This window comes from Echinops telfairi, unplaced genomic scaffold (assembly GCF_000313985.2).
Source record: "Echinops telfairi isolate 266 unplaced genomic scaffold, ASM31398v2 ScPeMD7_70;HRSCAF=299, whole genome shotgun sequence".
In the NCBI taxonomy this organism is placed as follows: Eukaryota; Metazoa; Chordata; class Mammalia; order Afrosoricida; family Tenrecidae; genus Echinops; species Echinops telfairi.
This window is the reverse complement of record NW_022103968.1, coordinates 72,737,737-72,795,522: the sequence shown is the minus strand read 5'-3', so window position 1 is coordinate 72,795,522 and position 57,786 is coordinate 72,737,737. Positions and strand designations below refer to the sequence as shown.

General features: G+C 49.0%; 1 protein-coding gene across 1 annotated transcript; it reads right to left on the bottom strand.

Annotated features, from left to right (window-relative positions):
• Positions 1-3,865: 3,865 nt before the first annotated feature.
• Positions 3,866-51,791, bottom strand: LOC101654797 (protein HIRA). Its single transcript, XM_045291304.1, has 24 exons — positions 51,735-51,791; positions 49,452-49,562; positions 46,688-46,778; positions 45,212-45,306; positions 39,205-39,300; positions 37,660-37,778; positions 37,291-37,458; positions 34,776-34,889; positions 34,207-34,277; positions 33,755-33,860; positions 31,639-31,848; positions 30,524-30,609; positions 23,515-23,712; positions 21,585-21,746; positions 19,706-19,910; positions 19,333-19,437; positions 17,690-17,838; positions 16,081-16,242; positions 15,414-15,472; positions 15,166-15,271; positions 14,076-14,198; positions 13,417-13,580; positions 11,910-11,998; positions 3,866-4,548 (listed from the first exon to the last, which is right to left on the bottom strand). The coding sequence occupies exons 2-24, from the start codon at positions 49,528-49,530 to the stop codon at positions 4,432-4,434; spliced, it is 2,874 nt and encodes a 957-aa protein (XP_045147239.1). The 5' UTR covers positions 49,531-49,562; positions 51,735-51,791; the 3' UTR covers positions 3,866-4,431.
• Positions 51,792-57,786: the final 5,995 nt, after the last annotated feature.

Below are 57,786 nucleotides of genomic sequence, written 5' to 3'. Positions count from 1 at the left end.
AGTTTCCTTCTTCAGCTTGCAAGGCTCTCTTCCTGCAACATCCCCGAGGAGAAGCAACATGGACCTACCCTGATGCAACCCTGGGTGCTGGAGAAGCCGCGTGGATACCCCGGGCAGCGCTGAGGTGCTTACACGCTCACTGATTCAGCATCATTGCATGTGTTTGGTGAGTTTGAGAAGGACTCTTTAGATAGTGTTGGACATAGGGACTAATATGGGCTTGGATTGGACTGGGTTGGGATGCTTTCTTAACGTACACTTACCCTTTATATAAAACTCTCTAACATATGAGTGTCTATATTGTTTCTCTAGTCCACCCAGACTAACACAGTGGTGCTGTGGGTTTGGGTTAGGCATTGAGCTGCTAACCAAAAGTTCATGGCTCAAACACACCAGCTACTCCTCAGGAGAAAAATGTATCTGTCTGATCTTATAAAGATGGACAGTGTTTAAAACTATATATATAGGGTCACTATGAGTCAGAATCAACTTGATGGCAGTAGGTTTGGGTTCTTTTTGTGTGTGGTCAGAGCAGGGAAACGTCTTCAGATACTTAAAGTTTCTCCTGAGTCTGTGAATCCCATTGCCGGACCCACGCCACCACTCAGGCTGCCCACAGGGTGACCGAACCGGGAAGCTTCCTCCTGCAATGAAGCTTCAGCACCCTCTAGCAAGAAAGGTCAACACAATGCTCAATGTTAAAGAAAGACTTTGCAAACCCAGATTAGGGAGGAGCAGGTACTGAAGAATAAATGCTGGAGCTAGGCACTACAAGGTGAAGTCTAAAAGTATTTCTACTAAGTCACAGAAACAATTCTTAAATAAAATGATCAAGATAAAAGCTATTGTGGTGCTTGCTTCGGCAGCACATATACTAAAATAAAAGCTATTGTGCTTCAACATAGCCTCCATCTAGACCTGTACACTTGAAGGTGGCGTATCCAGCTTTCTCACCTTCCCTGGAGGACCCCTGATGGCATACTGGGTTACACACTGGGTCACTAGCTGGAGGTCAGCAGTTCGAAACCACCAGCTTCTCTCGGGGAGAAATATTAGGTTGTCTTTTCCCTTTGAGAGTCATAGCCTTGGAAACACAAAAGAGCAGGTCCACCCTATCCTATAGGATCGCTGAGACTGCACCAACCCCTTCCATGGGGAATTTGGTCGTTTGATTTGCACCACACCAGAACGGCAGTTTGTGGCATCCTTGAGGGGTTCAAATAGTGTTATTTCCCGATACAGACTTTGGGGAACAAAAAGAAGCCTGAATGGGGCAAGATCAGGACGAAGGGTGGGTGAGTAACGTTGTCCAATAAAACTCTCATAGGACAGGCTTTGAGATTCTGTAAGAATGAGCCAGGTGCTTTGTGGCAATGGGAAACAATTCCTTGGTCCAAGTCTTTTCCTCACCAATACAGTTTTTCATTTTCTTAAAACTTCCTCAGGGTCAAATCCCTGTGAGAGTCCTGTGTCCTTTGAGAATATAAAGATGAACTCTTTGGTATTCCCCCCACCCCTAGTAATAACCTTTAAAGCAGACCTCTCTGCCTTGAACTGCCAAGAGATCCCCCCAGAAGCCAGTTTTGATTGCACCTTATTTGGAGAACGCCTCCTGACGAGACCTGTCACCACTAGGCCACTAGGGTTCCTTTGGCAAGACTAGGAGAGGTGTATTCCTCAGGGAACTTGTCTGCAGCCACCCACTATTGTTAGAGATCTTTCACCATGTTTTGTTTGGCATACACTCGTGCACATAAGAACTGGAATCCTTGCAGCAATGCTTTTAGACTTAAGCTCTTATATTGAAAACTCAGACAGGTCTCAACCCCACCATAAAACAGGTAACTACAGCAGTCCAAATGTTTGGAATTCGTAATGTTTCTGGAACTGTGCAAAAATCCAGAAACCAAACCCAATTCTTTTCAGTTGATCCTACATAGGGTTTTGGAGATGGTAAAACATTAGCGGGGACACATGGTCTCACTTTCTCCTGTGGAGCAGCTGGTGGTTTGGAACCACCAACATGTGGGTAATAATCCAATGCTTACCTTGTCAGTGCCACAAGGGCTCCTTGGCACTTTGCTAAGAACTCACCTTTATCTCATTTGACCGGCTCAAATAGCCATAAAGATTGGCTCCACCTATGATCTGTATTATACAGCAGAGGCTCAGAGAACTTGAACAATTTGTCCAGGGCAAAGTAAGCTGGGGCAGAATTAAAACATTGGAACTCTTAAGCACCTTGCCACACTGCTGTGGCCTTGCATAGGGTGTGTGGTCTGCATTCCAGAGTTCATCGCCAGCCATTTAAAAAACCAACCTCTGAAGGGCAGATCTACCCTCTTCTGTGGGGTTGCTATGAACCAAAATTGACTCCTGGTAGCACGGTGGTCTGTTTCTGAACCACTGGCGAAGGTCCTCATGGTGACCACATGCCTTGCAAGTGGACAGGTTCACCCCTTTGTGTCAGGGGAATGGGGTTAAGGTCTGAGCCAATCATGGTGAGCCTCTTCCCTTTGCTAGTGATTGGCTGAAACAGGAGCACGTCACCAATCCCTGGCCAATGAGGGAAGGCCACTGGGGGGTTGGAGAAAAGGCACACACACACTCAGAGAAGGTGGGAGCAATAGCCCGACCCTAGGTTGGGGGGCTCTTTTCATGGGTACCAACTCATCTGCACCAGGAGGGAGGGTGGCTTATGGGTAAGACCAATTTGAAGAAATGGACAGAACTTGTGAGGAACACTAAGAAACGGGGTGGGAACACCGGGCTCTCCTACCCCTGGGTTTGTGTTGGAAAATACAGCATCTTGTGACTTTTGCACGCGAGAAGAGATGTGATTTTTCACTTACAGTCCTATCTGTAAATATAGCAGGTGTGACTACTTTCCTGTCTACCTGGTGACACAGTAGTTACAAGTTGGGCTGCCAGCGAAGTCCGCAGTCTGACAGCAGTCACTCTATGGAAGAAAGACGGGGCTTTCTAATCCGGTGAAGTCAGTCTTGGAAACCTACAGGGGCAGTTCTATGCGCATCGACTCTATGGCAGTGAGCAACTACTTGGAATGTTCGTATTCCTTCCATTTCTAAGATCATGAGCCCTTTTCTTCCTTAGGATGCAATCTCAAGGTGGTGGCTGCTGTGCTCTGTTGAGGTGTCAGTGACAGATGGCCATTTATTGGGTCTACTTGCACAACTGTAAAAGAGGCACATAGGTCACTTGTAATCCTCACCTGCTAACTTACTCAGTGAGTAGTGCATTGAATTGCCTGCATGTCTGGTTGACATTTTGCACAGACAGGCTCTTCTGTTGTTGGAAATGCTGGTGTGCTAGCCAGTCAGGGACATATAGAAGTGCACCCAGATCTCACCCCCGCCCCAACCCCAACCTTGACATCCTAGTGAGACATGTAAGGGTGGCCCAGACTTGGGACCCCACCCCCCACCCCCAACTGGCAAGGAGGCCATGATGAGGGTCCGAGTTCAGGCAGGTCCACAGGATATCCACCAATTCTATGTGTGTGCTGACAAAGCTGCTTCTAGGAGGCCAAGTAGCACAGGCTAGGCTGGTGCTGCTGAGCAGGCTGTGTGGTCCAGCTTTGATGACACTTGGGAGGGGCGTGCCTGCTGGTGTCCACCCAGCCAGAGTTCTGTAGCCGGGTAAGTGAGCCCCACCCTGCAAAATCAATCTCTGCCTTATGGTGCCATCAACAGTCCCATCTCTGCTCACTCTGTGACTGTCCATGGTAGGGGGGAGGGGGGCAGGAAGAGGCAGGGGTGGGGTGGGGTGGTTTGGTATCCAATGGGTGTTCCTTTATTTTACACTTACAAAAGAAATCTTCCACCCCTCGGCCCCACCCTCCCCCCCAAAAAGTCTCTTTATACAAACATTTAAGAATTAAAACCAAATTAAGATAGACAAGTTAATTTCAGTACAATTATCTTTCATGTAGCTGTCATAATTAGAGTTTAAATTTCCTACAAGTGACCAGTGTCCAAGTGACTTATAGGGAATCCTGATTCTTGGCCGGAAGGAGGGGTCTGTATTACAAGTTAGCAAATTCTAGTACAAAAATAGTCCGTGGGCAGGAACGGGCTCTCCTTGTGCACAGGTACTGCCTGGCCCTGATAGTAGACTCCTGGACGGTCCCGCTCACCTGCACTCCCCTAGGTGGCTCAGCAGGGGGACCCACAAGGGGGTCCACCTGGTGTCCACCTGGGAGCCGGCTGGTGGGAGTGGCGGTGGACATGGGCTCCTGGAAGGAGGAAGGGCTGGCTGTGGGCTGTGCTGCCCCCTGAGGGGGGATCCTCGGCCCAGGACACGGGTATATGTGTCTGTGTCAGCATGGGGCGCCTGCTCCTCCTCCTCTTGTGGCAGTCAGGGGCCAGGTGGTGGCCCGGCTTTTGCAGCAACCACGGTGGGCAAGACAGGCTACTTGTCTCTCAGGATGTCCAGCTGCTCCTGGCATTCAGTGAAGAGGCGCTGGAAGCGGAGGTTCTGCCCAATGACCGGCAGCAGCTCCCTCAGCAGCTCTCGCTTCCGCAGGCCCTGTGGACATGGGAGGGGGGGCTGAACCAATGCCCCCAGGACGCCCACCTCACCCTGCTCATCACTGGAGGAACTGCAGGCAGACACAAACAGCAACTCCTCTGCACCCCAAGAAGCTAAGGGGTCACCTCCGCTGGGCTGGTGGGCGGGGGGCTGGCCAGGCAGGGAGGGCTGGGCTAGTAGGAATTGGAGGTACCCCTCAGGGCTCCAGCTTCGTTCGAGCAGGGAGTCTCGGGGAAGGAGAGAAAGGGAAAGGGTCTGTGTGTATGCTCATGGTTGTCTACCTGATTGGGGCTCCACAAGTATAGGAAACTGTTACATAAATATGGATAAAAGCTGTGTAATTAAAGGAGGAAAGAGCTTTAAGTGGAAAGGCTCCATAGAGTGCTGCTCCCGAACCCCATGGACGACCTCACACCCAGACCTGACAGCAGACAAGACCATCATTTGATAATATCACAGAAGAAAAACGTCTGAAAGTTTCCACTAAGGAATAAGCTCCAGGATTCACTTGAGTTATGGTTTGAATGCATGGTGGGGTGGGGGTGCTACTAATAACCTGACTTTATCTTGCCACACGGCTATTCACATAGGGTTAATAAAAATATCCTTAGGCTTATAAGGGAGCCCTAGTGATGTAGTGGGTTACCACTGGGCTGCCCACCACACGGTTGGCAGTTTGAAACCACTAGCCATTCTGCAGGCGAAAGCTGAGACCTTCTTCTGCGGTAAAGTCTCAGAAACCACAGGGCAGTTGTACCCTGTCCTGCATGCAGCTGATGGCGAATGGGCCTGACGGCAGTGAGTGAGTGAGCAGCTTATGAAGCTGTGAAAGGGCTGCTGTGTAAGTGCTTGTAAAGTCTGCAAACGCTTTTTGCCAGCTGTGTGTGCTCCTGTGTCCTTTTTCTTTCTTTCTTTTGCTGCTGTTGCTGCTGTGTGGGTTCCGAGTCAGTGACCCCACAGGGTTTGTTAAGCTGGTGGTGCTGCTGGGTAAACACTGAACTGCTAACCACATGGCCAGCACAAAAAAGGTGAGGTTGTCTTGCCCATACAGATTTACAGCCTTGGAATCTCGTATAGTTGCTCTGAGTCGGGATTGACTCTGGCAGTGGGTTTGGTTTTGGGGTTTAGTTTTTAAAAGGGGCAGAAAGGCAGGTCTTTTTCCACTGCAGAGCTGCCCATGGGTTCAAACTACTGACCTTTAGGGTGGCAGCCAAGCACTTAGCTGTTGTACCACCAGGGCTCCTTATGTTCAAAGTAAGAGAAGGACAATTCCAGGAGATATGAAAGGAGTTATAATAAGTCACATAACCAACTCTCTCGCTCAAGTTTATGGTGGACTTAAAAAACATAAAAAAGCAAGCAAACAGAAAATTTAGATGTTTAGTGGTGAAAATTCCCATCTGGTCAGGTGGGCTGACACATAAAGTCACATGACATTAGGAAGAAGTACAGCACCATGAGCATGAGAGGCTTACCAGAAAAGCTCAGAAAAAGACAGAAATATAGAAAGAAAGAAAGCTAGCATTGTTTTACAATGATCCTACAGGAAGCTGTTAGACAAAGAGCAACGTTAAGGAACAAGGTGTCGGAGGGAGGGACAACCCTCCCTCCCCAAGATGCACAGCCTAATGGGCCAGGAAGCGGAAGAATCTGGGCCAGTTCACACCCTGATGGGCTGATCCCCAGAATGAGGTCCCCACCAAGAGAGAACACACAGGGACAGAAGGTAAACTCAAAACCCCAACTCACTGTCATCGAGTTAATGCTGACTCAGGGCGACCTTATAGGGGCAGGGTGGAACTGACCCTATGTCCCGAGGCTGCGGAGCAGCGGGTGGTTTCAAACTGCCAATGTGTAATCCCTACGCCGCTAAGGCTCCTTGTAACAGAAGATGAGTGACCTGCAAGAGGTGGTTCTTCACAGAAACAAACCCGCCACCGCTGACTAAAACCCAACTGAGTAAAACCCTGGAGTCAACCAACCTCAAAGCACAAACCCACTGCCGTGAGGCCAACTCTCACTCATAGCAATCTCCCAGGGCAGAGCAGCACTGCTCCATAGGGTTTCCGAGGCTGTAAAGCTTAATGAAAACAGATGGTATCAGCTTTCTCCTGCAGACCTTGGGTTAGTCACCTGACATACCACCAGCTGTGCTGCAATAGTCAAAGGGGTATCATTTCTAAGGATCTGAAATCAACAATGATCTATAAGTGAAGAACAGAAGAATGAAAACAGCATTAAAGTGAGTGGGATGCTGCAAAAGCAGGGCTTGTAGAGACAGTCGTGAAACAGCTTTCATTAGAGAAACTGAAAAACTGACAATCAGTGACCCAAGACAAAAAAGAGGGGAAAATCCAGGAAAAACAACCAACTAACCAAAGGAAGATGATAGCAAAAGAGATAAAACTCAAGAACTAGAAGACAAAGGCTCAGTAGAGAAGGATAAAAACAAAAGGCATTCTTTGAGAAGAAAAGGCACAGAAATCTTTGGCAAAGATTTGTCTTGAGTCAAGAAGAGTGAAAGCTCCAAGAAGTCATGACCAGAAAGAACCCAAGAGAGAACTCCAGACGGCAGCAGGGAGGGTAGTTGGGAGCACTTGCAACAACGTTATGCCAACAGATTCGGGGATTTAGAGAAAATGGACAAATTCCTAGGGATGCAGTTCATCAAAATTGAGTCTAAAAGCAACAGAAAGCAGGAACTTAAATCCCAGCTCAAAGAAAGCATCATGGCCAACAGGGTTTATAGTCTTTTATAAACTGACTTCTAAGAAACTTCCAAAGAACAGACCTTTGCCAGGCACTTACAACCTGAGGACGTAAGCTGGAAACACGGTGTCTGAGGTAGAAGACGGCTGTACTCAGAGCGGTGTACTGCACTGTTGACTGGCAAACAAACAAGGTCTCGGTATATCAATGCCTGGTATGCTTTATTAAGGCACATATTATCCCGGCAACCCTGTGACGACCAGTCTGTTATTTTGCTTATGTTCACTTACATTAGCGTGTATCTCAGAGGTGCATCACCATTGGGGCTCACCCTCTTAAAACTGTGTTATTTACTGCCTTATTGTTCGGTAAATGAAACCCAGGGACGTTGAGCCTACAGGGAAAGAAACTGTAATGGTGATTTGGCGGAAGAGGGATAAAGACGGGTGTGAGGAGAGAAGCAGGAGATGATGTCAAGAAGTCCAGGAAGTGATCGACACATAACCATGCCCCCGCGCCGCCCCATCCACCTGGCCCCGCCCTGGATGAACAACAGAAACTGTGGGGGAAGGGAGATAGCGGTCGGTGTAAGATAAGAAAATAATAATAATAATTTATCAAGGGGTAATGAGGCGGGGTGGGGGGAGGAGGGAAACAAAAAGAAGCTGATACCAAGGGATCAAATAGAAAGTAAATGTTTAGAAAATAATGATGGCAACATATGTACAAATATTGATGTATGGATTGTTATAAGAGCTGTAAGAACCCCCAATAAAATGATCTTTTAATAAAAAATTTTTAAAAAGTCGTTCAGGAAGGAAAAGTAAGTTTTAGAAAACTTGTATGATTACAGCAGAAACTGCACAATTATATTTGACATGATTGAAGTATGGAATGATATGACATATGTACCGGCTCCCAAGTTACAACAAAAACAAGCAAACAAAGGCATAGATCCAGGAATGGGCTTTGAGCTTGCAATGAATGGTAGCTCCAACTTAAGAACACTTAGTTCTTACATCATGGCCCAGCTACATACTCATCTTTATGAAGAAGTGATGACCGAAGATAAGGGTGCTACAGCAAAGTGTGGTGAAGAAACCAGGCGGTGCCTGGCACTCAATGGGAATAGTGTCTGGGGTCTTAAAGGTTTGTATTCAAACGATCGGCCATCTAAGTGAGGAGTCAACTAAGTCCACATGGAAGAAGCACACCAGCTGTGTGATCCAGAGATGACAATGACAAAACTGGACTATGGTGAGGAGAAAAGCATCAGAGCTAACATGATGAACTCCCCATCTGTGGAGGCTGTGGGGGACGGTGGCAGCCCCAAACCCCTCTGCAGCGTATCTGGTCAGACTGAGCCACTGGCAGATGCACTCTAGCGTAGCCAAGAGTCACAATCAACCTTACTATCAGAGACCACTGCAATCTTGATTATACCGCATTGAACTCAATACTTGGCCAGTTGGCCACTCTATAGAGCGACCTAAATTTGGTCTGGGTGCAAGAATCTCTTACTGGTTCCATGACAGGAATTTCTTCACTAGCTTTCTGATTATTGTTGGGGGATGGGGAGGGCTTTGCCTTCTTATGCATTATTAGTACTTTTATCCGCATACAATTGTTTTAACCCTTACCACCTTCGTGCGATTGTGTTTTCTGTTGGGTCTCCCAGCTGTGAAGCATCAGAGGGGTGAACACATAATGAGAATAATGGATACAAGGGGACATAGGGAATGCAGGGGTGGTGGGGAGGAAGAAAGGGAAGGAAAGGGGGAGGTTTGGAAGTAACTAATGGACACGGGAGGTGGGAGGAAGCATTAGAACGGATTGTGATTACATGAATCATCTTAAAGGTGATTTGACCATAGGGAAGGGAAATTCTCTAAAATTGTTGTGGAAGTGATTGTACAATGCTCTGTGATATGATTGAGTGACTAAATTCTTGAATTATATGATATGTAAATTACTTGTGAATAAAACTGGAAAAAAGACCTTTTCAATCTCACACAAACCCAGAAAACAGAAACAAATGAGGAACAATGTCCATCTCCTCATCCTACAAAGCAAATGCAACCACGATTCTAAAGGACTGCATGGGCACGGGAAATCCCAGGCCTGTGTTGCCCATGAAATGAGCTGTACAAATTCTTATAAATTATTAGCATTTGATTCTAACAATGAATATGAAAGGTAATAATTATGACCAAGTTGGTGTGATTACAGGAAAGAGCTTAATATTAGTAAACATATAATTGACCATATTAACACGTGTTCCTGTACTCAAGCTGAGAAGACCCTGCACACAGTGCATCCTCTCAAGCTGAGAGAGAGGGCACCTCTATGGTGCAGAGCTGTGTGCAGAGTGAGTGGTCATTTCATGTGCAACTAGTGGTCTCTCCTTGTCCAGAGAACATGAGTGACGAAAACCAGACACATGAAAACAGTTAGTCCAATGGACCGCATGCGCGTCAGTCTCTACGACGCTGAGACCAGAAAGGCTACATGATGCTAGGCCCCCATTACCAACTGCTCTGAAAAGGGTCACATGAAAAGGTTAGAGTGGGTGAAAATTGTGGGCCAAACTCAAAATCATAAAGATGAACTTTACCATTCAGACAGAAACAGGGTGGAACCCCATGTACGATGGCACTCGGCCACCATTCAGGTCTGGAGTTGAACTCAGCCCCCTATGGATTGATTTTTTTAGTCAGACAATAGGCAGGTCTAGAAGGAGAACAATAACACTAGTGAATACACAAATCTTAGAATAATCATTCATAAATGGGGGTAGCATCACCCCCAGGACTAAGTTCAGAAGGGTTAGGAAAGGAGAAGGCATGGAGACAGGAAACACTGGTAATGGGGGGGAAGGCCCACGTCACACAGTCAATGTAATTAAATTGATGACATAAAACAAAATGTGTCTGAGTTGTTAGATGGGAAACTGATTAGTTGTGACCCTTAACCCCATTCACAATAAAAAGGTAAAATAAACAAAAGCTGTCATCAGCAAATTGAAGTGCTCTGTGGAGGATGGCAGCATTGCTCTACTAGGTCTCTTCACATACTACACTCAGCAGGCAGCCAAAGGTAAAAGGACACCTTAGGGGATAAAGAAGATGAACGAGAATCAGCAAAACAACAGGCATCAGAAACAGAACCCAAGGGCTCCAATTACCACAACAATGCAACATATGGTAATGGCGGTTACTTACTATATGTCAGCAGATAAAAGATCAGGTTGGAAATTTTGATATCCGAAGAAAATACCACATAAAACAAAAAAGACACAGCGACTTTTATGCTGTATATTACCTCTCTTAGATGGTGAGGAAAGGAGAGAGAAGATAGACTAATTAGAGAAGTGAAGAAAAAAAAATTCCAGTTCTCTGGTTCCAGAGAGTCAATGAAACTTCAAAATCCAGAAAGAGGATCGCGAAAGTACTGAGAAAGATGTGAAAATCAGGTCTACACCCAACATTTTAGATGTTAACAGACTGTGGATAAACCTTCACCCAGGGTAAAGTGGTTTTGAACTTAGGATTGCATTACCCAACCAAAAGGTGTGAGGCAGCTTATACATTTTGCATAAGTATTGAATTCAAAGACAATGGAAATATTCCATGAACTTTTTCAAGTTCCCAGGATAACAGCAATAAGCTTAAAAAAATAGGAAAAAGTAAATAACAGAGGATACAACAAAGGGGGCTCAAAAAGTTGGTGGAAAACAAATTGGGAAGATAGTGTCTTTGCTCCAAATACTTGCCCAGCTCCTCTCTGCCCTTTACCAGTCTCTCTGCCTGTTCATTCAGGGAGCTACTGACGGGGTCCACAGGGCCCCACCCTGTCTTGCTCATCCAACCCCCACTCACCCCACACATCCCAGCAGCTTTAGTCAGGAGGCCCTGAAGGCAGGGGCTCATGACCTTGCTCTTCAAGGGCCTTGGTCAATACGTGCTGAACGAGTGAAACAGAGGGGACTCTGGGATCTACCTCATCCCAGGCCCCTCCTCCAGCTCCTGCACTCTTTCCCTCCCACATCCAGTGCACCCCAAGTCTCCTGGTTCTACCTCCTCTCTAGAGCTGGTTCATACATCCTAGCCACCTTTGACTGCTGGGAGGTCACAGAGCTCGCCCTGCCTGGTTTCACAGTGGCACCCACTCCTCTTCAGGACACCACAACCTACCTACCCACCCACCCTGCTCATCTCCTCACACCTTGGCTGTGCTGCAGCCCAGCAGACCTCAAAGTGGCCAAATCTTGGCACATACTGTTCCCTCGGCCAGGCACCCACCCCCACTGCGGGGCTAGCTCCTCCTGATTCTCAGCACTTCCCCATTCACTCCTTCCTAGTCTCTGTCACCTCAGCACCAGTCATGGTCTGTAAGTCCCTGGCTGACCGGGTGTGTATATTTGCTAATGTTTGCCTCTCTGTCAGGAAGGTGGGGGGAGAAGGGGCTTTCCTTGTCACTACTCAATCCGTGGCCTCTCAGCTCCCAGGCACCTGATGCCAGGGCCCAGCTCGGTCCTATCGGGTCTGAGGTCCCAGGCAGTGTGCTGGAGTGGTCTGGTTCCTTTGATAAGCTGCCACCTTCACTGTGCAATTGTAAATTCTCAAGGTAGGATGGAACCCAGCACCTACCACTACTGTTGACTCCCACTGGCTCCCGGTGGAATAGTGAACCGGACCCAGTAAGTCCTTGCATATTTCTCGGAGTCGGTATTCAAACCCTAATCACAGAAAAACACAGGAAATGGGAACATGTTACACACAGTTACAGAATACCCCATTCATGAAGTCAGTGGTGCATATCCACACAGGAGACACACACATTCATCTCAGTGCCTCCTTGAGTGCCCCTCGGTTGGGGGCAATGAGGCCCCTCATTACAGATCCTCACTCACTTGCCACCCACTCTTCTGGTTCGGCTCTTGCTGACCTGACCCATCCTGTGTACATGGGACAAGGCACAAGGCCACCAGGTCTGTGATCACCCCCAGGAGGCAATGGGAAAGCCAGGGAGGGTGAGAGGCAGGGAGTGGGCTGGGCTGGTTTGATCTGTCAGAGGCTCAGCCAGGGCAGACTGTCAGCCTTCAGGAGGGATGAGATGGGAAGGGCAGGAGATTCTGGGCAGAGGCTCCCAGGCAGACCTGGTTCAATGGGGCTGCCCACGTGTGGAGAGCTGAAGCCACTGGGAATGAACGTGATCACCCAAAGATAAGGGTGGGAGTAAGACGGAGGAAGCTGGACCCCTACTAGGAGTTCAGGGCAGGAACGAGGGCTTTCTTCATGCTTGGCTTTTACAGTGGAGCAAATGAGCCCTCCGAGGAAGTGACTGGTGTATGGGAGATGGACTGGAGTGGAGGTGAGGTGGGGCACCGTGCAGTGAGAGCTCCGTGTGGGTCAGCCTGCCAAGTCCTGATCAACACCACCGTAGAGGAATGAGAGAAGGGGCTGTGTTCGGGAGAGTGGGGGGACAAGGCCCAAGGTGTGACGGGGAAGCCCAGGCTGGACAGGTGGGGTAAAGACTTAGAAAGATGGGGACTTCCTGCTGGGCCTAGGCGGGACTGTGAGGCTCGAGTCTGTGACTTGGGCTGCTGTGCGCACACTCTCACATCTATGCACTGAGGCCGCCAGGGCATGCCGATGCTAGCAGTGACGCTGATTGGGGATCTTCAGACTTAAACATAAAGGGGGAGCTGGGGTGGGGGCAGTTAAAAAGCAAGAGAACCCCTCAGAAGAAAAGTTGCTCTGTAGCCTGGCCTGGGCTGTGACACAAGGTGAAGGTGAGGGCTGGACCCTTGCCTTGGCACCTGGAGGCAAAGCCAGGTTGGGAGCAGGGCTGGGAGGACACAGGTGACTAGTAAAGGGCAAGCAGGCCGGTGGACCATGGTAAGGGTGTCTGTCCATCTCTTCTCCTGCTGACCAGATGAGGACAGGCAGCCCAGGAGCTGAGGTAAGCCTGGCTGGGGAGGAAGGGCAAGGCAGGCCCACGGGGCTGGCTGTGATAGAGGGCAGGGACAAAGCATGTGGTCTCCCAAGGAAGGCAAACGTGTAAGCCCTGCTAGACTCAGCCTTTGAAGCCTGGGCTGGGCCAGGCCAGGGCTGCATTGCCTTGGGCTGAGTTCAGGCTGAGCAGGGAACTCACCTTCGTTCACGAGGTAGCGTGCATAGATGAGGAGCCAGTGGCGGTACTCATGGCTGGACTGCAGGCTAAGTGCAGCAGCCACCTGGTTCTCTAGGTAGGCCAAGGTGGTCTCCTGCTGCACCACATGAGGCATGGAGAAGAGCCGGGCAGCCTGTCGTCCAGAACTGTGGAGGTCACAGAGTACATGTGAGGGGTGGCAGGCACTGCACAGGGGCAGGAGGCTGCCACTATGCATCCCAGGAGGCTAGTGAGGAGTTGGCGAGGACGTGGTTCCAGGGCTGACAAGGCCTCCCACCAGGCACAGTGCCTAGCCTTCCAGGGACCCCTCACACGATTGTCCCGAGTAGCTGTAACATAGCTCCTCAAGACACTAATGACCATGGGTCCTTTGGACCTAAACCTGCCATCGAGGCTCCAGAGATGGCCCCACCCAAACAACTAGCCAACATGGGGGTCTGTGACCAATAGCACCCTGGGGTGACCTGGGACTCTGTGAAAGGACCTGCTTGCACCTCTGCAGCATTAGCCAATGTGGGCCCACAGCCCTGTCTCCCTGCCTAGCCACTGTGGCCCCAGGGATGGACAGTGAGAGCGGGTCAAGCACAACCCTCAGGGATGGACAGTGAGAGCGGGTCAAGCACAGCCCTCAGGTCACGTACTTGGAGGTGCGGCCCTGGATGATGGCTAAGGGTCCTGAGCACAGCATGGCATCCTGGGACGGCAGGCTGCTCCTGAAGTCTGCACACTGTGCCAGCGAGTCCTGCTTGTCAGAAATCAGGTTCCTAGCAGGACAGAGATAGGCGCTGCTAAGGAAAGCTATGAAGAAGCCACAGGCCAGCAAGTGCCCTCCGCTGGCCCAAGCACCAGCGCTGGGCAGCATCAGCTTGAGTGCTGCTGCATGGTAAGGGGGCAGGTTCGCTGTGCCGGGCCTGGCAAGATACTGGCTCACTAGGAGGGCTGTTGAGTCTCAACTCCTTGGAGTGCGCAAAGCGGCCCCCGAGATGGGGCCACACCACCCCTGGCAGTCTGTTCCTATGCCTCTTCTGGGCCTTCATGTCTATACAGGAAGGGGTCTTTATGCAAGTCTGTTGTCCTAGCAAATACTCTTCAAATGCAAAGTGTCTATGAAATTTGACCTGGTCAGTCAACTTTCCTGTATCACACAAGGGAGCGAGTCCTGGTGGCACAGTAGTCACATACCAGGAAAGATCTAGTCTCGGAAATCCTAGGCTTCTAGGCTGTCCTCTAGGGAGGGTCACTGCTTTAGAACTGACTTGAAGGCTATTGGTTTTCTGCACAAACAAAACCAGGCAAAGTAGCCCCTCGCCCAAGAGTTCCCTGTATGTGCTATGCTGAGTTTTGTACGCATGCTTGCTATTTGTGAAAATACGGTAATAACTTTTTCTGCAGTTTTGGAAAAGTATGCTCAAAGTAGTTGCTGAAAAATTTTTTTAACCTCAGGAAAGTCATCTGTGGCTATAGAATTGGGCCTGGTATAACAAGTCACCCAAAGAGGAGTTGAAGGGAGGCAGGTGCCTGCAGTGCACTTGCTCTGAGCGTACAGAGCCCCATGCTGGCAGCCTTGCGGGGTTCTGTCCTGGCAGGCTGAGCTCCAACGTCTCGCCCAGACAGAGCCCAGCCAGGGGCCTGACACTCTGGGCATATGGATGTAGGGTCAGGTTGGCCAAACCATCAGGACCTGAGTCCCAGGGACTGGAGCCGAGGGCAGGGTGGGAGCAAGTGGCTTACCATGTAGAAAGGGACGGGTTAAAGCAGTAGGCCTTTCCATCGGACAGGTTCATCACTGGAATCCCATGCTGGGTCAGCAGGATCTGTGACACTGTCATATCACTTCCTGAGGGACAGCACAGCACAACAGTGGGCTCCAGGCTCCTCCACACAGACTTGAGGCTTTGAGGTGCTACTCTGTGGGAGCCACCCTCCCACAAGTCCACCCACATTTGTCCCCCACCCTGGGTCCCGGCCCCAGCGGTTACCTGCCAAGATGGAGTGTAGAGACTCTTCTTTGACCACCACCACCTGTCTGTGGATGTCCCTGAGGGCGACAGGCCTCATTCTCCAACCTCAGCCAGTGCTACCACCCCTGCTGCCATCCCTGCTTCCCTCATGTGGCTGGGTAGCTTCTGACACCAAGCTCCTCTTTCTGGAGGAGCCCTGGTGGAGCAGTGGGTTGAGCACTGGGCGGTTAACAGTAAGGTCGAAGTTCAAACCCATTCCTCAGGAGAAAGCAGGGCAGATTTATCTGTGACAATTTCATCTGGGAAACCTTACAGGGCACTTTTTCCCTGTCCTACAGGGTCACTAGTGGTTGAATCCACTTGATAGCTGTAGATCTGGGTCTGGTAGATGCCCACACAGCGGAAGGCCCAGGCGCCAGAGCCCTAAGGTCCACTGCCTCTGCTACTTCGGCCATACCTGAACTCCTAGGGGACAGCCTGCTGCTGAGCAGCCCATCTGACCGGGCCTCTTCCGTTAAGATGCTGGGCCCTGTCGCTTAAGTATCCCTGGTCTCCTCAGCAGCAGGAGCCCCTCTCCGTTCTTCTGGTGCCCCCCTTCCCTCTCCCCCAGCACAGGGTCCCACAATGTGTCCCTGGGCTATTAGGGTCTCTTCTTGCATCCCTCCACCCATCCTGACCCTCTCACCAGACAGACAGTGTGGCTGCGGCCGTGAGCGCCATGACGTAGGTGCCCGTGCAGTGCAAAGTGGAGATGGGGGATGACAGGAGGATGGGAGGGAGGAGCCGGCGGCCGCAGGTGGAGAACACAGACAGCGTCCTCTTCTCACAGGCAACACACACCACGTCACTAGGAAGGTAGAGGACAGGCAGTGCCGATGGACCACTCGAGGGGACACACCAGAACCTTTATTGACCAGCCAGACTCAATACCAACGTCCCCTAGCAGTTGTGGCCTGCCCTGTGGACAGAATACTGACAGGTGCCCAAGGGACATGTCTAAGCAGAAAGGGACCCCAGTCTTCTCCTGCCCATGGGAGCTGAACAAGCTTGCTGGGCTCACGGGAGCACTAACTTCAGGCTTGTGTGTCTCTGAAGGCACCCAGGGCACCCAACAGTGGCTGGAAGGGGATGCCCAGAGCACGCCCATGCTGGGCACCTGCTGAGGCTAGCTAGGGACGAGCCAGAAGGCCAGGGCACGTCCCCATGGGTAGGAAGGAGTGCTTCAGGGAGAGTTTGTCCAACGTCTCTCTCTGAGCAACCAGTGGCCCCTGGAGCACAGCTAGAGTGCAGACCAACTTCAGGCAGCAGCCAGAACAGGGGAGCAGCTGCCACTTCCTCCACCCCAGCCAGCCTGCCTCTCTGGGTGGTGGTCAGGCTTCAGCAAAGGTGGGGGGTGGGAGGGCTCTGGCTTACAGCACCTCTCGAGTGAAGGAGGGAGAGAACTTAGAGCAAGACCTGGCTGCAGAGATGTCTCTGTCTGCTCAGAGCCCTCCCTGAGCCAGCCCGAGGCAAAGGAAGCATCTGAGGGCCACAGCGTCAAGGAGCAGGGCTGTGCGTGGGGGAGATCACCGAAGGGGAGGGCTGCAGGTTGCCAGGCTGCCACATAGGGGGCTGTGCTGACCCTCCTCCACTCCAACTTGCCCTGGGATGAGGGACAGAGAGGGGGCCCAGGGCATCAGCCCAGGTCCAGGCCTCCTGGACTTGTACAAAGATGCTAGCTGTATGGAAGGGGAGTGGGAGCGTCCCAGGTTGACACACAGGCTGGTCGAGGGCCCACTGGAACCCTGACCTTGGACGAAGACCAGAGCTGACAGGCACCTTACCTGTAAACCCAAGACAGCTGATCAAGGACTCCTCTAATGAGTGAGCGCACCTGAGCCGACCACTTCTGTCATTCATCAGAGAACCTAACTCGGGCTCTTGGACTAGGGCGCCGCGCCTCCGAAGGGCAGAGCCATGAGCTGCTCTCGGGGCCCCAGGAACACATGAGGCTACTGACCTCTGAGCAAAGTCTAAGTTCTGCCAGAGTGGGGCTGAAGGTTTGTGGAGAAATTGGAACCCGCTCTACCTTCCCCAAGCTCCCTGCACTACTATCTAGGATCAGAGCTCAGCCTGGGGGCTGAGACTTTAGGACTCCGGTGCAGACGTGAGCTTCAGGCATCTTGGCTTCAAATTCTGGTTGTCAGCCAAGGAGGAGAATGCCTCTGGGTTGGACATCAAGCTGAAATGCAAGGGCTGGGCCCAGGCCAGTGGCAGTGGCAGTGACAGTGGTAGTCCAGGCCCTTGGTCCTTACCAGCTGCCGGCAGCGGTGAGTATCCGGCTGGTGAGCACTGTCTCCCATGCCTTCCCTTCCCGGTTGCACTTCAAGCGGCTCAGCTTCACGCCACCCACGGCAGTCGCTTCATTCTCCACCTCAATGTACATGGAGGGGTCGGAGCTCACCTGGGGGTGGGGGGAGTGGAAGGCAGTGATGATGAGTCCACCCAGATGGTGCCATGGGGCCAGGTCCTGAGGCAGGAAGCCAGAGGCAGGTAACCAAGCGAGCAAGTGAGCAGTCAAGTGAGTGGCAGGCCAGCAGAGCAGGGTGATGGGAAGGGGTTGGTGGGACACTGGTGCCTCTTCCTCCTTGAGGCCAAATAGCCACAGAGACCCAGCACCTGTCCTATGAGAACCCAGAGGTCTCTGAGCCCAAGCACTTCTTTAACAGGTGAGGACACAGATGCTCAGAGAGCGAGTAGCTGTCCTGAGATGACACACTTAGGATTTCAGGCCAAAATGGAGGCTTTGTTGGAAGTATCAGGCCTCTCTCCACAGCACAGACCTGAGACATGAAGTGAAACAGACACAGCAGGTGGCCCTGCAGCCCTGAGCACCGATGACAAGACAAAGGCCTCAACTGAACACAGAAAGATCTCAGCTGACCCAGCATGGCCACCGGGGGACAGAGGCAGCTGAGTCCTGAGTCCCAGATCTCCCCTTCTGAGTGCAATTAGGTTCCAATGGGGACTCGGGGCACCTACTCCCCACCCTGGATCCTGGTACCTGGCCATCACTACTGACTGCCCTGGTCAGGATTCCAAGCAAAGGCACCTGGCTCAATGGGAGAAACACAGAGCAAAACTCAAAGGCATAAAAATAGGCCAGACTCTCTGGTCTGATAGAGACTGAAGAAGCCCCCAGACTCTGGCCCTTAGACACACCTCAAACCTGCATGTGAATCCCTTCCCAGAGATGACCTTTCAGCCAAACAAGCAGGCTGATCATGTGAGCAGGAACCCAAGCAAAGCGGACTCCCCAGACCACCAAGTAGGCCCAGAAGCAAAGTTCAGAAGGAAGAGAGGGGAGAAAGAAATGGGGATCTAGGGGAGGAATTGGGAGAAACGGGGAGCTGGGGGAACGAACCAGGAAGTGTGCTACTACAAGAGACTCAGGTCATGAAACAACGTGTATGGATGGATGGCTGAATGGGAAATGAGCTTTCTCTGAAAATACTCAAAAAGAGCACCCGAACCCCCAGGAGACCCAGTTGGTGAGTGGGTACTGCCACCAGTGTCTGTGGGCCCTCCAAGGTTGCTCTGGAAACTTCCTATCACTGAAAGCGTCTGGCAGAATGCAGGGGCAGTGTACGCCTAGAAACATGCATGCACACTGCTGACCACTGGGGCGCCCCTGCTTCTGTACCCCTCTACCCCATCCCTTCCACAGTGTTGCACCGGGGCCCAGAAGGATGCATGGCTGGGAGGGGCCGCCGCCTGCTCTTGGTCACCCTAGGCTGGGCCTGACCACAGCATGAGTGCTAATGACCCCCGTTCTGGAGGAAGTGTGTGTACCACAGCCAGGGTCTGCCTGAGGGAGGAGGGGGGGAGGGACAGAGAGAGAGAGAGAATGTGTGCCTGTGCTCAGAAGCACCTGGGAGCCAGGGGGACCCACACTCACCTGCAGGGTGAATGCTCTTTGTGCGCCAGGGATGGGCAGTTTCAGTGCAAGTGCTGGTGCAGACAGACAAGAGGCATCCTTCTCGGCTGTCAGGGAGGCTGGAGACTGGAAGAGCCAGACGTGCTCTGAGTTCCCCCAACCCTCAAGGAGACATGTGACTGAAAGCTAAAATGAGGCCCGCTTTATAGGGGAGGGGGCTAACAGGCACAAGGCCTCTGGATGAGCCTCCTGGGGTGAAGGGTGGGAAAGAATATCTAAGCTGGCTGCTTCCCACCTCCTGTGAGGCCCACCTGCAGACCCTCCTCCTCCTGAGCCTGGGGGCCATGTGGGAGAAGGCTGGGCCATGGCTGTGGGCCTGGGGCTGCGGCCTCACCTGGACGGACAGAGACATGGGCATGAGACGGGAGTCCTTCCGAGGCCGCCCTTTCTTCTTCTTCTCCACTGTCTCAGCTTCCAGCTCCAGTCTCCGCTTGGAGAGGGAAGAGGGCTTGGTCACAGGGACCTTCTCGTCGCTGTCACTGCTGCTCTCCTGGAGGTCTCGGGACCTGCTCTCCTTCACCAGGTTTTGCTCTTTCAACCTGCACAGACACACATGCTCACTGGCCTCTTCTCAGGGCCACTGATGTCAGCGTGATTTTTCAAAAATCAAGGCTCATCCCCAAACACCAGTCTATGGGCAGGATGAACAGCTACGTGCTGTTCTAGCCTCATCTCGGGAATCTCAGAAGGTTGGCCTAGGGAGCTGAGAAATCCATGGAGCAGTTGTCCTATGCACATGGTGCACCCCGGAGTCGGAACAAGGGTCACCCTGACACTGTTCAGCAAACAAAGGAGGGCTTTGTCAATAAGTAACGTATATGCTTACGGGTCCTCACACAACATGAGCCACTACCACACCCCAAACTGGAGACCACAAAACACCACACCTCAGTTGGAGCTAAAGTCCCATTTGGGACATGGGCACAGTCAGCCCTGAGGAACTGGCTGTTCGAAGCCACCAACCACGCCAAGGGAGGAAAATGAGGCCGTCTGCTTCTGTAAAGGTACATAGCCTTGGAGACTCCAGGGAGCAGTTCCATTCTGTTGTTCTATGGTTCGAGGTGCGTGGTGCGTGGCAAATGCCTCCTTGGCAGTGATTTTGGTCTTAGAGTGGAGACTAACTTGAGTTAAAATTTCTGGGCATCCCATTGATGAGTGCCCACATTTTAATTACTTTTGAGCCCTACCAAGTTCTCCTAAGCATAGATAAAAAATCAACAACAACAATAAACCAATCCCAGCAGGGGAGAGGAAAGACCAATTTCTGAATAATACCCCGAGTTCTGCTCCTGGATGGCACTTTACAGAGCCTCAGGCAGCCTGGGGGAGGACACTTAACTAACTTCAGGCTACTGGCCTTCCTTGCTCACAGGAGGGGAGTGAAAAAGGATGAGGAACACTTCTGAAGGCCACAGCATAGGGACTGGCCCATCAGAAAACCTGGAGTTTCACCCTCAGTTCACATAGTACTCGCTATGCTGTTCCTCCCACCCCCACTCCGAAGCTGCTTGGGCTCTGTGCAAGGGCAGTGACAGTGGTGACCCGGCACAGGTGACTTCAAAAGGACCTCTCAGAAAACCCCTCAAACTCACAGCGACCTTAGAGGTCAGGGTAGAACGGCCCTGTGGGTTTCCAAGACTAACTCTTTCCCAAAATAGAAAGCCCATCTTTCTCCCATGGAGCAGCTGGTGGTTTCAAATTGCTGACATTGTGGTTAGCAGCTCACCATATAACCCAACAGGGCTCCCCCGAAGTATCTCTAAGAAAGCTCAAAGACCACAGGAGGGACCATGCCAAGGGCACTGGAGGAAGTGGGAGCTGGAGTCACTGAAAATGACAGCAGAGTAAGCACAGCCAACTCCCTGTGCAACGAGCATGAGCCCTCATGTCAGAGGCCTGCCTCTCCAGTTATCAATTGCCCAAGACCACATCATGTCTGCTACGGTCAAAAAAATCACAAGGTGCACCAAAAGGCAACAGGAACACGCCTCCCACCTCTCTAGCCCCTGCTACACTTTCAGGCGAGCTCTGAGGTACACACACCATCACATTTTCATCAGCACCCCCTGTCTGGGTCCTGCCACCCGCTCCAAGCTGTGGTCCAGGGCCCTGCAGAAGCAAGGCTCCCCCAACGGAAGGGCAGGCTCCTGGGTGGGGAAGTAGACCTACACCTCACCCACCCTCTCTCTGGGACTCATGCAGCTACCACCTACCTTTCCGTGACTGTTGGTGGCACACTGGTCAAGACAGGAGTCCCCGACGTGGCTTTGGATCGCTCCGTGAACCGGGAGTCAAAGGCTTTCATGGGTTCAATCTTGGAGGGGGTGGTTAGCACAGAGGGGGATGAGGCGGTGGGTGTCGAGGTAGCAGTCACACTGATAAGAAAGCACATCAAGCAGATGCATCAAGGGGCTGGGCCAAAGGGGCAGAGGAGTCACACTTTCACCAACACGGAAAAGACCCAGGAGATTATTCCCGTCTCATTCTTTAGCATCTTCCTGAGTGAATTTCTGGAAGAGTCTAACTGCACATGCCACGCATTCATGCCTGCCTTCTGCATCGTTCTGAGAGCTTGTGGGCAGCATGAGGCCCTGGCAAAGATCCTTACAAACCCTCACCAGTCTGCCAACCCCATAGCCAGCTACATTTCCCATTAACTACGACCACCACCAGCCTTTCGTACATCCAGACAATTGGCAGTCCCAAAGCCATTCTTTCTCCCTAGTCTCCTTTCTTAGCCAAGCCCCTGTCCCCTAGACAGACTCTCCTCATGGGGACAAGTTTCCAGCAATCTCCTTGCAGTGCACACTCCAGAGGTAGGAGACACTGGCAAGAGCTTGCCCACTCCTCCTTCTCTGTGCTCAAGCTGGCCCCACTCTCACAGTCCAAAGGCTGGTCATACTGCTGCCTACATTCAGGGTCATGTACCTCACTTCCAGCCACCTGCCTGGCTGTCACCCTGGAAAGGCCTCCCCACCTTTATCACAGCCTGTGACCACTAAGGTGTGTAAGGACAGATGCCTCAAACACTGTTGGGGTCCATCCATCTGACCTTCCAGCCACACCTCCAATCCTTGCTCCTGGAACACTAGTTTCCCAGCCCCTTCTTCTTCTCTTCCAGCCCATGCTCCCCTCAGAGCGGAGCCACCTGACCCATGGTCAGGAGAAGGCTGACACAGTACACAACCCAATCCCCGTCAATGGAGACTCACCTCTGCCAGGATTGGTTAGGTCTAGGGTAACCATTGCCTGCTGGGGTAAGCTTACTAAAAACACCAAGTCCCAAAGGTTCTTGTGCCCCTCCATGGTCCCCAGGGAAAAGGCCAGAGTCCCTGGGTCTTTCCAGCAGCCCAGCCTTTCTCCCCTCTTCCTGCCGCTCCTGCTTTTATTGTTGGCCCACCTTCCTGCCGGCACTCCCTCCCCTTGGATGGTTTGTGAGGTCCTTGGGTGGATATCCTTATGAGAAGCCTGCATGAGACCTGCCCACTAGCCCCCTGGCCATGACTAGTCCTTGCTTCCCAGAGGATCCTCAGAGTGATGTTACAATCCTGTGTCTGCCGCTGGTCCCACTAACTTATATACTCTCTGCAGACAAGCATTCACTAATCCACCAGTCACCTGGGACCTAGCATGGTGTGTAACCCAGAGCAGCTGTCAAGCAAATATCTGCTGAGGAATGAAGAGCTCCAGGCTCTTACTCATGCTCAGTTTTCTTCCTTTCAGTGCGGTGTCCAGGTGACAGTCAGCAGAGCCTAGCACACGGGCGCCTGGCTGGCATGGATGGGGGTGGGTATGCCTCGCCAGCAGAGCCAAGTGGAAGGCCCAGCCTCAGTGATGCTAGGCCACCTATAGTGCAGGCCCGGCAGAGACGACTGTAGCCAGTAGCTTCTTCAATCTGAGCAGCTCAGTCCAAGAGGTACATATTTCCATCAGAGCCACAGTGTTGGTAGTTATGACACCCTTCCCCACCCTCCTTGTGGCCTCGTGCATCAGAGACTTGTCTGGCCGGGTGTGCCCTCCCCACCATACCCGTCTCTGATGAAAAACATTGGCTTCCTCATTGAAGGGGCCACAAAGAGGCAACGGGACAAAAGGCTCTGTTCCCAGAACTGTAACCAAGCCAGTATTTTCTTCAGGACTAACCTGTCTTTCCCGACAGCTTCCCCCGCAGGCTTGGACCCAACTGCCACCATCTGCTCCGTGGAAGGCTTGGAGATGCCGAAGGAGCAGGGGCTGCTGGATTCCAGGGGCAGGAGCTGTGGACTGCTGTGGGAGGAGAGCATGGTGCCCGCCAGAGACCCGGAGAGGGGGATGCTGTTAAAGAAGGCCGTGGAGAAGTCCCTGTCACCAAGCAAGAACGAAAGTCAACCTCCAAAACAAGAAAGCATAGCAATTACTTCAAGTATTCAATACCCTCTTCTCTTTTCCTGGAGTACAAACAGAAATGTACCTGTATATTTATGGTAGAAAACCTGGACAAGTAGAACTATCAATTGGCTCAAAGAGCCCAAAGATTATATGACACACTGTTGTTGTGTTAGGTGCCAGTGGGTTGGTTCCGACCCATACTGACAATATGCACAACAGAATGAAGTACTGCCCGGTTCTGCATCATGCTCACAATTGTTCGAATGTTTGAGCCCATCAATGCAGTCACTGGGTCGAGGACTTTCCTTTTTCATTGCCCCTCCACTTTACCAAGCATGATGTCTTTCTCCAGGGACTGGTCCCTCCTGACAACATGCACAAAGTACTTAAGATGAAGTCTGGTCATCCTTGCCTCTAAGAAGCACTCTGGCTGTATTTCTTCCAAGACAGATTGGCTTGTCCTTTTAGTAGTCCGTGGAACTCCCAGTGTTCTACTCCAGCACCTCCATTCAAGTGCATCAGTGCTTCTTCGGTCTTCCTTACTCACTGTCAAACTTGTATACGCACATGAGGCAATGGAGAATACCAGGGCTTGGGTCAGGTGCACCTTATTCTTCAAAGTAACACCTTGCTTTTCCTTACTCTAAAAAGGTCTTGTGCAGCAGATTTACCTAAATACTACTGATTATTCTTGGTGATGTAGAGGGTCAAAGAGAAGGATTGACCCAGTGCTGCAACAATGAGTTCAAACACAGGAGTAACTGTCAAGATGGGCCAGGACCAGGCTGTGCTTCCTCTGGTTCTACACAGGGTTGCTGGGAAGCAGAGCCTACGGGAAGGCACCTAATGACAACACTGACTGTGAGATGCACACAGACTTCCAAGGCGTTAAAATATGCACATAGGCCTTTGTTGTGGTTGCATGCCAGGAAGTCCATTATCATTCATACACGTCTGAGGAGTCATCCTGAGGTGCAGCAGCAAAGGCCATGGGCCACCATTAATGGATCACCCTACCATCATATAGACGTACAATAATTTACTTAAACCAAGCTCTCCGAGAAACAATGGGGCCACCCTCTGGGCCACCTACTGCAAGCACTTTATACATTCGGAATCATCGACTGCAGGTTCCGGGCCAGACAACTCGGCTTCCATTCCTCCTTTACCTGCCTGCTCTACGGCAGTAGGTGCCTCATCACTTCTTGTCTCGGGCTGTCACCTGCACAATCACTGATAGATGTGAACAGGGCAGATAGAACACAGAGGAGCCACTCACACATGCCCATGTTTTTATAATGGTCATTCTGTCGTTTCATAGCTGGGAGAGGAGACACTCCTAGAAGGAATGGTATAGCAGTGATGTTTTTTGAGAAATATTTCTCAAATACCCTCCTTAGAGATTTAACCACCTGGCAAGTCAGGCACAAAAGTGCCTGCAACCACATTTCATTAAATCTCTTGATATTTTTCAACTCTCTGATAGGGGAAAGATAAGATCAGATAATAGTTTTAATTGGGGATTATTATTATCATTGAGTTTGAACAGTTTTTTCATGAACACGTATTGTGGTGTTTTTCTTTTTTCTTTTGGTGAACTGCCTGTCCTTTGCATTTGCCTACTCTTCTATCGGGAATCGGTCTTTAGGGATGCTTGATTTGTGAGGCCGCTTTACCTATAGAGAAGACCATTCCTCATGAGTAAGAAGTAGTTGTGTTTGCCTGTTCCAGAGCGTATTTTTTCTTGCCAAAATACGTTATTTTTAAAGTAATCTAAATTTTGGTGAAAAGACTTTTAATCCAAGTTTCAAAACATATTCTTTCATGCAATCATCTACAACTTTCCAGAAATGTAAGCAACAAAAACATTAAATATCAAAAAATCCGAACCACCACGAATAAATTTAACCATACACAGTCATGCAGGGGGCGCAATTGATAGATGTGGTTGTTAAGTGCTGACTGGGGGTGTGTGTGTATGAAGGCCCTCCCTGGAGGGGTGGTCCAGTCATCTACGGCCAAAAGATCAGCCGTTCAAATCGTGTTGGGCACGATTCTCCTCTGCCACATCTGGGGTGTCACCACGAGTCCGACAACTCACTGGAACAGGTGCTGTGAAGATACAATCCAGCTATGTCCCCAGTTTTGACTTTATTTACTGAATTATCCAACTTCCAGCATGAGATGAAGCCCATAGATATGGGGTATATTTTCTAAATCATTACTGTCTAATCATGTTTTGCTAACTCACTAGTTATTTTATTTTTTAATCATTTTATTAGGGGCTCATACAACTCTTATCACAATCCATACATACATCAATTGTGTAAAGCACATTTGTACATTCATTGCCCTCAACTCACTAATTTAATGTCTATAACTTACATGTCTTAATTACTGATCAGATTAATCTTCCCTGAGAAATCTTTTCCAGAAATATTTGGGCTATTCTTTTTTTTTTTTAATAGTTTTATTGGCATATGCTTCACATCATACAATTGTTCAATCATATTAAGATTTGTGCAATTATCACCACAATCAATTTCAGAACACTCTTTTCTCATACTCATTGCGGTTAGCTCCCCATTTCCCCCCATCTTCCCCTGCCAAACCCTATGCAGTTACTCTCTCTATAGATTTCTGGATTTCATATACAGAAAACCATACAAAATCATACAAATAAAGCCCCAACAATGACTAGACAATACACAGAAAAACCTCAAAGAGAAAAAGCAAAATATATTAAAAACTGAAACAACTTTTAAATGGGTCAAAAGAGAGATCAAATGATAGAAGGTGTTACAATTTAACCTAACATTCGCCATAATTGACTTTACAATGCTCTCTGTATGATAGCAAGGCTGCTCACATCCCTCAACTACTTAATCCAGGTGAGAACCCTACAAATGGATTCTGAATTTCCAATGGCCTTCTGCAAACTACTACTCACAATTTAAGATCTGATATCATTCCCTCCTTTGGATTTGGATTTTTTACAATCCTTGGATCACACAGGGTGGTGTGCTTCTCCCATGTATTTGGACTATTCTTATTTTCCCACATGAACTTTTAGAATCTGATTTCATTTTGTTGGTTGGTTCCAGCCACTTTCTCAGCAGTTTTAGCAATGAACTCTTACAGATAACTATTGTCTTCAAATAGTAATATATTTTATCTTTTTTCTTCTATACTTTTGATGAACTGTTTAGGCTAGAAGCTCTGCTCTTGTTAAGTGCTATAGAGTAATTTCTGACCCAGTCACCCAATGTACAACAGAACAAAATACTGCCCTCTGCTGTAACAGCTTCATAACTGTTGCTATGCTTGAACTCACTAGCAGAGATACTGTACAAAGTCACCTTCTTACGGGTCTTCCTTTTCTCCCAGCCGCTCTTCTTTACCGAGCATGATGTGTTTCTTCAGGGATGGTCCCTCCTGATAACATAAGGAATCTCGCCATCCTCAATTCTAAGGAACCTCCTAGCTGTACCTCTACCACGACAGACTTTCTTATTCTATTTATTTTCAATTTTAAAAGTCCTTCTCTCTTCTTCTTATTTATTTATAATCGTTTTATTAGGGGCTCATACAACTCTTTTTTTAAAAAAACATTTTATTAGGGGCTCATACAACTCTTATCACAATCCATACACACATCAATTGTGTAAAGCGCATTTGTACTTCATTCTCAAAACATTTTCTCTCCACTTAAACCCCCAACATTAGGTCCTCATTTTCCCCCTCCCTCCCCGCTCCCCCCTCCCTCATGAGCCCTATAGTTTAGAAATTGTTTTGTCACTCATACAACTCTTGTCGCAATCCATACATACATAAATTGTGTAAAGCACATTTGTACATTCATGGCCCTCATCATCAGACTTTCTTATTCCTTTGGAAGTCCACGGTATATTCAATATTCTTTCCCTAAACCGTAATTAAACGGTATCAGCTATTCCTTAGCATTTCTTTTTTGTTGGGTGGGGGAGGGGGATTTTAGTTTTTATTTATTTATTTATTTGAACATTTTATTAGGGGCTCACACAACTGTTATCGCAATCCATACAGCATTTCTTATTCACTGTCCAGTTTTGGAAAGTAAATGAGGTGGTGAAAATACCGTGGATTAGTGCACTTTGTTAGGCTTCAAAGTGACATCGTTGCTTTTCAGATTTGCCTAATACAATAACATATATACTCAAGTATAAGCTGACCTGATTATCAGCCGAGGCACCTAATTTTACCATAAAAACGGCATCAAAATGTGTTGAAAAAACTTGGCTTAAACACTAGTGTATATGGTACCCCACCCCCACCCCCATACAATATTTTTTATTTCTGGACTGCTGGAAGTTTGTGAAAATCTTAAATTTCCCCTCTCCCCCTGAAGTTTTAAGATTTGAGTAACAGTCAATTAACTGTTCTCCCTGGTAGGCATGTGGATATTACGCTATCACTGACAGCATTAAGCCTAAGGATTGATCTTGAAATGTCTTTTGTCAGTGAATGCGACATTCCTCCTCTTCTCTTTGTCATTCCCACAATTGGAGACCACGATTCAAAAGGGCCATTTTCCCAGTCCATTTCTGCTCATTAAAACCTAGGATATCTATCAAGTTTTCCTTTTCATTTTGGACAACTTCCAATTTTCCTAGATTCATACGTTAAAGAAAATTTTTTTTATACTTTTTATACCCTCATTCTCTCTCTTGACTAACTGAATGACATAGAAGCTTCATGATGTCAAATCAGTTAGGACAATAGACATTTCTTTAGCTCTTCATTTTGAAGTGAAGAAGTCGTTGACTCCCATCATTTATTCGAGTGCTCCATCAAGAAGGCTATTGAATTTCATCAAGCTACCTTTCAAGATCTACATAAATGATTAAATAACTCATTTCTCCCAATCTAGTAACATGTAGGATTAAATGAATACTTCCCACCATTCGGACCTCCTTGTTTTCGTGAAGTAAACCTGACTTGACTATGGTGTACCTGTTTGTTACTGTGCTCTAACATGCTGTTTGTTACTACTTATTTGGGAATTTTACATGGATGCTCAGAAGTGAGAGTGATCTAAAATTTACTATTTCAATCTTTATAGGGTTTTGACATGAATATTATGTTCATGGCAGAGTTCATTGAGCGAGTTAACTCTTGGACAATGGAGCCCTCATTTCTTCTCTGATCATCATTGTCTGCACAGGTTTTCACAGTTTGCAAGTGATTCTTCCCGTTAACTTCTACTAGACTATCTGTGCATTTTTCTGAATTGGCTAAGCTAACAATTTTATCTAGTCTGTTTTAACAAGGCAACTGGAAGCCAAAAAAGCCTTTCAAAACAAAAGAATCCAGCTGGAATGGCAGATATATCCAGTGTATTGGCAGAAAGTGGGCTTGGGGCCCAGTAGGAAGTCCCTGTCTGCCTCAACAATGTGGGGCTTGGAAGAAAAGGGCAGCCACCACTTCCACCTGCATGGCCCTTGTTCCCACAGGCCCAGCAGTATTCAAAGCATATTTACATGACCAGTCGTATTTGGTCCTAAGGAAGGGTAGGCAAGTGGCACCATACCTATGGGGTCCCAAGGGGGAAGGGGGAGGCTTGACCCAAGGAAAATGGCTGACAGGAGTTCTGGGAGTCAGGAGACCTGGTTCCGGATACAGACACAAACAGCCACCCACACCCCACCCCCAGCTCTCTGCTCTAAAGCCTCAGTGTCTGATGTCAAGCTAACATGAAGAGGTCTGATGGGACTTGAAGAAGAGTCAGAAAAACAGGTGGAGTAAACCCCCACCCTTGGTGCAGTCGGTCTACTGAAAGTGGTCTTCACCAAGGCTCTCGACGTCTGCGCAGCTCCCAGTGGGATTCTATAGCCTGGCATTAATGGTCTGGACGGGGGACATCTAGCTTTTTGAAATGAGGTCTTCTTTACTTTAAATCCATCCACGTCATTTCGGGGAGAACAACACAAAACCTTGACTTCAAGCTGTGAGACCACGTCATTTTCCTAGCACAAGCCCCTCCTGCTTTGCCGTGGCAACTGTCCCCGCTGTGGTCTGAGGTCCTTTCCCAACATGAAACTTAGCACACACTGTGCCTGTGCCTGTGCCTGCAGGGCTGGTAAGCCGGGCACGGTGCACTCTTGGAGTCTTGGTGAGCAGCAGCCAGGCAATGCTTCAGAAGACTATTTATTAGAACGGGGGAGAGGTCCAGATACATCAATGAGGTGAAGAGAAAGTAGGTTACAGCAATACATCAGGTAGGTCCAAACCTTACACTCATGCGTGTATACATACATGCTCAGAGAAGTTGGGAAGTTAAGCCTGGTAACAGGGATGATAACCCAAGTACTGGGAATGAGGATGTTCGGCTTTGCATTTTTACAATTGTCTCATTTCCCAACAATGCATAAGTATGACCTTCAGAACCAGTAGTTACTAAAGGGAGGGGGGGAGTCTGAGCTCCCTGCTACACTAGGGGCCTTCTGCTACTTTCATAAGCGAGCAAGTAGGTAGCAAGCAGGTAGCAGGGCACACTGACCTGAGAAGATGCCTCTCTGGCCTGGCAGCCAGGCCTCAGCTTCCCCGTCTCCCTCCAGTACTGGGGGTGGTTGGGGTGGGTATATACAGGTCTGTGATGGGTGAGGGGATTGGGGGATGGTGGAGTCTCACTTGCATCTTCCATGGGGTCAGAAGGGCACCTTGGACCCTCAAGGATCCCGAGGGGGCAGGTGACAGGAAGCCCACCCCGACACAGCCACCAAAAGCGAGGTGAATGCACAAGTACCCAGTGTCCAGCTGCGCTATGCAGAGGGGTGTGATCCTTCTCCGACCGTCGGCTGTTCGCGTCTCCACTTGTTTCTTCAAGAGATTCTGGCAAAGAAGAGCAACACAAGTGAGTGGGAGGGGTCTGCCCCAGGCACCACTTGCATTCTAAGGAAATGTCCTGCTAGGTCTTTCAGGTACCATTACACAAGGCCACCCGTCAGCACACAAACTCCAACTCCAAACTCACGGCCAACTCAAAATATGGGGTAGAACTGCCCCTGTGGGTTTCTGCGACTTACATTTTACAGGAGTAGAAAGCCCTGCAGTTTCGAACTGTGTTTATGCCCAGGGATTTCTCCAACAGCGCATGAGCACCTCTAAAACTAGGACCAGGGTAGTGTTCAGCAGAAGGAAGACCCCAAATGAAAAGCACAGGCAACTCCTTCCCTGTCATCTGTACCTCTGGCCTGGCCCAGCTACCAGGCCAGAGAGTCCTTGCTGGACTAGTCCCCATGCCCAATAGCCCACGGGGTCCTCTAAAGGGAACGGCAGGAATGAGAGCCGCACCCTTGAGGGCTACTCTTGTCTGGGACACCAGATTCCCATTCCTGAGCCAGGCCTTCCCTCCCTCCCTGGGGGCCTATAACAAGGGCTCTGCAGCTGAAACACCAGGTAGGAGGTGATCAAGTACGGGGAGATGGTGTTCACTCCCCTGGAAGTCCCAGCATACTCTCGGCCCCACCCCTAGTCCTGTGCTTCCCAAAGTGGGGAAACTACCCCCTAGAGGGGTTTGTTGGAGCAATCCCGGGGGTGGGGAGAGGACACAAAATCCGACACTTAATCCTGGATGATGGGCTAGAGTACAAGCAGGCCACAGTGCAGCCACTTTCTGGAAAGGAGCCAGCCGATCCAATCAATTTGGGAACTCAAGACCTAGTGAAGCTGGGGCTATTGGAGAGGAAGCCCTGAAGCTCGCTGGCCCCAGTGCTAGAGCTTCTCGGCCTTTCTAGACACAGGGACCCAGGACAGAGCTGTGCAGCTGACAGCAATGAGGACAAATGGCCGCAGAAGCAGCTCCCCCTGCCCTCAGCATGGGCCCAGGGTGTGGGTGAGTGGGGAGGAGCCAGCCCTCACCTTCCTGATGTCCTCTAGGCTCTCTCCATTTACAGCAACAGAGGTAGCTGAGCTGCTCTCCCGTGCAGACGCCCCCTTCTGGCCCAGCTGCTGCTGCTGCTGCCTCCTCTGGTACTTGAGCATCTCAGGATTCTCGATGACAGCTGTAGAGAGCTGTGCCTCGGTCATGATGGCCAAGCTCTTCCCGTAGGTGGACTGGTGGATGCGGCTCTAGAGGGGAGGGAGGAAGAGTGGGCGGTGTGAGTGGCCACAGCCCTGTTCTAGAGGTTTACACATGTGAGGTGTCTACAGGTGGGGATGAAGGTGAATGAGCTGCCTGATGGGCAGCATGTGGGAAAAGGCATTAGCTGACTCAAATTGCTAACTCTAGGGCCCCAAGGCACTCTTTGGAAACCGGAATTGAAACCAAGGGTCCCCCTCCACTGCTCTTGTCTTTAGACATCAGTCCCACGGGGTAGTAGGTCCTCGTAGGATAAGGTGACCAGATTTAAAGTGGGACACCATTGACCGGGTGTGTGTGTGTTCATGATTAAAATTTTGGTCTATATGGACCAAATAGACCGTTCCCTAGCTTGTCATGCATTCTTTCCAAAAATTGGGACTTTTAAAAAACGCCAAAAATCAGGGCTGTCCCGTCAAAAGCGGGACGTCTGGTCACCTTATCGTAGGAGAACCACCCGTGGCACCCCCCCACACTGACCCTTCTTAGCAGGGACCTCCTCTCTATCACCTGCCCAGGTCTTGCTCATCCTGTGCCACAAGAAGCGGAAGCCAGGAGGGTAGGGACAGCATCCCCAGCATGCCACAGCCATGGACACTCAAAGAAAGGGGCGAGGGGCAGACTCACAGAGAGCACTGTATCTACTTAGAAATGGTGGGGGGGTGGGGGGGTGGGAAGGAGGGGCAGGGGCACAGGTGGTGATCCAGAGGGTGTCTGAGGCCAGATCCACAGGACTGGCCTAGTGTGCCACCCAGCTGTGGTCAGACACCACCCTCCCTCATTCATCCCCTACACCTCTGAACAGAACTCAGTGTGCTCAGCATTGGGCCGGTATTCCTTACCCAGCGGCCCAGCCTGTCTTCTGGGAGAGGGGATGTGAGATGGGCTCACGCTGTGACTAGCCTGCAGTGACAAGCTAGAAAGGAGACCAAACCCTCAGAGACACGCACTGGCAGCCGGTCCTCCCAGGGAGGGTTCCCATCTGAAGGAGCTCCTTGGGGACTTTAGAGGACGAGCAAGCTCGTCACCCAGGGCGATGTGAGGCGCATACACCAAGAGCTGGCAACTTTCTCTCACTGACATCAAGTTGATGATAACCCGTAATGGCCCTCTAGGACGGGGTAGAAGTGCCCCTGTGAGTTTCTGAGACTAATTGTAACCAGAGTACACAGTCCCATCTTTCTCGAGGAGCAACTGGTGCCTTCTAACTGCCCAACACATAACTACTACGCCAGCAGGGATCTCAAGAGTTGGCAAAGGACTCTCTTTAAGAAGGGAGTCTACAGTGGGCAAGCTGGGCTGAGTCTTCCCAGAAAGCGTTGGAAAATGGCATGTGGATCACTGTCTCACATGAAGCATGGATGAGGGACTGGGCTGAGGGTCATATCTGGTCTTGGCAAAGGGGCTCTACATTGTTCAAGGCCTAGCTAGCTCACTGGTGAAACGGGTGGCAAGCCCTGTCTTGTAGGCTTAAGTATGAGTAGAATGAGATGACCATGCAAAGTGCTTGGCATGGAAACTGGCCCAGAGCATGTGCTAAGACCTGAGGAGTATTCCTCTTTTAACTGCTGCTCCATCGCCAGAAGGTCAGGCCAGAAAGTGAGGGGTGTGGGGGCCACTCTGGCTCTCTCCTTGTGGGGGTGGGGAGTTCCATGTGGCCAAGTTTTAACACAAGAGGAGCTGCTCAGAGTCGTTTAAGTCTTAATCCCAGGAACTCGTTGTTAAATAACTCTGTTTTGTACAGCAGCTCAGGATGACCGTCTATAAAGGGTGAGGGCCCAGCAGCACCTTAGCACACACAGTGGCTGGGGAGTTCATACAAAGGGGGCCCCCTCAGAGCCATTGGGGCTCCTGCGTGGCGCTAGCCCAGCAGCTGAAGAAGGGCCCTTCCCCTACCTTTTCCTCCTCGCTCAGGGGGTCTCCAAGTTCGTCCTGGGAGAAGTCGAGGAAGGCCACCGAGCCATCCATGGAGCACACTAGAATGCCCAGTCCATTAAGAGTCCTACAAGAAGCATGTGTCAGTAGCCTGGGGGTGAGGGAGAGGCTGGCCAGTGCAGGCCTGGGCCCTGGGTGGACGTAGGAGACCACTGGGCATCTGCTTCTGTGCAGAGAGACAGCCTTGGAGCCTCCCGGGCAGTCCCACTGGGTCCTGCAGGGTGGTCACTACAGGACCAGCAGAGCCAACAGTGAGGTGCTGTCACCCCTCTCTGCTCAGACACTTTCTAGTGACAAGGAGTGAGGAGCTCTGAAGCATACAGGTCCCGGAAGGGCGGCTCTGGTCTCGGGGCCTGCAAACACCCCCCTCCTCTCCCACGGTGTGGCCTGTGCAGCACAAAGACCCAGCTCACCAGGAAATATCCATGATGGACTTGTCAAACAGCTCATGGATGACAACCAGAGGCCGCTTCAGACATGTAAGCTGGAAGGAGAGAAGCAGCCAAGGTTATCTGAGACAACTGAAAACACTTCCTTGTCTGTTCAGTGGCAGCAATGAATGGAGGTCTGGGTTCCGGAACCAAAGAAGGAGCATGCCCTGAGCTGACAGGAGGGCCCTAGGCTCCTGGTTCCAGACAGGGAGGGGCTAACATCAGGCCTGAAGCACCAATATGTGCAGAAGACAACTCTGTAACCAGTACGTATAATAAATGCAACCACAGGTTGCCCTTCACACCCATAACTGCAACTCCACTATGCGCGTAAGGAAGGGCAAAACCATTTTTTAAAATGGAACTTTAAAGATATACTGATGACAGGAGTCCATAGGACATGGCCAGTGAGCTCATCCACAAGAGCAGTACACATGGGAGAGCCGGGAAAGACCAGAAGTGGTGTGTTCTCTTCTCTTCCAGGCATGCTATCTTCCCACCGAAGCCCCACCCCACCCAGACAGCAGCGAAGACGCATGGTGGGGGCTCACCCAGACGGAAAGTGAGCGGTCCTTGCTGCCCACGGCACAGCAGCAATAGGGGCAGCTGGGCTTTGCTGAACTTCCATTCTTCTGCTTCTTTTTGAAGATTTTGGGGTTGAATTTCTAAAGTCGAGTGGCAGAGATGAAACAGTGATTCAAGCAACCAGCCTGCCCCACATCTGGGCATGCTCTTTGGAGCTCAGGCACTAGTACAGCCACCCCGGAGTGTTTTCTGGGGGCTGGCTGGAAAGCACCAAGAAGCAGAGCCCGCTTGAAGCCTCAAAAGCCAATTGCACTCCATTGTCTAAGCTGGATAGGGAGCAGCTTAGGGGCTGAGAGTTGAAGGCTTGCTCCCCTTTCTGCACCCACTGTTCACCTAGGACTGGCAGCCTGTGGGCCATTCTGGAAAGGCTGGGCATGCACAGTGCTCCCAAACCCTCGGCCTAAAGGCTGAGGATCTCTTGGTAGACAAGGAATCCCCAAGCCAGGAAGACAAGGAAGAAAAGGTAGCTTCTCGGGACCATGTGGACCCTGGCACCAGCTGGCCTGGCCTGAGTGTGGTGTGTGTGTGTGTGTGTGTGTGTGTGTGTGTGTGTGTGTGTGTGTGTGTTGAATAAACAGGTAATATTATCACCTATTCAGTGAGGCTTCGGACACAGGTTAGGTAATAACATGGGTGCCCATCATCCATCATGCTGCTAATTCCACCATTAACCACACCCAAATTGTTCCATCACCCTTATCAGAAATTCGGTGTCCCTGGTGGTTGGGTGGCTCACACTATAGGACAGACAGAGATGGCAAGTGGCACATAAGTCCATGGCTGCAGAGTCGATTCCGACTCACAGCGACCCCATGGGACAAAGAACTGCTCCCTGGGATCGTGAGCCAGCAAACCTGTATGGACGTCAACTGCTGCATCTTTCCCTCAAGGAGCAGTAGGCAGGCTTGAACCTGACTTTTTTGGTTGGTGGCGGAGTGCTTTAACTACCAAACCACCAGGGCTCCTCAAGGGTGGAGAGACTGAAAACAGAACTCAGAGAGTTGGCTTCAAAGAGCTCCGCGGCACTCCCCCATGATGCAGGTGTCACCGGCAACCCCAGCCATTGCTTAGAGTAAGGGGTGCAGGAACAGCTACTGTGAGAGCATCCCAATAGTTGGTAATGCTAGGCATGTTAGCAAACTCTACCTGTGTGCCATTTAAAAACACTGGAGCAGTTATTGTTTTCCTGTAAAATGTATCTGTTAAGTCACCATCTCTGATACTTATTATATATTTACTACAAAATGTTATGAAGTACAGTAGTGTTTACTGCATAAAGACAGCAAACTGTAAAGCGTCTCCATCTCTGTCCCTCCCTCTAACTTGTCCCACGCTCTTTGATTCACACCAAGTCAAATCGGCAGTCTAGAAACCCGCAGTAAACTCAAATTGTGTTCCTCTGATGTGGCCCTTGAGTTTGGGGAAGAAAAAGAAATCAGAAGGAGCAATATCAGGGCTGGAAGGTGGATGGGATCAAGTTTCCCAACCAACTTCTCTGAGGACAAGACTTCCTACCCTTGAAGAGGGAACAGGTGCAGTGTTTGGAAGGCGGGGGTGGTGGAAATCCTCAACACAACCATTTCGGCCAACGCCCTTTTCTATTTGTATAACTTCCTCCTAATTAGCCTCTCTTGACTGTCCCGTCTTTCAAAAACATCTATCAAGCTGTTTGGAATTCTGAAGGCGCCATAACCTTCTGGGCTGACTTCTCTGCCTTGAACCTACCCCCTCCTAGGAAGCCACTGTTCTGACTGGATCTTTTGGTGGGAGGGCCTCCTGACGAGACTAAGATAAGCATATTACTGAGAGGACCCCTCTGTGCCCATCCAGTGATGACAGAGATGTGTTTAAACCAATTACACTGGGAATAAACCCGAACATGTGTGAACTGGAGCCCAAGCAGCCAGTACTTTTTGCTGGACCCGCAGAAAGAATAGAATGATAAGGATGGTTTGTTGTTTGATTCAAATCCTGAGACCAGGCACCAAATGACCCTCCACTTTTACCAGTCTCAGCTGGCTCTGAGGTTGTCTGACACACGAAGGTGGAGATAAGAGGTTCTTTTTCCTGAGATGGTACTGGGACCCATGTCTGCTGGCTGCTTCCCCTCCACCAAGGAGACAAATCCAGAAGTCTCTAGCCAGGATACATGCAGGACTTGGTGGGCGGGGTGGTTGCCAGGGCCACTATACACAAGCTCCCCTGAGCAGCCCCGATGCTCCTAGTCAAAGACTTGGTTTGGTGGTATTTGCCAGTCATTCTTCCCAATAAAACATGCGAGCATTTTATTTTGTAAAACTCATTTTCAAATATTTAAATGTATTTAAAAGGAAACATGATTCTGCTATGTCCAGAATCTGGTAGCCCAATACCTCATTCCCATGCCACCAGGTTGTTCTGAAGATAAGGTGTTGACTGGGAGCTGGACACCTGGACTCAAAGACACTTGCCAGGGCCCCCACCAAGCCCAGATGCACTCACCACAACAGTCACGGCTTTCCGGTGCCCCACGAAGTCCATGTTGGTTTTCCAGCCCTCCCGTTCAATGATCTGGGCAGTGGGGCCGGAGTTGTTCATAGCATGAGCAGACACCAGGTAGTGCCCATCGGGTGACCAGCTGAGCCGCAACACATGGGTTGTACCTCCACACTGCCAAAAACAAGCCAGGGTTGAAGAGGGGACCTGAGATTCACACTCTGACTTTGAAGGAACACGTACCCTCAATTTCTGCCTTGCAAAGAGAGAAAGCATGCCCGCCAGCCGGCTCTGAGGGGCCCCTTCAGGAAGCCTGTAGGAGCCCACTCAAGCGCCAGGACTTGGGGCCAAACTCTGGGCTGTGTCTCTAGTTACCTCATCAAAAGGCTTGGTGATACTGGTCTCTAACTGCCAGTCCAGTGTGCGCCACACCTTCAGGCTGCGGTCGTCAGCTTGAGAGGCAATGTATTTGCCAACAGGATCCCAGGTCAGCCCTTTAACCAAACCAGAGTGACCTCTTAGAGTAGCTAGAATTTCTGTAGGAAAAAAATAGATAAATCATAAGAAAGTTGGAAAAGCAGCTTACCTAAGGGAAAACAGTGTGATTTCACGCAGATAAACAGGAGTGGCAGTCCATGAGCCACAGGATGGAGAACCAAGGAGAGGTGGGGACTCGGGAGCCAGCCCAGGTCAACTCCACCGCCTTCCCCCCACAAACCAAGTGTTTAACCAAGCCAAACCTGCTGCCACGGGGTCAATTTGGACTCACAACAACTCCGTAGGATAGGATAAAACTGCTAGGGTTTCTAAGGCTGTCAATATTTTTGGAAGCAGACTGCCTCGTCTTTCTCCTCAGGGGGCAACTGGTGCGTTCGAATCACTGTCCTTGCTGTTACACGTAGCCTACCACACCACTAGGCATTCTTGCCACAAGCAGAAGAGTCCTCTAATTTGCTCTCCCCTCAGACAAAAGCAGCCCGACCAGAAGGCAGAAAGCCAGCTTGTCTGTGCGTGGGCTGGAGGTACCAAACAGCCAAGCCCATGACGTCATCTCATGGACTGAAACCCAAGGCAGTGACCAGAGCACCTCTGCTGTGAACTGCTGGGCAGCTTGCTGGGTGGGAACGGGCCTCTCATCTCAGATGTCCCCACAAAAGGGAAAACAGATCTCAAACATGGACCGGAGGCAAGAAAAATCTTTTTCTAGATATCAAAATGCAGTCACGTGCCAGGCTATCTCATTATAACATTAAACACACTAATGATCTATGGTGGCTCAAGGGGTCACACATTGATAACCACAAGTTGATGGTCTGAACCCAGTAGTCAGTCTTCAGGAGAAAGATGAGGCTGTCTGCTCCTGCAAAGCCTGAAACTGCCAGGCTCAGAAACTGCCAAGCGGCAGTTCTACTCTGTCCGACTGGGTCACTGTGAGTTAGAATGGGCTCAACAGCAGTGGGTCTGGTATGGTTGAACACAGTCCATATGAAAAACTAGATTGGGAGCTGTGTGAGTCCCTATCTTACCGAGGGGCCTCCCTGAAGAGAAGACAGTGGAGGGAAGGCCCTAGCACAGATGTAGTAAGTACAACCCAAGGGCAGTGTCACTGAGCCAGGCCCATGTGCATGTGAGACCCAGCTGTCCACACACTGCCCTCATGACCTGCATCACCTGAGCTAGCACTTAGCTAACATTTTCCTTTAATGTGAAAATGCAACTTTCTTTTTAAGCCTCAAATATATACAACTGATTATGAGTGGTGGGGGGGGTTAAAAAAAAAGAGGGATGGTTACTGACAGGACACAAAGAACTCCAGCCTCCAGGACACAAGGGCTGGTGCCAGAACTAGGGAGAAAGGCAGTGGCCACACAGGAGAGCAGCTCAGCAAGGGTTGAAGGGGGCTGGAGGGAGGCACCAGACCTGGGAACTTCACAGCATTCCAGATGACAACCGTGTTGTCCACGCTGCACGAGGCCAGCCAGGCGTCATGGGGTGACCACGCCACATCCATCACATCTGGAAAGAAGAGCAGAGTCTCAGGCAGCATATGAAGAACTGGGTGACAGTGGGGGTAGTCAACACTACCTCGAACTGCTGAGCAAGCAGGCAGCAGCCTCGGGGGTCTGTGTGCCTAACTAAGGGTCCTTTGCTGGATACCATCAGAACCAGCGTTTGTTTTTTCTCTCTTAAAACTCATTTGAAAAAATATTCCCCAGGAAGCATTTGCAGTCAGTCAGTAAGTATTTGCAAGTTTATGACATCTCATCAGCTCAGATGAGGCCATGAAAGTTCAGCATCAGGCATCACACACTGGGACTCTGATGCACGCTCAGTTCTTAGCCTGGTCCTCACGAGAGCTCGTTTCTCCACCCACAACTGGCCCTTCCTCAGAGAGCCTCTTGGGCATTAAGTGAGTTGCTGTGAGCCACACACACAGCAGAATAGAATGCCCAGCACACATAAAGGCTTGAGAAAGATTCACTGAACAAGTGAACAAGCTAACATCACTGTCCGGCCCAACTCCTTCTCATGAGAATGGTCTCACCTCCAAGACACTTTGAGGGGCACCTCTTCCTTCCAAGGCATCCAACGGGAATCAACCAGTTACGCTGGGTCCCTCTAGATCAGCGATTCTCAACCTGTGGGTCGTGACCCCTTGGGGGGGGGGGTTGTTGAACAACCCTTTCACGGGGATCACCCGATTCATAACAATAGCAAAACTACAGTTATGAAGTAGCAACAAAAATAATTTTATGGTTAGGGGTCACAAGAACATGAGGAACTGTAATAATGCGTCGTAGCATTAGGAAGGCTGAAAACCACTGCTCTAGATTGTATATTTTACAGTGTTTCATGTGAACTGTATTCATCTAAGTGAGGAACTGTCATATCTATTGTAGAAATTGGTTCTTTTTAATGGTCTCAGATCCTGTGGGTACCGGCAAGAAGGTCTTTTGGGCAGCACATCTAACAAACAAGCAAGCAGGGCCTCCATAAACCAAGCCAACTCACCAGCCCCTCCCTAGCAGCTCAGTGTATGGGAAAGGCAGATGTGTAGACCACTGGAATTTCACCTGGTACTCAAGTTCTAGGACAGAGGAGGAACCATCAGCTGGGGGCCCAGGAGAAGTGACGTTCTCAGCACTTCCATGCAGCATTTGTAACCCAGACATTGGCTGTAAAGTCATCAATTCACCTTTCTAAAACTGGCTGCCAGTTTTAGGTACCAAACAAAGCCATCATTCCCCTCTGTGATGTCTATTTGCTCCTTGTTAATATTTTCTATTTGGAGCTCTGGTGGTGTAGTGGGTTGTGCATTGTGCTGCTAAACAGCAAGATCAGCAGTTTGAAACCACCAGTCCACAGGAGAAAGATAGGCTTTTTGTTTCCATAATGAGTGAGTCTTGGAAACCCAGGCAGTGACCCTGTCTTATAGGGTCACTATGAGTTGGAATAGACTTGATGGCATTACGTTTAGTTTCGAATAGTCCCTCTGCTAGAGGTTAGTACACATTCAATTCTGTTGTTTCCTGGTTGAATTGGTAGAGGTGTTCTCTGGTTAACATCTGCTGCTTATTTGAGTATGGTCTGTCTCGGGAGAATGTACATACACGTCCTCTCCCCAACAAAATGCTGCGGTGAGAATCAGTCTGCCGTGGCTGTTCACTGATGCCTCCCTAGGCCCTGTGGTGTTGTTTGGAAATGCAACTTCATTCAGCCCTTCCTGGCAGGCTCTCTGGCTGGCTCTTCACCTCCAGCAAGCCCCAGATCCCACCCATGGACTCTATCCCCACTGACTGACTGCCTACATGGAGTGTCTACTCACCCACGCTTCTGATAAGCTGGATAAGCTTCCACATGTCTAACCCTAAACCTCTACAACTTCCCCCAAACCTGCCCCCATCTATCCTTCCCCAACTCAGGGGTTAGCGCTTGCCTCCTTTGCACTGCTCGGCCCACAACCTTGTAGCCACTCTTGTTTCCTTTGCTCCGGATACCTCACAGCCTATCAACCCACCAGGAAAGTGAACTGGCTACACCTTTAAAGAGAGCTGCATGTTGTCCTCTCACTACATCCCCTGGCACAACCCAGCTCCCAACCTCGCCATGTCTCGCCCTAATTATTGTACTAGCCCCCAATGATGCCTTTGACTCTCCAGGACGGCCTCCCGCAGACTCATCACTCTTCTACTCAAAGCCCGGGCCTAAGAGCCGTGTAAGGCTGACAAAATCATCAATACTAGCTAACATCACATGCTTCACCAACTAGAAGCTGTTTCAGCCATCATGAGAGGCGAGTTCATTAGACATTTGACCAGCGTGGCCCGCAAATGAAGTTTTAAATATCCTGATGGCCCTATGGATATAGAGGCTCTCTGGGAAAGAGCCCCTCACAAAAGGCTGCACAGCCCAGGCTCCCAGCTCACCACTTCTGTCCCCTCTCCACTCACTCTGCCCCAGCACCCTGGTTATTCTCTGAACACATCAAGCAGGGCTTTGCCTTGGCTGTTTCCTCTGCCTAGAAGGCTCTCCCAGGTGCCCACATGAAGGTCCCCTTACCACCAGTGGTTCTCAACCTTCCTAATGCTGCGACCCTTTAATACACTTCCTCATGTTGTGGTGATCCCCAACCATAACATTATTTTCATTGCTAATGAAATTTAATTGTAATTTCCCTACTGTTATGAATCATAATGTAAATATCTGATACGCAGGATGTATTTTCATTGTTACATACTAAACATAATTAAACCATAGTGATCAATCACAAAAACAATATGTAATTATATATTGTGAAATATTTATTTCTAATTACTCAATGAAATTTTGTCTTGAAGCATGGTGTAGCATGGATAACAATCTCCATGCCGGTACTCGTAGGTGGGCATATCCACATGTGGGTGGACCCACCTGGAGACAGATAGAGGAGTGGTGTCTCAGTTCCTAAGACCATCGGAAATCCGTGAAAGGGTCGTTTTACAACCCCAAAGGGGTCGAGAACCACAGGCTGAGAACTACTGCCTTACCACTATCTGAGCTGTACTCAAATGTCACCCTCTCAGCCTGAGAACCTTGGTCAAAAAGGTACCCTGACTCCTCATTGTTTCCAAGGATGTTATCTTCTGGTTTCTTAGCAGGACCAGGATTTTTTGTCCAAGTGGACATTTATTTTTGTTCTGATTTCTGTTCCCTTGTGTCATAATTCCAAAACAATGCATTAACTGAGAAAGTACCCAGCCCTGCCTTTTCTTGATCTGCAGGGAGCCAAGAGCTGTGATATTTGCTGCTGGTTTGAAAATGACCAGTAGGTTGAGGAAATAGCTTCCTTCGCCATGTGGAAAAAGGGTTTTCATTAAGAACTGATGGTGGATTTATATGAAATCCCTTTTAGTCCAGTTCCTGAGATAACGGATTTTTTCTTATTTACTGCATATACTTGTGTTTTTATATACTGAGTTTTTTAGCACATTTTTAATGCAGTTTTTGTGGTAAAATTAGGTGCCTCGGCTGATGTTCGGGTCAGTTTATACTCAACTATATCCAGTAATTTCCTTGTGTGTTAAATTATATTAACAGATTTCTTCACACTGCACAATTCTCCCACGGCTTTCCAATAATTCCACATTCACTAGTATTTTGTTTACACTTTTTCTTTTTACTCTTAGCAGGCTATGTGTTTTTGTTTCACTGGTATTTTTTTTTAGATTGTGGAAAACCAAAATTGTATCTTTCTTTGAAGAACAAACATTTCTCTTTTCTGGAATAATTGCTCTTAAAAGTTTGAGAGAATGCACCAATAAAGAATTTAGGGATCAGTAGCCATTTCCAAAGGTGGTCTTCAACTTCTGTATGCTGAACAATAATTATTCTGTTTAGGCTCTTTGGTGTTAATATTGAAATTTTGTATTTTCTTCTGGCACTGTTCCACTCATATCTGCTACCAAAAACCAGTGACCATGAGGGGCAGGTAGCCCAGTTGAAGGTGACCAACACCACCTGTCTGCTAAAGGAGACCCAAGGGCTGGAGGTTACAGCTTGGCCTGAGTGCCAGGTTAGGGGCTCTGTAAAACTCTCCTCTGGAGGCCCTGGCCCACGTGTGGACATGCACTGTGCTCCAGAGCAGCCCCACGGGTCTGTACCATTAAGCAGCTGTGAAATAAATGAGGGAAAATTATACATTCTTCTTGTCCTTGACAACAGAATACTATTGTTCCACCTTTCACACACATGTGCTCCATCTGTGGTCACCAAACGATGGCCTTGTCTCCCTTTGACCTATCTACATGGGATTTGTGGAGAATCTACGGTTCCACATTATTACCGATGCTTTCCAAATTTCTTTCTCTTGCTTTAGCGTCTCCCTTGAACCTCAACTCCAACAGTCTCTAGACTTCCTCCATGCCCTCAAACAGGATAGAATTCACAGTGAATTGGTGCTTGTCCTTAGAATCCGGTGGTTTCCTGTTGTGGTTATGGTCTTGGTAGAGGATGCCACTAGCCATGCAGACACCTGGCTAGGTATCTTCCCTTCACATATTTCCACCAACCCCCCCACCCCCACCCCCACCCCCCGTTATCTCAATTATCACAGGTCTGCTTCAGGCCCTTGTATCTATTGCAATCATCCCCTTCTTCACACAGCTGCCATCTTCACCCTCTGGTGCTTCACAGCTTCCAATGGCTCTCTGTCCGTTGCATTGTGATAGCTAAGGTTTTTTTGGTCACCTTGGCTGGACCAGGATTTTCAGTGATTTAGCAGTTAAGACATAGGAAACCTCTATGATGAGATTTCCTCCAGGGTGGGGGGCTGCTTTTTTGCTGAGTCTGCATCTTGCATCTGACCTCTGGGCATTTGTACTTGAGCCAGCGGTCTGACATATTGCCTGCCAATCTTGGGAGTTATCAGCAACTGCCATCCTACCAGCCAACTTTCATTCACCTCTATTACTAGCAGCTTGTCATCTGACCTGATCTGGGATTCACCAGCCCCTGAAACTAAGAGCGTCAGGAGAAGCCTCTAGCTTGACATCTGATGCACAGACTTGGAACTTGCTCACCTCTAAACGGTGTGAGCTTGAGATAAACCTCTCTGTACATACACATATATAAGCTTCACTGGGTTTGCGTCTCAGGAGAACCTGGTCTAAGACAGACTTGATAAAGGGTATATTCACTCCCAAGAACACAAGCCTTCCTGGTCCCTGCACATCTGACTCACCTTGTTTTGTGATGCGCCTTGCCTCATAGGTAAAGATGCAATAAAGGTGAAATGCTGCCTCTTCACTTTTCATATTCCACCTGTTCTCACATGGGGCCCTGGCCTGTGATGCCTGTTCTGCCTGAAAAACCCTTTTATTCACGATTTTCTAGATACTTGCCTCCTACAAGCAGATTTCCTTGATCTCTTTCCTTAGTACATTCCCCCGAAGTCTAGACTCCATCTCCCTGTTTCATAGTGTACATCACATGGGCTGGGCTAGGGTACAGGCAAAGATAAGTCTACATTCTATTCATTCTGGTCTTCCACACAGCGTATGCCACATGGTTGTAGGCTGGTATAAGACCAACCCCCCTCTTGAACCCAAATGTGTAGAATGTAGCTCTTTCCACATCCAGTCCATTTAAAGGCACTTTGTAAACACACTCAAGGTCGAGTCAGCAGCTTTCCAGTGGGCACCCATGTGCTGGGTTCGGTGGAATAAATAAAGCATGCTTACAGACTTTGTGCTCCACTGCTGAAGGTACTGATTCAGTTCACCAGGACAAATAGCAGGATATGGAAAGTACTACATTAAAGACAGAAACAGACCCCCTGTGAGGGCAGGAGTGGGGGCCCCAGAATGCATAGACGAGGGCATGGTGGAAAGGGGACAGGAGGGCAGCCTAGGCACAGGGGTCCACCCAACTCAATGGCAGCTCCACTCACCGCCTGAATGACTTCGCAGGATGGAGACACAGCGCCACTGCTCCACGTTGGCAAGCTTGCCACTGGAGCCAAAGACAGTACTGGGGCCGATATACCTGTGGGAGAGAGGCAGCAACAAGGTGCTCATGGGAAAAGTTGGGCATGGCAGAGATGCTCGCTATAGACAGCACTTTTTATTGTGGCCAGAAGATCAAAGCCACAAACAAGGGCTGGGGACAACCATACTGCTCAGAGATGGGCTCCAACAAGGTAGGCAACAGAACATGACCTTGGAATGAAATACTATGAAACCGTTAAAAATTCCAGAGTACTTTAGATGGCCACCCATAGCACACCTCTGTGGTTAAATAAGTTTCAAGGAGAAAAGGGTGTGCAAGAACAACTAAAAAATTCCCAAACTCTCATGGTCAAAGATGACCTGTGGAAATGGCCACAATATATAACCAGGTAAGAGGCGCAAGCCAGGGGGACATCATACATGAGACGCTCTCATTGAGGTACAGAAATGCACGTATCAGGGCTGATAGCTATATATGGAAAGAGAAATACCAATATAGTAATAGCCCTGGTTGTCAAGGGGTAGGGGGAGCAGTGTGTGAGTCATTTTCTCTGCTATATATATTATTTCAGTTTTCAAGGTTAAGTACTGCAAGTGGTATTTAACAATAGTGGTGAGGTTTTTTTACATCACTCTTCAGAGCAGACGCAGAGAGACCAGTGGAGCCACTGGTCCTTCTACATGAACAATCATAGGGGCCTTGCAGTGGAGGTAGCACTGAGACCAGCAATATTCAGAGTCCCTGTCACCCCCTGAGCTCCTCCTGTAAAATTCCTCATAGTCGTGCCAAAGTGCCAGGTGGGCCAAGGGGCTGGCAGTCTTCTGCCGTTGAGGTTGTTACAGGACTACACCAGCTGAGCAATGTGTGGGGTCTGCCTCCCGGCACAACTATCCCAGAGTCACAGGTCACTGAGCCTGATGGCACAGGCTCCTGGAAGCCATGAGACTCTTCCCCTCAGGTTTGAAGGAAAATATTGAGGTGATGGCCAGCTCATTCTAGATGTGCCGCAGGAGATCTCAGGGAGAGCCCTGATTTAGGCTGAAGTACAATGGGGTGAATGGCAAAGTGGGTGGGTTCTGGGGCCCCACCTCGAAACCCATTGAACACCTTGACTTTGGATCATTTTGTATGTTGGGGTCCTATGGGACACTTCATTTGAAGAGACATATTAGTCCTCGGAGGGCTAAGCCTTGCATCTTCAAGGGGCACTGTGCAGCCCAGACTCATGTCACCAAGGATGGAGGTAGGGGTATAATTAATACCAATTATATACCTGCAACTCTCTCTGGGTCCTTCCTATTATCTACAAAGGTGGAGCTCTGGGGACCTTCAGTGCCAGGGTAGGGACAGGGGACTTAGGAGAAGGCCCATGAGAAGCTTCTAGAAATAAAATGTGAAGAAGGAAAATGATGCTTACGTAGCCCGCTTCCACACCATAATCAGTTTGTCATCTCCCCCAGAAGCTAAATACATGCCACTGTTTGACCACCGCACACAGTTCACACATGCTGGGAAGAAAAACAAACAAACAAACAGGGTGATGAACATCCAGGAGTCATGGCCCTTTTGCTTTTTGCAGAGTTTGGCAAGATGTAAAATAAAGGGTTTATAAAACCGATTCATGTCTTTTGCTCATCACAGTTACTGAGTGAGACCCAGGAAAAGTACTGGCGATTTGTGCTGAGATAGCAAATGACCAGAACGGGGCTAGAGCAGGAAGAGCTGCCTGAGGGAACAAGCCAACAGGAGGCCCGCATCACAAACACTATGCTTTCGGAAGGGCTGTCCACTAGTTGGACAGCTGGGTAGGAACGCCTCTTGACATGAGAGTATGTGTTCAATAGGTCTTTTCTAGACTTTCCAAGGGGCAGCCAGTCAATTCTGACTTAAGCGACACAAAGAACTACTCCCCCACCCCTGCTTTTCCCCCACCTTTTTTGTTTCCTTACTGGGATGTTTTTATTAAATCATTTTATCGGGGGCTCTTACAGCTCTTATCACAATCCATACATACATCCTTTTGTACATATGTTGCCATCATCATTTTCAAAACATTTTCATTCTACTTGGGCCCTTGGTATCAGCTCATTTTCACCCTCCCCTCATGAACCCTTGATAATTTATAAATTTTTTTTTTCATGTCTTACACCAACTGCTATCTCTCTTCACTAACTTTTCTGCTGTCCGTCCTGCTGGGAGGGGGTTACATGTCGATCACTGTGATCAGTTTCCCTTTTCTCCCCCCACCTTCCCCTTGCCCTCCTGGTACCACTACTCTCATTATTGGTCCTAAGGGGCTTATCTGTCCTGGATTCCCTGTGTTTCTAGCTCCTTGCTGTACCAGTGTACATACTCTGGTCTAGCTGGGTTTGCAAGGTAGAATTGGGGTCATGATGGGGGAAGGGGGTTGCTATACTGCACCCTGACTAGTCTCTTCCTTGTGAATCTTCTGTAAGGGGATGCACAATTATCTACAGATGGGCTTTGGGTCTCCACTCTGCCCTCCCTCTCATTCACATGAATATGATTTTTTGTTTTGGGTCTTTGATGCCTGATATCTGATCCCATAGACATCACATGATCACACAGGCTGGTGTGATCTTTGTAGGCTTTGTTGCTTCTCAGCTAGATGGCTGCTTGCTTATCTTCAAGCCTTTAAGAACCCAGAGGCTGTATCTTTTGATAGCTGGGCACCATCAGCTTCCTTCACATTTACATATGCACCAATTTTGTCTTCAGTGATGGTGTGAGCATCACAGAATGCTAGGTTATTATAACAAAGAGTTCTTGCATTGACGGAGTACTTGAGTGGAGGCCCAATGTCCATCTGCTGCCTTAATACTTAACAAATATCTAAATATATGTACATGCCTGTATTTAGACCTCTATAAATGTCCTTTGCCTCCTAATTCTTTCCTCTATTTCCTTTTACTTTCCTCTTGTCCCACTATCATGTTCAGCCTTCATTCAGGTTTTGGTAATTCCTCCCGGCTACATTGCACTTGATCGAGCCCCACCAGGTCTCCTACACCCTCCTCACCATTGATTTTAGATCACTTGTTGTTCCCTTGTTCCTGGGTTTGTTGGCTCCCCCCTTCCTTTCCCCAGCCTCCCCCTCTCCTGTGTCCCCCCGAACCATCGGTCCCATTGTTTTGCCCTCCGGATTGTTTATTCCACCTATCTTATCTAGATAGACATGCAGAGACAATAATAAGCACAAAAACAGGCCAAAACAACAAAAGAAAGAAAAAAACAAAACAACAACCAATAAAAACCAACAACAAAAGAAAAGCTACAAATAGTTCCAGGTCTGTTTGTTGACCTTTATGAGTGTTTTCCAGTTGAGTCTGATGGGGTACCACACCCTGGCCCCAATAGAACTGCTCCCTAAGCTTCCTGGCGCTGTGACTCTTTGTGGATAGTAGCCCAATGCTTATCCCACAGCATCACTGGGGCTCCTTGCGCTTTTACATTTGGATCTTCCAAACTCACCTGGGCTGGAGACGGATTCTGGGCCTCAAGGTAAAGCTCTCGCAGACAGGCCCCCTTCCAAGTCAGGAGGTCCAGGAGTCCCCAGTATACAAAGGCCATTGTCAAGGTGACAGCTAAACATGGCCCGGCAATCACTGGTGCTCCAGGCACCATGCACCAGCAGGCCAGTGGGGCATCCAGAGTGGTCCCTGGACGGAGAGTACTGGGCTGGAAGTCTGAGCTCGCTACAGTTACCTTGATGCTCGGGCAGGAGTTGAAGGCACAAGAGCAGGAAGGCGACCCTGACACTGGCCAGTGGCCAAAGGGTCGTGGCAGGGAGAATCTGAGTGCCATACACAGTCCCACTTGGAGACCCTCTAAGTGGCCTTATGGTGAGTGGTCTTTGTCCCCTTCCCAGAAGCTTCCCGTATTCAGGTCACTGGCCCCAAAGCCCCATGGATCAGGTAGTAAGGACTGCTGAGCAAGAAATCACCAGTGGTACCTGCAGACTGTCCAAGGATAGTTCTATGGGTGGGCTGAGTCTTCTGTCAAATAACTCACCCTGGTGTGCAGCCAACATCTGTGCCTTCAGAGAGCAGGCCTAGGCCAGTTATCGCCACACTGGGCCTTAGCTTTCTAATTATGAACACACCTACTAATTGTGGGCATTTTGCCAACACACAAAGCCTGCAAGGGCCACTCTGAAATACCTAAATGATTGTCCATCTGGCAGAGCATCTTGGGGATATTCTCATCCTTCTCGTCATCCTCCTGGAGGACTGGTGACATATTCCAGATCACAACCTTCCCAGAATCCTGCCCTGGAAATAAAGGTTAAGAAGAACTCAATGTGCGAATGGCAGAAAGCTGATGGCAGAGAGTAGTTGGGACGGTCAGGCCTCCCATAGATCCCTCCCACCCACTCTAGCGAGCTGCAACTAAAGGCTCCATTAGAATGGCTGCTGTCAGTTATGGAAATGAAGAAAGGCAGATCCTTGTGGGAGCCAATGAGAAGACAGAATGAGGAGACAGAGAGCAACCAGACGTGACATAAAGAACCCTAATCTGTGTCAGGAGTCTCTTCTTGCTCCATCCAGCCCAAACTGGGGGGACAAAGAAGCTACCTCTCCTCTTTTACATCTCAAGAGCGGTTTTAAGGGCTGTCGCTCCCCATTTGGAGGTTTCTAGAACTACAGGTACATATTTGAGCTCCCTATGAGTGGGAAAGAAATCCATCCCAACCTAACACCACAGCATACCAATAACACAGCCTTTATAAGGAAGGGACAAACAAAACCAACTTGAAGAAGATATTTGGATAAAGCTGGAAATTTCTTAATTTAGTAATCTTTAAACAACCACATTTCAAATCATTCTCACAGTAGTTAGAATTCCAAAAGTAAGCAAAAACTAATAATATCTCTGTAAAACAAACAAACAAAAAAAAGAATCCTAGTCTAACAGTGAGGAGGCACCTGTGTTCTAGTCTAGCCTTGAACATGTGTCCACTAGGGGCCCTGAGAACACAAGACCTCATTTTTGCCCAGGACAAGTCAACAGTTCAAAGGATACCTTCGCCCTAGAAACTAAGCACAGCTCCTGTTGGGGTCTCCCTCCCCTGTGGAGCCCTGTGTGGATGGAGTCCATGACTAGCCCTATAGCTGACCCATGTCTGAGATGCAGCCTGAACATAGGCACAAGGCTCATTGTTTCCTGGTCAGTCCTTCAGTCGCCTACAAATGAGAAGTGAACTGAATGAACAAGGGGACTTGGGGTTTCTGTGGCTCTACTCAAAGGCACGGCTTTCATAGAAAACACAACTATATGGTTTACTAATCATTTCTTTTTCTGCACTTCCCACAACTGGTACCCAATGAAAGTCTAGTCCCGTTCCCAACTTCCTATTACAGTACACTTCTGGAAATAGACCCTCCCCCTACCTCCCACCCCATACACCCAATGCCATTAATCTGGCTCTGACTCAAAGTGACCTTACAGGACAGAGTAGAATGCTTCCCTAGGGTTTCTGAAGCTGCTCTTCTTTATGGGAGCAGCCAGTCTCATCTTTTTCTGAGAAGCAGCTGGTAGATTTGAACTGCTGACCTAACAGCAGTTCAACTCTTAATCAGGGGCTCAATAGCTGCCTGATACCAAAAAAGGTAAATCCACTGCCAGTGAGTCACTTCCGACTCATAGTGACCCTGGAGGGCATACTAGAACTGTCCCACAGGGTTTCTGAGGTTGACGATTTTTGAGGGCAAACTGCCCCCCCCCACCCTCCCCCCCCCACCAGTGGCTGATGGGCTCAACTGATCTTTCAGATCTAGCAAACCGACACTTAAGCCACTGAGACACCAGGGTTCCTTCTGTCTGGAAACAGACATGCCAGAAAAACCACACATGTGGAATGGCTGCTGGGTCAACAGGTAAGCATTACAGCTTTTCTTAAATCTCTGTCCTCAACCTACTACTGAGAAAGCTGGACCTCCTAAGTGGACAAGGAGAAAGCACCTCCTCACCCAGGCCCCAGCGACTCTCACAGCTCAGAGAAAGGAGGCAGCTCCTTCCCTGCCCTGCCCAGTCGGTGCCCCTGAACTTCTCCTGGGGCAGAGGCGTCTGCTGCTCATGACCTCAGGTCACAGAACTCACAAAGGCACTGTCTGAGTCAAAGAGAGACCCAGCTTTAGGGGAAAAATCATGTGGGGTTAGGCTCTGCCCTCACAGTCACTCTGCCATCAGACACACCTTGGTGTTGAGACATTAAGTGAAGCTGGGAACCAAGCTATGGGTCAGGTCATCCCTTGGTGTGGGTCTTTTCACCTGCTCCCAGAGTGCTTTCTCCTGACTGAGCTGAATTCCCTGGAGTCCAAGAGGTGAATGACCACATGAATCCTAAGCAGTTGAACCAAGAGAGGAAGAACAAACCATGGGGGACAGGGGTTAGAGGAGTGTGTGTGTGTGTGTGTGTGTGTGCGTGTGTGTGTGTGACGCACCTTGTCCTCCAGTTGCAAACTTGGTCCCGTCAGGGTGAATATCAACTGAGAAAATTGGCTTGCCTGGAAAACAAGTGAGAAAAAAAGACGAATAAATAAATAGAAATTGGTCTGTATTCAAAGATCAGTAACAGACTCAAACATTTAAACATACTGGTTACTCAAGTAATAACTCTAACACTGTTCCTAGGAAACAAACAAAACCAAGAGCCATTTGGCAAGTCTTCCCTGTGTGGCAGGAGCACTGCCCACTGTGTGTCCAAGGATGATTTTTCAGAAGCTGATCTCCAGACCTTTTCTCTCATGCTCCTTTGAGTAGACTTGACCCTCCAATCACTTGGTCAGCAGTTGAGAACACTAACCATGGGACCCATCCAGGGATGCCAGCAACTGCATGGGTCTTGGCTCAGGGTAGGTCCTCTAACAGTTTCAGTGGGCATCCACCCTGCTGGGCAGTGTTTCTGAGCAATGCTAGAGAGGTACGAGTCCAAAAGCGGAAGCAGGCTCTCCATCACGACAAAGACTGAGCCTACAAGGCTGGAGTACTTGCAGAGGTCTGGTAGACAGTAGACTGCCACCATCTGGCAACATCCACCTATAAAGACAACACTGTACAGGCTTGGAACTGGACCATGCTGAAGTGCCGGGTCACTGGGTGTTGGTGAGGTGAGCACTCAGCTACCACTTCTAGACATTCTGCCCATGACCTGGGCTGGGACAGCAGCTGCTTTGGGAGCACTCTTTATGATGGGCTGCCTGACAGTGAGGACAATGGTAGCTGCCATGTACAGACATTGTCCTTGTCTCACTTTTGCTCCTGAAATGGCTCCCTGTGTACTGGTGCTGCCTCTGGCTGAGCCTTTGTCACAGCCAGTATCATGTATGCATCCGGGTCTCAGCTTCTCCAGAAGAAAGGCTGAGGCTACTAGTTCATGGCCCCAGATGGAGGCCACAGGCAAATGGCTGGATGGTGGACCAGACAACCATGAACACCAAGAACTCAAAGCAGAACAGTGGGCTGTGGAAGGCACTCCTGGTGCCTGGGGCCAGCTCCCTAGCATACTAAAGACATGACTGGCCCATTAATCAGTCAAGTTCACCACCAGACCCTCCCAGGCCCAGCGCCTGTTGTGGGGTAGCTCAGTAGCTGAGTGGCAAATGAGATGGATAACAACTAATCAGGCACCAAGTGCTGACCAAGACTAGGAAGGGGCTGTGGCTGAGGAAGCTTTTTGCAGAGGACATCCCAGTTCTGTCACCCAAAAGGTGGCCACATGGACACAGGGATGAGAAAGAGGGCAGGTAGTTGAAGTACTGCCATGACTTCCATGCCACTGTGTATAATCAAATGCTGGTATACCCAAAAGGCAATGCCTGGCCAGCACGGCCTAGGTAGCTCTCCTGGCCATCTTCCCCAAAGCCATAGCCAAGAGGGGCCAGGCAGGGCTACATCCTTCTCACTGACCACTCTGGGTAACACAGAGCATTGTCTGTGAAGCTGTGAGCAGAAACCCTGGTAAAGTTTGCAAACCAAACCACAAAGGACACATTTCACACAAACTGTGAATTCCCACACTATAAAAATGGACAAGTGAGTGTGATAGTTGCCAGACCCTTGCCTGCACTGGGGTAGCTCCATCTGGCCCCTAAGCCCCTCCTGGGCCCTAGAAGAGCTAGAGAGCCCTGTGGAAACAGGTCACTGAGGCACAGCTGACCCTCTACCGTCTCTTTAGAACAAATACTGTGTGCTCAAAACCTTCAGTGTCTATTCTGCCTCACCGTGACCCAACACAACAAGGTAGAATTGCCTTGTGGACAGTCTCATCTCTTCCCATAAAGCCACTGGTGCTTGCAACACACAGACCTCTTGGTGAGCTGCTTTAGCCCATGAACTACCAGGACTCCCTCCTTGTGCATAGCAAGTCCACTATCATCCCATCGATTCCAACTCAGAGAGGCCTGCTAGGGCAGTCGAGAATTGCTCCTTAGAGTTTCCGAGACTGTCCATCTTTACAGAAGCGCAGGGGCCTCATCTTTCTCCCACCAACCAACCTTGAACCACCAACCAACCTTGTGGGTAGCAGTCCAAACCTTAAGCCACTGTGTCACCAGGGGCCCACACTCACAGGCATCACAGTCCTTGTCTGCTCAGCATTTTCAGACCACAGCCTGGCATGGTCACTGTGCCTACCTTTGAGGAGCCAGACTCAGCATGCATGTGTTCATGAAGGAGCCAGGCCAGAAAGCCTTCTCTTTCATGGCTGGGCTGAGTCGGTCAGTCTCCTATACACTTCCCGTTGGCCGGCTGTGGCCAGGTGGGAAGGACCCAGGGACAGTATGCACACCCAGCCCATAGGGGGCTCCGTCTTGAATGGGCAAGGCGGCTGGCCCACAAGATGAACGATACGGCTCGGTATGTCTCTTTCTCAACACCTAGCTCAGTCTACCCTCAGCACTCTGTTGCCCCTGGGGTCTGCTGAGTTGCTAGCAAGTGCACAAGACGAGGGCTTCTGATGGGACAGGAACTAGAGCACAGCAGTGGGCCTGGCGATCTTGGCAGGGCCTGGTCAGGCAGAATCTGATGCTCCTCTGGTGCAGTAGGAAAAAGGTTTCTGCGGGAAGTCTAGATGTGGCCATTGAACCCGGAGCAAGAGCCCTGGCTGCAGTCTTTGCTCTGAGCTTTCATTTCTGGGCTTTTATGCTCTTAACAAAGGAACCCTGGTGGTGCAGTGGGTTAAGCACCTGGGCTGCCAACAGAGAGGCCAGTGGTTCAGAAGCACCAGTTGGCCCTTGGGAAAAAGATGAGGATGCCTGCTTCCTAAGGATGCAGTCTCAGAAACCCCAAGGAACAGTTCTATGCTGTCCTATAGCTTTGCTCAGCATTGGAACCAACCTTAATGGCAATGGAATTGATTTCTGCTTTCTGCTCCACCTTGCCCACTGTTTAGACCTGAGAGGCACATCCCAAAGTTCTGCTGAAATGGAAGCCTGGGAAAGTGAGGACTTTCACTGAATGTTTTCTGGGAATGTGTCTACCATACAGTCATACAGAAATGATGTTAATAAAACTCAGCAAACTTGTCATTGACATTAGAACATGGGGAAATGTTTGAAACATTTATTGAGAGAAGTTTCAAAACATGAGTTGATTCTTGACTCAGAGTCCCTACAGGGTAGAACAGAACTGTCTCCCATACTCCCTCTTTTTAAAAACACTCTTAAACATCTTTTAAAAAAACACTTTCATTAGCACTTCATCTACATGTCATACAATTCAGTATTTCACTCATATCAAGAAGAGTTGTACAATTGTAACCATATTCAATTCTAGAACATTTTCTTCTTCCTTGTACTCGTTATTCATGTAATTATTTTTTTTCTAGTTATGGCAAAAATATACACAACAAAACATTCTGCAATTCCACAACTGTTACCTATATAATTCAATGCCATTGATTATGCACTTTGTGTTGTAAAACCATTATTGATATCCTTTCCCAAATTATTTCACCACCATTGACTTAAATTTAATGTCCCCCAAGCAAAAACTCTTTCCCTTTCACCCCTGGTAACCATTGGTCAAGTTTGGTTTCTTTTTTCTTTTTCTTTTTCAGTAATTATCTTATTATAGTATTCACACATCATATGTTCCATGGTTAAGTCATTTTTAAAATGAGTTGTATACACATCATCACAATCAGTCCTAATGTTCCCTCCCCTTCCCGAATTCATTGTTCCCCAAATCCCCTCACTCTCCCCACCGGCCAGCCCTCTCCTCATCCCATAAACCATTGTGTCAGGTATTGTCTGTATGCATCTGCTCCTTCTGTGCTTCACAAACTGGGAAATCCAACAGAAACAATAAAACACAAAAACAAAATGGCAAGAATTAAATAATAATAATATAAACAAAAAAATACCCCAAAAAAGACCACCATCAATATTTAAAAAGCCAGAGAAGAAATGTCTGTCGTGAAACAAGAAATAACCACTTGAGTCTAGAACAATTCAGGTTGGGTCAAGTATCAAATTATACCATGTGCGTCCACCACAATCAAGTTTATAATAATCTCTGACAGTAAAGCTGTTTGAGTGCCTGGCCTGTGGCTAGAGGGGATCTGCCAGGGACCTGATCTGACTAGATACTCTGCAGATGGATTTTCAGCTCCCATGGTCCTTCATAGCCTTTTACAAATTGGGTGTTGGCAATTTAAGCTGATATCTTTCCCTTCGTCATATTTGGATTTTGTCATGTCATCTTTGGGTCACACCGATTGGTATGTTTCTTTTATGTGGATTTAGTGGACTCCTCACTGAGATGGCAGCTTGTTTGAATACAAGCCTTTAAGACCCCAGATACTATTCTAATTGATAGCTGGGCACAATCTGCTTTCTTCACCGTACTTGGCTGTAGCACCCTTATCTTCAGTGATCATTATGTTATCAAAACTAACTGTTCTTGGATTGGGGCTAGAGTTAAGTGGGGGCCCAGATGTATCTGCTTATCCACAGGTTATGAATGATGACTCTGGTTTACTTTGGCAGTTGTATTAGGACAAAACAAAATTCCACAAGACCAACAAGAAAAACAAACAAACAAACAAACAAACAAAAGGCAGAAAAATGAAAAAGCCCCAAAGGGGGAAAAAAATTAATAAATTATCAAGGGCTCATGAGGGAGGGGGGAACGGGGAGGGAGGGAGAAAAAAAGAGGACCTGATGCCAGTGGCTTAAGTGGAGAGCAAATGTTTTGAGAATGATGAGGGCAATGAATGTACAAATATGCTTTACACAACTGATGTATGTATGGGTTATGATAAGAGTTGTATGAGCCCCTAATAAACTATTAAAAAATAAAAAAATAAATTAAAAAAAAAAGAAAAACATTGTCAATCATCCCCCTGGCGTATAAGGCAATTGTACTGATCACAGCACCAATTTTTCCAATGACACACAACTCAAGATTCTGTCAGTATGTGGAGTCTATGCAAGTACAGTACAACTGTGAGGCATAAACCATGAGTTGCTGCCCTGCATAGATCGATGTCCCAATGAAGTGAGCCCTGTTTACGCTGAGCATGGGGATTGGTGCCAGGGAAAAACTTACTGTATCCAAGTGTAAATCCCTGCCCAACAGATCAAAACCTGTAAAATCAATGCAAATGGAGCATCGAGGTAATAAAAATATGATGATTCTAGGTCCCTTTCCGTTGGATATCCACCAAGCCAGGGATCTCACCCAAGGCCCAATGACTGCCATTTCCATAGTCTTGGGGTGGCCATTTGAAGGTATACATCTTTATGGGAACAGCCAGCCTCCTTTTCCTCCCATGGATTTGAACTGTCGACACTGCAGCTAGCAGCCAAGCCTAAATGACTATGCCACAGGGATCCTTTCCAATATATAAATAAAAAGCCACACTCCTGTCATTGTGCTGATTCTGGCTCATAGTGACCCTATAAGGAAGGGCAGAACTGTCCCTGTGGGATTCTGAGACTGTAACTCTGTATGGGAGTAGAAAGCGCCTGGTAGAGCCCCACTATGGCCCTTGCAGACTGCAGTCCAATGCATAATCAGTATGCCACCTTAGGTTTATGGCATGTTCTTGCTGCAGGAGACGCCATGCAGCTACTTCTGAGGGATTCGGAGGAGCCAGCCCACAGTGTTTTCTTGGTGACCATCTAAATGGAAGTGGATCACTAAGTCTCTCTCCCATGGAGTTGTTTGGTGGGTTTGAACCATAAACCTTTAGATCAACAGTGTAGCAACTTAACCATCTGCACCACTGGGCAAAGTATACAAGGGCTCACTTGGCATTCTTTTTTGCCCATGTATCTACTTTTACTTCAATAATACACACATAAACACACCCCACCCTGCTGACGCTGATGGTGATTCACAGTGATCCTCTCGCTATTGGGTTTCTGAGGCCGTGAGTCTTTTTTTTTTTTATAAACATTTTATTAGGGGCTCATACAACTGTTATCCCAATCCATACACACATCAATTGTGTAAAGCACATTTGTACATCATTCTCAAAACATTTTCTCT

What these genes read in the sequence shown, in the direction of transcription:
- LOC101654797 (XM_045291304.1), bottom strand. Translation starts at nt 49,530, where the DNA reads ATGTCACCAGTCCTCCAGGAGGATGACGAGAAGGATGAGAATATCCCC. An exon ending in TCCATCATGGATATTTCCTG is followed by an intron (nt 33,861 to 34,206) that starts GTGAGCTGGGTC and finishes TGCTTCTTGTAG; the next exon opens with GACTCTTAATGGACTGGGCA. An exon ending in CCCTGAGCGAGGAGGAAAAG is followed by an intron (nt 31,849 to 33,754) that starts GTAGGGGAAGGG and finishes CCTCCCCTCTAG; the next exon opens with AGCCGCATCCACCAGTCCAC.